Genomic DNA, 68,183 nt, shown 5'->3' with positions numbered 1-68,183 from the left:
TCGATTCATCCGAATGGCAGTTTCTGGATAACATCTGACGATCCACCTGGCGGTTCGTCGACGGACTGACGGTCCGCCATCTTTACCGTCGCGGAGTCCTTTTGGAAGGCAGCTTTTGGAAAAGAACTAACGGTCAATCTGGTGGTCCGTCCCAAGATTGACGGTCCACCACTTTGACCATCACGGAGTTCCTCTGGAGAACAGGTTCTGGATAAGCGTTGATGCTCAATTTGGTGGTCCGTCCCATGTCTGACGGTCCACCACCTTGATCATCACCAAGTCCCCCTGAAAAGTAGTTTCTGGATAAGTGTTGACGGTCTATCTGGTGGTCCGTCACATGTCTGACGGTCCGCCATATTGTCCGTCACTCGACTCCTCTGGAGGCCTTGTTCTGGTTCAACTTGACGGTATATATGGCGGTCCATCGTAAAATTGATGGTCCATCATTTTGACCGCCAATTCCCCTTTTCTGCTACTTTTTTTAGTTTTCTTCTGTGGTTATCTCCTTTCACTGAAACACTAAAAACCTTCATTAAATATCACTTTGGTTGCTTGAAAACATATAATTTTTCTAAGAAAATGATGCTAAATATTCCATAAAACACCGGAACATCAACACCCTCAACTTAAGATCATTGCTTGTCCTCAAGCAACTCAATACCAAATTGCACAAATTAACAATAAAATGACAGGCAACCAACCATTGAAACATTCTCTTATACAAACATTCACTCATCAGCTTAATCTTATGCATTTAACACAACAGAATCCACACCCAATATTTTTTTTTATAATTCAGCACACAAGCATGAATGTTACATCCCACGGATAAAAGAAAATTTAGTAAAACTTCGATTGCCCTCACAACAAAGAAGTCCACCACTCATTATATGATTTGGACACTGTCCAACTTTCACACTCACAAAAAATAGAAGTTTCAAACATAGCCTAAGTACCCATAGTCTTGCCCCAGTCATACAACACATCCTCATAGTTGACTCACTAGGATCAAACAGGTCTTTTCAAGGCTTACAACAAGGTTTAGGATTAGGTGGGGTATGTTTCCGGGTGAAGTGACTCATTAAAACTCAAATCTCCTCGCCTTAGCATATTTTCACCCTCAATCTGCTACTTATATCTTTTTTTTAATAGAAGAACCAATCACCCTCAACTATGTTGATGCAGACAGTGACCAATTATTTCTAATTGGATTCTAGCTCACACTCCATTGAGGTCTTTCATTTTTTATTTGTTTACACTAGCCACCCTCAACTTAGATGCTTCGTCTAAGTTAAAATATACAATGTTAGCATTTGGCTAAGTTTAGAGCTGAATGTTAAAGTCCTATGGAGAGTTACTGACAGGGGTAGGAGGTTAAACCAATTCTTAGAGGTACAAGATGGGTTCAAACAGGAACAATCTTTCAGGTCGGGTTGCTTCTTTAGGTTAGAAGGTTTAGAACTTCAAGGAGGCCTGTTATCATATCTTAATAACTCCACTAGAAGACTGTATCCATGGCTCGGGCAAGTTCAGGTCTTATCCTATGAAAGAACTACAAGTAAATCCTCACAGCCACAGGCATCGAAGTTAAACATCCTTTACAATTCTCGGAATGTTCATTACATGATTCATGCCCTTTTTTACAGACCAATGCTGAATACAGAATTACTGATGGTTATTTGCACATGCTTAACTGAAAAATTAAATAATTACAGACACATGTTCAACGTCTTATGCTAACATCATTCATTCTCCATATTTACAACTAAGTGCCATTAAACACTTGTATTTACATTACGCTTTGCAGAATTTAAATGCAAAAATAAAAACAACCTAGACATGCCGCTTCTACTAGATATCACATGATTGGATTCAGAATATCGGCAACAATATCCAACTATGGTGTAAATACCCCCACCCCCACACAGAAAACTATGCATTGTCCTCAAAGCAATAAATTACCGTACATGATAATTGGGATATTTACGTGGCCTCTCACTCCTCTGAGGCATCTGTCAAGTATGGTGAGTCTCCATCGTCCTCACCCTACAAAGTGTTGGCCCCTATGGTGGTAGGAGCACTCACAACTTCACCCTCGATATTTTGAGGGATGGTTTCCCGATTTGAACCTGCACTTCGCCCACTTTCTAAGGCAGCACTAGTAGAAACTCTTGCCGCTTCATTTTTCTGTTCTCTTTGCTTTCTTTTAGCTTTCTTCTTTGATTTCTTCACAGCTTTCCTCAGGTTGTACTAGTCTAACTCCTTAGGTGACATTGCTTCTCTCTTTCTTCTTTTTTCTTCTTTCCTTACTGCTTATTCATCCATTTGCTGCTTGTTTTTATCCTTCACTGGTCTACCCATTAGATCCAGAATACCCTCATCATCATCACTTACCACCAGAGTCAGATCAAATGCAGGCGGTTGTGATTGTTTCTTCTTTAACTCAGTTATGTTAGCCTTTGCCTGCTCAAATTCAGTCATGAGCTTGGCAACATCAGGAAGAGATAGTGGATTTAGCCTTTTGTTGATGTGAGCTTCCATGTTATCCATACTCACTTGAATAGTTTGAAATGGCCTGACTACTTCGGCCACAATTTCATCCACAAAGGGTTTGAAATCTCCAGCCCACTTTTCTAACTGCTTCTGGAACCTCTTTTGATTCTTCACAACTTTGACAAAATTCACCGGGTTGAATCTATATTCTGCAAAATCTGCTCCACTAGCAAACTGCATAGAATCTGATCCTACAGACGTACCCTGGGGCACATAATCAGGAGGCACATATGTGGTAATGGGTAAAGGCATACCTTCGGGCATTTCTGTGGCTTCGAGAACTGGTATAGACTGAGATTGACATGCAGGAGGCTTGTTCACTCGAATGTCAAACTTTGACTCATCTCTGGACTTCTCAATGTCCTATTTATGAGTGGCTGAAACTTTATTATCAACGTCTCGAATCAGCGGCACACCAGCTTGTTTGCATAATACAGTAATCAAACATAGGAAAGGTATGGAAGTAGTCTACTTATGTGCTCTCACAAACATCTCATCTGCAATTAGCTAGCCAAAATCAATGTCCAAACCTGAAATAAAACTAGCTACCATCATGGCCCTGTGATTATCCAGGTTTCCATCTCCTTTAGTTGGTATTAACCTCAATCGAACAACAGCCCACCAGAACTTAGCCTTGAAACTAAGTGTGAATTTTGTAATGCGTTCTTTGGGGTTAGTTGCCCAGGATGGATTTCCATCATCAATGATCAACGATGCTGCCCAACGTCTCTGGCCAGAAGCATTTTTCATTCTATATTCAAAAGCAGGGACAGTAGGTGGAGCTTCGTATGCTAGACCAAATAACATTCTGTTGATAGTTTGGGCCGAGATATCAATAATAACTCCTCGGACTGAAACAGACTCCCTGTTTGGTCTATTCAAAATTGAAGTCCCTTTCGAACATTCAGCTTTTACCAGACAAATATAATTTGCAAAGAATTCCTTTACCCAATTTGGTTGGTACTCCCCTGGTGGCGTGCTCGTCCATGCCAATCCATAATCATTGAATCGGCATTCCAGTTTCGGATATTCATGAAGCTCCGTGTCCATAATCTAATATTTTTCAGAGAATGATATCCGGATTCCTTGAGTACTGCGATGCAACCCATCATATAACTCTTTTTGTGCTCCCTCAATTTGCTACCTAATCGCATCTTGTACTTGGGGATCCTTCCATCCGATCACGTTTTTCAACTTCAGTTTCAAGAACTTCTCCTTGGTTCTCCACATTAGCCATTTCAGTTTCACCTTCTATAGGTGATGGTTGAGTTGAAGCAACTGTCACTTCATCTGGGCTTGAATCGGTAAAACTAATGCTATTGTCACTCTCCTCCTCAGACTAGGAGATTATGATGGCTTATTTTTCCGTTTGCCTGGTGTTATAGGCCGATGCGGATATGTTTCTACCTCGCTGAGATTTTTCTCCCTTATTTTGTGTATTTTTAGGAGCCATGTCACCTGAAAATGGATTAAGAAATCAGTGCAAGGTAAAACACAGGCAAAACAGTTCACAGTGAGGCTTGACGGGAGATTCAACGGCTCACCAGTGGTGGGATAGTCTGTCAGATCCACCGTCAGCTTTATCCAGTATGTTTCATTTTTTTTACTTTTGGGACGGTCAACTTGGTAGTCCATCAAAAACTTGACGGTCCACCAGTCTGACCGTCAAATACAATCCACAAACTCATTGTCTTTGACCTTTGGGACAGTCAACTTGGTGGTCTGTCATAAAGTTGACGGTCCGCTATGCTAACCGTCAGACCTTCGTCCTCAGGCACATTTATGGGTTTGACTGATTTTCAGCGCAGCTTAAGATCAAATCAATTTTTAGCTTGAACAACAGCATTAAAACCATATTTTAAGCAAGACTTCATCCACTAAATCAAACTTAAGCATAAATCATTCAAATTTAACACCATTAGACCAAATCATGAAACAATCCATGCCCTTACTTTTCAAATGAACAAGAGGAAAGAAGTAAATGCTTATACCTTGATGTTGCAGTATTCTACTTGCTTGAGACTTCAAAGACTGAACTACTTGCAACTTCTATCACTTTTGTTACTCTTTAGTTTGTGATGGGGATAAGGAAAGAATGCCCTATCTTAAATAGAAAAGTGATGGAGGAGTGGAAGAGTCTCAGATAGGATAACTCAGTTAAGGTTCTTTGAATCTTGGAGAAGTGGAAAAATCAAAGGTCATGGAACAGTTACAATGAGTGTACCTGCTCAATTTTATTCTTAAAATCTTATTCCGGGTCAAATACGGAGTACTTATAAAGAGTACCAATTTAACCCAACTCGATTCAAAATTAGGGTTAAAGTGACGGTCGAATTGACGGTCTATCATAAGTGTGACGGACCACCACTGGGAACGTCACCCCTCAGCTGAGTCGATGAGTTTCTATTTTGGTGTGACGGGTAATGGGATGGTCAACCACAGTCGTGATGATCCACCGAATTGGCCGTCACTACTTACCAGAATGCAAGTCAGCAGTCTCGCTTCTGACGGCTTCTTTGACAGTCCACCATATACTTGACGGTCCACCACTCATGCCGTCATGCCCTATCCAGTAAATGCATTTTTCTTTATATTTATTACGGCTGCGTGTGGCGGTTCGTTGATAGTTTGGCGGTCCGTCAAGTGTACCATTGCAACTTTCCAGTAGCTCAAATATGCCCAATTTTACTCTTTATAGCACTTCTGGTCCTGCACACTTCATAAACACATCAAAATTTCCCAAAAACATAAAATAGACCCTACTTATAGTTACAACAACATGTTGTGGGTTTCCACCTACTAGCGCCTGATTTAACATCGCGGAACGCCTTAGGTATCTCGAATACTCAGACTTCATCGAGTTAAAAGACATCAAGACTTTTTATTAGGTCTTTTGGACCAATATAAAGTTTGATTCTTTGCCCGTTCACTTTGAAGACACTACCATCTTAGTTTTCAAGGTCGACTATTCCAGATGAGTAGACTTGGCTAATTTTAAATAGGCCTGACCATTTAGACTTCAACTTACCCGGAAATAACTTCAATCTGGAGTTGAAAAGAAGGACCAAATCACCTTTCGTAAATTCTCTCTGTGTAATCCTTTGGTCGTGGTATTTCTGCATCCTTTCTTTGTACAAGTCAGCTCTTTCATAAGCTCTGAGATGGAATTTGTCCATTTCGTTAATCTGCTTCAATCTTAGATCAGCTGCTTCCTTCCAATGCATATTCAGCCTTTTTAGAGCCCACAAGGCCTTATGTTCAAGCTCAATTGGCAAATGACATGCCTTCTCATAAACTAGATGATATGGTGACATTCCAATTGGTGTCTTAAAAGCAGTTCGATACGCCCACAAGGCATCATCAAGCTTTCGAGACTAATCTTGTTTACTGGCATTCACCGTTTTGGGAAGAATGGCCTTGATCTCGCGATTTGACACCTCCACTTGCCCACTAATTTGTGGGTGGTAAGGAGTTGCTACACAGTGTTGTTTTACTCCGTACTTCGCCAGCACAACCCTAAAGACTTTATTGCAGAAATGGGATCCCTCATCACTTATGATTGTTCTTGGTACTCCAAAGCGGGAGAATATGTTCTTTTTCAGAAATGCCACAACTCTTTTTCCTTCATTGTCAACCAACGTCACAGCTTCTACCCATTTCGATACATAGTCTACAGCTACTAGGATGTATTTTAACCTATACGAGCTTACAAATGGGCCCATGAAGTAATGCCCCATACATCAAATAACTCTACTTCCATCATCTTGGACCTTGGCATCTCATGACGTTTGGATATTTATCCTTGTCTCTGACATTGATCACATCTACGAATGAGCTCATATGTATCTCTGAATAGTGTGGGCCAATAGTAGCCACTTTGTAGTACTTTCTGAGCAGTGCGGTCGCCTGCATGGTGACCACCAACAGGTGAAGTGTGGCATGCTTCTAAAATATTCAGTATTTCCACATCTGGTACACAGCGCCTAATAACACCATCTGCACATCGCCGAAAAAGATAGGGATCATCCTAGAAATACTGGGTAACATCATGAAGGAACTTTTTCCTTTGATGAAAAAAAGATTATCTGGCATCACCTCACTTACCACGTAGTTTGCAAAATTAGCATACCACAAAATCTGCTCGAATTTAGCAGCTAGTATCTTCTCATCCGAAAAGGAATCATCAATATCTAACTTGTCCTTGATTGCTTGTTCGCATTCAAGTCTGGATAAGTGATCAGCCACCTGATTTTCGCACCCCTTGCGATCCTTTACCTCAAAGTCGAATTCTTGAAGGAACAATACCCACTGGATGAATCTTGGCTTCACATCTTTCTTAGCCATTAAGTACCTCAGAGCTGCATGATCCGTGTGGACCACCTCCTTAGTCCCTAGCAAATACGCCCTAAATTTCTTAAAGGCGTAAACCACAGCCAAAAGTTCTTATTCAGTGATAGTGTAGTTCTTTTAAGCCTCATTCAGGGCTTTGCTAGCATAGTAGATTGGATGAAATAACTTATCCTTTTTATGGCCCAACACAGTTCCAAGCGCCACCCCGCTAGCATCGCACATTAGTTCAAATGGCTTTGTCTAGTCTGGAGAAATAATAACTGGAGACTCCACTAACTTTAGCTTAATGCATTCAAACTCCTGCCTGCAGTCATCATCAAAAGAGAACTTGGCCTCTTTTTTAAGAAGTTTGCACAATGGGTTTGCAACCTTCGACAAATACTTTATAAATCTGCGATAGAATCCTGCATGTCCAAGAAAGCTACGCACCCCTTTTATAGAGAAAGGGGGAGGTAGTTTCTCGATAACCTCAACTTTGGCCTTATCCACCTCAATACCTTTCGCAGAAATTTTATGACCGAGAAAAATGCCCTCTTTCACCATGAAGTGGCATTTTTCCTAGTTAAGGACCAGGTTAAACTCTTCACACTGCTGTAATGCTTGACTTAGATTCAGCAAGCATAAGTCAAAGGAATCTGCAACCACTAAAAAATCATCCATAAACACCTCCAAGGTGTCTTCAACCATATCAGAGAAAATTGACATCATGCACCTCTGGAATGTAGCCGGTGCATTACATAATCCAAAAGGCATCCTTTTAAAAGAAAATGTGCCATATGAGCACGTGAACGTCGTTTTCTCCTGATCCTCAGGAGCAATGTAGATCTGATTATACCCAGAATACCCATCCAAGAAATAGTACCAGCCTCTGCCTGCTAATCGATCAAGCATCTGATCCATGAATGACATTGGAAAGTGATCTTTCAGTGTCCACGAATTTAGCTTTTGGTAGTCCATACACATCCTTCAACCTGTAATAGGACTGAGTGGAATTATCTTGTTCTTCTCGTTTGCCACTACTGTCATGCCCCCTTTATTGGGCACACACTGTACAGGACTTACCCATTTACTGTCTGAGATTGGGTACACCACCCCTGCATCTAGCCACTTGATGATTTCTTTCTTCACCATCTCTTGCATAGGTGGATTTAGGCAATATTGATGCTCAATAGTGGGTACACAGTCTCTCTCTAACTGAATCTTGTGCATACATATGCCAGGTGGGATACTAATGATATCTACAATAGTCCAACCAATAGCTCTCTTGTATCTCTTAAGAACAGATATAAGAGCTTCCACCTGTTGTTCACCGAGATCAGTAGCAATAATAACTGGCAGCGTATTTCCATTACCCAAGAACACATACCTCAGATAACTAGGTAGCTCCTTCAAGTCTAACATTGGTGGCTCCTCAATGGATGGCTTCACCGGTGGTGAAAGCTGATTCTTAAGGTCAAGATACAGCTTCTTGGGGGCATAAGAATACGACCCCATTCCTGTCAAACCACAGATAGTTTTTTTGTACTCACCAATATCCTCATGATCAAAGTTCATGAGCACAGCATCCAATGGCTCAACAGTAAACTGCTCCTCTAAAGATAATTCCAGCTCTTCCTCATAATAAATATCAACTATAGAGAACACATTTCATTTCTTTGGGTTGCTTCATTGATTTGCATACATCAAAACGCACCACTTCATCGTTCATTCGAAATAAAAGCTCATTTGCTCGCAGATCAATAAGCACACTTCCGGTTGCAAGGAAAGGTCGACCCAAGATTATGGGCACCCTGAAGTCCACCTCGCAATCTCAAATAACAAAATCTGCAGGAAAAATAAAGGTAGCCAGCTTCACTAATACATCATACAGAACCCCGACAGGCTGTTTTATCGACCTATCTGCCATTACAAGCCGCACATTGGTCGGTGTAGGATCTCTCAACCCCAACTGTTTATAAATGGCTAGCGGCATCAAATTAATGCTAGCCCCGAGATCACATAAGGCCTTGGTAAAATCCAAAGACCCCACCGTACAAGGAATAGTGAAGGCTCTCGGATCTGTCTTCTTCTGAACTAATAACCTTGTAGCAATCGCACTACAATGATGGAGATTATCAACTGGTCCATAACTTGCTGCTTTTTTCTTTTTCAAAAGGTTCTTCATGAATTTGGCATACCCTGGCATTTGCTCCAATGCCTCAACAAAAGGCACATTTACAGTCAGCTGCTTCAACCTAGACATGAATCTGCTGAACTTCCTGTCGTCAGTCTTTTTTTCAGTCTTTGAGGGAAGAAAGGTGGTGGTTTTGGCAAAGTTTTAACCACAACTTCCTTTTCCTTGTCCTTCTTTTGTTCAAATGTAATAGTCTGCTGACAATTAGGTACAGTATCTGGAATAACCCTATCTGATCCTGTAGATTTCATAGAATTATCAATATCAACTTCATCCGCATCTTCTACTATCACATCAACTACCGGCTTACCCACAGATTGGCTCTCTAATACCTTACCACTTCTTGTGGTAATTTCCATACATGATCCATCCTTCTTAGGATTTTTGACTGTGTCACTAAGTAACATACCGGCCTTCCTTTAATTAAGTTCCACCGACAATTGGCCCATTTGCTGCTCCAATTATTTGATCGATGTAGAATGTGAGTCAGCTAATTGGTTCATAGAAGATAAATCATTTTTACCTCAAGTACTCCAGCGTTGGTTGTTTCTACTCCCTTCAATATCTTGGCCATCATGTCCTCCATGGACATCTTCCCAGAACTAGACGTAGTTGTATCACCACTTCCAGGAGGAATATACAACCCACTCCTATCATTTTTGCTTTTCTAATTTTCTTGGTCACAATCCTTGTATCTGGTTCGATCATAATAGTTTTGACCTTGGTTTCCTTGGACACTACCTCGGAAACCCCCCTGATTGTTTAAGTAATTCGTTTTCTCTTCGAAATCGGAGTCAGCTCTTTCCTGTGATGCAACAGCTTTAACCTTCTCTGTCTTTTCTGATAATAAATGCTTAGTAAGAAGGTCCATCTGCATTTTTATGTGAGTCATATCTTGGTCACGTTCCTCTTCCCTTCGGCTCTGTTCTGCAGTCATACCAATAGATATAATAGAGCTTGTTACCTTAGAATCCCTGGTATGCCAAGCTTTACTCTTCTTTGTCATACGATCTAGCATCTTAGATACCTTAATAAAGGTGAGATCCATGAATGACCGACCCGCAGCATTATCTATCACTAGCTTGGTCACTGAATTCAAGGCTCTATATAATATCTCTATCAAATGGACATCTGTCATCTGATGATTTAGGCACCGCATAAGCTTCTTCTTGAACCTCTCCCAAGTCTCGTAGAGAGCCTCAGTTGTAAGCTGTCTGAAATTGCTTATCTCATCTCTCAATTGTGCTCTCTTGGACGGTGAAAAGAATCTTTCTAGGAAAGCATCTTTCAGTTGCGTCCAATTGGTGATAGAGTCAGGAGTTAGCCCATTCAGCCATAGAGTTGCCTCTTCAGATAGAGACAATGGAAATAGGCACATACGAATTGCATTCTGACCAACCCCTGGATTGTTAAACGACTTGCATGTTGAGATAAAATTAATCAGATGCATATTCGAATCGTCGCCTGCAAGTCCACCAAATACCCTTTGAGTTGCAACAGCTGGATCATAGTGCTAGTAATTTTGAACTTGGCTCCGGGTACTAAAGGCGGAGGAATAATAGCCCCTGTGGCACCAGCCCCATCCAGTTCATCATTGTTATCATCAAAAGCAAACTGCACAGCTCTACGTTTGGGTCTCATTCTAGCATGGCGATCTCTATTGACAGGTGCAGCCAAATCATCTGCGCACCTTGGATTTAATAGCTCATCATCACCCAAATCTTCTTCATCAGAATTTGGTGCCCGACCTGGTTTATCAGTGTTCTGCTGATTTACTTGTGCAACTGCTAATGCAGCTAACCTAGCCTGCTCCTGTTGAGTAGTTATTCTTTCAGGGTCTCATTGCGCATCCATTCTGCAATGAGATATGGTTCAGGATTTATAGGTAATAATGGTTGACCCGATCTCTGTGTATTTGTCACGCACAAGAGTCAACCTATTCAAAACAAAAACAACAAACAAAAAGTAAAGTTTGAGAATCTTTGACCAAAGGGTCTATTAACTATCACAAACTTAGTTGACAACCGTATTCCCGGCAACGGCGCCAAAATTTGATACGCCCAAATTACAACTCTCAGTAGAAAGTATAAGCGGTCGTTGTCAAATATAGAACCCAACTCGGTTGGGTGTCGAATCCCACAGGGAATACTGTGCTCGCTAAGTGTTGTAATTATTATTAGACTGTTGATCAGATTTTTTTAACCAAAATGGGGGTTTGGTTTTTCTTTAATTTATAAAATGATAAATTGTAACAAGATTAGTTCAACTAATGATTTTCTCTGTATTTCATAACTTTATGAGATTAATCAAACCAAGGTTAGGATCACCAAAATGCCAGCATCATTTGGGTTGTGAATTATTTATGAGTTTCACTTAACAAATACAATTGTAAGAAAGGTTGAATCCTATTCTGTATCTATTAGTTTCTCAACCTAAATGGATAGATTATCCTATAATTTTCTCAAACTCATAGGATTCCTTATTCTTTCAACCTAATTTTGATGTAAGCTAATCCTATTGGGGCATTAGCTATTACTCTAAAGGTTAAGGCCCTTAGAATTCATGTAAACATCTTCTTTTCCCCACAAACACTTTCCTCTCAGACAAGTGGTGTTCTAGGGCTTACTCCTCAAGTTTGCAACCAAGAAAAGTCATGAAATTGAAGAAAGGTTTATGCAATGTTATTTAATTATGAACTCAAATTGATTCCTAACCCATAGATGCATTTCACATTAAGGATCCCATAACACTAGTTATGAGATTTAGCCACAACACTCCATAGAAAATAAAGAATTCATTCTTGTATTATTCATAAATAAATGAAAAGTTTACTTACAAAGAACCCCAAGAATCAGTTCTTGAATCTTGAATGATCAGTTGTTTGATACTAAAATTCCCCAAAGTACTTGGATACCAAGAAGTTCAATAGATGAAAAGAAAAATTGTAAAAGGTAAAAGATGCATTCTTAACCCTAAAAGTTGGTATTTATATGTCCCAGCTAAAAAGAGAATTTAAAATTTAAAAAAGAAAAAACCGCATCCCATTTGATGGTCCATACCGTCAAAGATCTGACGGTCCACCATCTTTCCCGTCACTCGATTCATCCGAATGGCAATTTTTGGATAACATCTGACGATCCACCTGGCGGTTCGTCGATGGACTGACGGTCCGCCATCTTTACCATCACGGAGTCCTTTTGGAAGGCGGCTTTTGGATAAGAACTGAAGGTCAATCTGGTGGTCCATCCCAAGATTGACGGTCCACCACTTTGACCGTCACGGAGTTCCTTTGGAGAACAGGTTCTGGATAAGCGTTAAAGGTCAATCTGGTGGTCTGTCCCATGTCTGACGGTCCACCACCTTGATCGTTACCAAGTCCCTCTGAGAAATAGTTTCTGGATAAGTGTTGACGGTCCATTTAGTGGTCCGTCACATGTCTGACGGTCCGCCATATTGTCCGTCACTCGACTCCTCTGGAGGCCTTGTTCTGGTTTAACTTGACGGTATATATGGCGGTCCATCGTAAACCTGACAATCCGTTATTTTGATCGTTAATTCCCCTTTTCTGCTACTTTTTCCAGTTTTCTTCTGTGGTTATCTCCTTTCACTGAAACACTAAAAACATTTATTAAATATCACTTTGGTTGCTTTTGCGGCGGTCGCTGCTTAGTTTTGCTTCGGGAGTAGTCCCGTCAACGTGTGTGTGCCTTGTATCTCCTGGCTGCTGCTTGGATATTGCCACCGGCTATATCCTTTTACTTCCCTATTTTTTGCGTGTAGTTGTGGCTGTGGGCGGTAATGGGTGGTTAGGGTCATGTCCGAGGGGGTTGGGGCGTGGGGCTGTGGCGGGGGCGGGAGATGGGGGGAGGGCGGGAGGGGGTGGGAGGCCAAGGTTGGGCGGGGGGGGGGTTAGTGGGGGGCGCGTGGATAGCGACGGTAGGCTGAGGGTTGGGTCTTGGAATATAGGGACCCTTCAGGGGAAGTCCATAGAGCTGGTGAAGATTCTTAGGAAGAGAAGGATCAACCTTGCGTGTGTCCAAGAGACCAAGTGGGTAGGGTCTAAGGCTAGGGATGTGGACGGTTACAAGCTGTGGTACTCTGGGAGCGACAGGCGTAGGAATGGAGTTGGCATCTTGGTAGATGAAGAGCTTAGAGGTCAGGTAGTGGAGGTGAAGAGGATCAACGATAGGTTGATGACTATCAAGTTGGTCATTCGGGGGTTTACCCTGAACGTGTGTAGTGCCTATGCGCCGCATGTGGGATCGGAGGGGGAGGAGAAGATGCGGTTCTGGGAGGCCTTGGAGGACGTGGTGAGAGGCGTGCCCAGTTCGGAGAAGATTGTGGTAGCAGGGGATTTCAACGGGCACATCGGGGCGCTACCGGGAGGCTTTGGGGATGTGCATGGAGGTTTTGGTTTTGGGGAGAGAAATGAAGAGGGGGCGACCCTATTGGAGTTTGCGAGGGCGTTTGGGCTGGTGGTGGTGAACTCGGGCTTCCCGAAGAAGGACGACCACCTGATCACTTTTCGGAGCGCGGTAGCCAGGACCCAGATTGACTTCTTGTTGCTTAGGAAAGGGGATAGGGCGCTGTGTAAAGATTGTAAAGTCATCCCGAGTGAGAACCTCTCGACCCAACATAGGCTCTTGGTTATGGATTTGGGTATGAAGAAGAATAAAAAGAGGAGGAGTAAGGAGTGTAGACCGAGAATTAAGTGGGGCGGTTTGACGCCAGTGAATGCGTGGGAGATAGGGGAGAGGTTGGCGGGAATGGGGGTGTGGGAGTGTAGGGGGGACGTGGATAATATGTGGGACAGGGCGGCAGCGTGCATCAGGGAAAATGCAAGGGAGGTGTTGGGTGTTTCTAGGGGCCGGGCCGGACATCATCGGGGGGATTGGTGGTGGAATGAAGAGGTGGGGAAGAAAGTGGAGACCAAGAAAGAGTCGTATGCTAAGTTGGTGGAAAGTAAGGACGAAGAAGAGAAGCGGGTAAACAGGAAAGAGTACAAGCTAGCAAGGAAGGAGGCGAAGTCAGCGGTCACGGCAGCTAAGACGGCTGCTTTTGAGAGCTTGTATGCAGGGTTACAGGGGAAAGGAGGGGAGAAAAAGTTGTTCCGACTCGCTAAGGCTAGGGAGAGGAAGGGTCGTGACCTCGATCAGGTGCGGTGCATTAAGGGGGAGGACGGTAGAGTGTTGGTGGAGGACGGCCACATAAAGAAGAGATGGCAGTCGTACTTTCATAGGCTCTTGAATGACGAGGGGGACAGAGCTATTGTGTTAGGGGAACTGGAGCACTCAGGGGAGTGTCGGGATTTTAGCTATTGTAGACGTTTTAAGGTAGACGAGGTTAGACAGGCAGTCCGCAGGATGCGAAGGGGTAGGGCGACGGGGCCGGATGAGATACCGGTGGAGTTTTGGAAGTTCGTTGGAGAGGCTGGTGTAAGGTGGTTGACTGCATTGTTCAATGAAATTTTCAGGACAGCAAAGATGCCCGAGGCGTGGAGGTGGAGTACCATGATCCCCCTCTATAAGAATAAGGGGGACATTCAGTGTTGCAATAACTATAGGGGGATTAAGTTACTGAGTCACTCTATGAAGATCTGGGAGAGAGTGGTCGAGGTGAGGCTGAGACGGATAGTGTCTATCTCGGAAAACCAGTTCGGATTTATGCCCGGCCGCTCGACGACGGAGGCAATTCACCTGGTACGGCGGTTGGTGGAGCAATATAGGGAAAGGAAGAAGGATTTGCACATGGTGTTCATCGACCTAGAAAAGGCGTACGACAAAGTCCCCAGGGAGGTGCTTTGGAGATGCTTGGAGGTGAGTGGAGTACCGCAGGCATATAGCAGAGTAATTAAGGATATGTATGAGGGAGCGAAAACCCAGGTGAGGACGGCGGGAGGAGACTCAGAGCATTTCACTGTCCTGACAGGATTGCATCAGGGATCTACTCTTAGTCCCTTTTTGTTTGCGCTAGTAATGGATGTGTTAACGCGGCGTATCCAAGGGGAGGTGCCGTGGTGTATGCTTTTTGCAGACGATGTAGTCCTGATAGATGAGACGCGAGGGGGTGTGAACGACAAATTAGAGCTGCGGAGGCAAACTCTGGAGTCTAAAGGGTTCAGGGTGAGCAGAACCAAGACAGAGTATGTGGAATGTAAGTTTAATGACGTAAGGCGAGAGAATGAGGTAGTGGTGAGGCTAGAAGCGCAGGAGGTAAAGAAAAGGGATAAGTTCAAGTACCTCGGGTCCGTGATCCAGAGTAACGGTGAGATTGACGAGGATGTCTCGCACCGTATCGGGGCGGGATGGATGAAGTGGAAACTTGCATCGGGGGTGCTGTGTGATAAGAAGGTGCCGCCCAAGCTTAAAGGTAAATTCTATAGGGTGGTAGTCCGTCCGGCCTTGCTGTATGGAGCGGAGTGTTGGCCAGTTAAGAACTCCCACACCCAAAGAATGAAGGTGGCAGAAATGCGGATGTTGCGCTGGATGTGTGGACTGACCCGAAGGGATAGAGCTCGGAATGAGACTATCCGGGAGAAGGTTGGGGTGACTTCAGTGGAGTGTAAGATGCGGGAAGCACGATTGAGATGGTTCGGACACGTGAAGAGGAGGGGCATGGATGCCCCGGTCCGTAGGTGTGAGAGGCTAGCGTTGGATGGTTTTAGACGGGGTAGGGGTAGACCGAAGAAGTACTGGGGTGAGGTGATTAGGCGGGACATGGAACAGTTACAGCTTACCGAGGACATGACCCTAGATAGGAAGGTCTGGAAGACGCGAATTACGGCAGAGGATTAGGGCCTGTTCGGGTCGCTAATGTAGGGAGGTAATTGGTGGGGGTGTATTCCTGGTATGATTCCGTATTCAATGTTCTGTTCCGTGTTCCGTGTTCTATGTTTGTTACGAATCTGTGTGCTTTCCTCTGCTTTATATTCCTGCATTCCTGCTTTACTCTGTTTTATATTCCTTATGGCTGCAGTATCTATGTTATGTCATCTGCTTCTGTGCTGTACTATGTGTTTGTTTGATATCTCGTAACTTGAGCCGGGGGTCTTTCGGAAACAGCCTTTCTACTTCATCAGAGGTAGAGGTATGGACTGCGTACATCTTACCCCCCCCAGACCCCACAAAGTGGGAATACACTGGGTTTGTTGTTGTTGTTGTTGTTGCACTTTGGTTGCTTGAAAACATACAATCTTCCTAAGAAAATGATGCTAAATGTTCCATAAAACACCGGAATATCAGGGAGCGATTTTCAGTCAAATAGTTGGATTGTCCTACAACGTTCTTTGGTCTTATCTTTCTCTTAATAGTGGAGGTTCAGGATCTGACTATAGTTTGGTTCACATGTATGAGCGCACCCCTCTATCTCCATAGCCTAAAAACCAGTACTTGTCCACGATCAAGTCGAGCTAATGATGTGTTCCTAACTGGCACGTTACATGTTGTGTTCGTACCATTGAACCAACTTCCTGTGGAGTATAAAGTTCAATTAGATACCCATGTTGAAACGTTCAGCAAATATTAAATTTTGAACTCTATAATGTCATTAGTCAAACTGTTCAAATGCTAAGAATCTTACAAGTTGACATTCTCAAGTTTAAATTCTAAATCCGCCTTTATGCATATATAACATAAGGATATAGGAAGGAGTATGACCTTCACCACTGCCTAACTTGGGACTTTATACATCGTCTTATATATGGAAATCGAGCGACGCTATACTTGTAGGATTGAAACTATATGACTTGACTTGAGGGAAAGGGAAAAGAAAAAAGAGAGTAGTATTTATGCTACCAGGTTCTTTTCTTTGTGTTGCTTGGACTTCTAATTTTGTGAATGGTTTAGTTCTGTAATTTTAAGTGCCTACTGGTTGTGGAGTCCTTTTGTAGCACATAAATTGGTTATTGTTATTTTGTCCTTTTGTAGTAATTGAATGCTTTCCTTTTGTATCTCCTATTCCTTTCCATTTCTCATTATTAGGAAGCTAGGAGGCCTAGTGAAATCTTATTCTTATCTTCTGTATCTATGTATAACTTAAAGGATACAAATTATCTATACCAAGTCTAGTTCTGCACTCCTGTACATGAATTAGATAACCATAGAACATTTGTGTGTATAAAGAAAGTAGATAAGAAATACTTACAATTTCTTTGAGATCAAGAGCAGCACGTTTGAAATTCTCAGATATAGAAACCAATATGACACCATTAAATAAAATCAAGGCACGCATAGCTATGACGCTAATTTCCACAGTTAGCCATTCTAATCTTCACAATTAGCTATTCCTAATTAACTCTCTTTTAGTCCACTACATTAATATGAGATAAAATTTATCGGCTGAATTAGTACCCCATCTGTTTCATTTTAGTTGGCTCTTATTGACTTGACAAGGTGCATATCTTAAGAAACTTTAATTACAGATATACTTTATTCCAACCTTAATTTAAAATTCTAAATTTGTTCGTTATTTAATACTAAGGATAGTGACCAAGTGAAATGAAATGAAGAGAGTAAGGTCCAATTCAAGCAAACTAAAATATTAAAAGGTCAGACCGATGCACTAAACTCCTTTTATGCGCGAGATCGAGGAAGGCTCGAGCCACAAAGGTCTATTACGGTAGACAGTCTTACCTCGCATTTCTGCAAGAGACTTCTTCCATAGCTCAAATCCCTAACCTCCTCCTCACATAGTGGCAGAGCTTAATTTCTGAATATCAATACAAAAAGCAGCCAGAGATTTACTATTTTTTTCCAATTCATACAAAAATTCATATATCCATAGAGATATGAGCATATAATGTAACCTGAAATAATCATGGCGAAACCACAACCTTCACCACAAACATCCTTCCATGATAGATCATCAATTGCATTCTCTGGCAACTGAACTTTCACCGGAGAAGTTAACAGCGGCTTATGTGACAATACTCTGGGTAAATATCCCCACATTAACACCTTATACACCTTCTCTTCCACCATTTTCACCTCTTCTCTTCCGTCATTTTCACTCATTTTCGCTTCACAAAATCAATATGATGTCTAATACAAGCCCCCTAGCTAAAGATGAAAAGCAAAATGTTCCAATACAAGGAAGTAAAAATCGGAATGAACAATCAACGCAGTAATATATAGTTCAGACCGGAATCAAATTCATAAGCACTCTGAAAATTAACACTACCACAAAAGTAACATATAGTTCAGGGCTGAATTTACCAAAAATTAAGACGACAAGATGAGGATTCTTAAATTTTCCCAATTTACGGAGCTTCAATTTACCAGAAATTAAGGCAGTGAAATGAAGATAATTTACCAGAAATTAAGGCGTAAGAGGAAATATAAATTTGAGAGAAATTTTCAACGGGAAAGAAAGGGAACGCGTGGAAAAAGTCAGCAGATATTTCTATTGTTGATTGATGGTATTTACAAGTGTGTGGTAGCAAATTTGTAGTGGGCACATCTATTAATGTTATATACAACAACAACAACAAACTCAGTGTATTCCCACTTAGTGGGGTCTGGGGGGGGTAAGATGTACGCAGTCCATACCTCTACCTCTGATGAAGTAGAAGGCTGTTTCCGAAAGACCCCCGGCTCAAGTCACGAGATATCACACAAACACATAGTACAGCACAGAAGCAGATGACATAACATAGATACGGCACCCATAAGGGATATAAAACAGAGTAAAGCAGGAATGCAGGAATATACAGCAGAGGAAAGCACACATATTCGTAATAAACATGGAACACGGAACACGGAACATTGAATACGGAATCATAACAGGAATACACCCCCACCAATTTATTCCCTACACTAGCGACCCGAACTGGCCCTAATCCTCTGCCGTAATTCGCATCTTCCATACCTTCCTATCTAGGGTCATGTCCTCGGTGAGCTGTAACTGTTCCATGTCCCGCCTAATCACCTCACCCCAGTACTTCTTCGGTCTACCCCTACCCCGTCTAAAACCATCCAACGCTAGCCTCTCACACCTACGGACCGGGGCATCCGTGCCCCTCCTCTTCACGTGTCCGAACCATCTCAATCGTGCTTCCCGCATCTTGCACTCCACTGAAGTCACACCAACCTTCTCCCGGATAGTCTCATTCCGAACTCTATCCCCTCGGGTCAGTCCACACATCCAGCGCAACATCCGCATTTCTGCCACCTTCATTCTTTGGATGTGGGAGTTCTTAACTGGCCAACACTCCGCTCCATACAGCAAGGCCGGACGGACTACCACCCTATAGAATTTGCCTTTAAGCTTGGGCGGCACCTTCTTATCACACAGCACCCCCGATGCGAGTTTCCACTTCATCCATCCCGCCCCAATACGGTGCGAGACATCCTCGTCAATCTCACCGTTACTCTGGATCACGGACCCGAGATACTTGAACTTATCCCTCTTCCCTACCTCCTGTGCTTCTAGCCTCACTACTACCTCATTCTCCCGCCTCACGTCATTAAACTTACATTCCACATACTCTGTCTTGGTTCTGCTCACCCTGAACCCTTTAGACTCCAGAGTTTGCCTCCACAACTCTAATTTGTCATTCACACCCCCTCGAGTCTCATCTATCAGGACTACATCGTCTGCAAAAAGCATACACCACGGCACCTCCCCTTGGATACGCCGCGTCAACACATCCATTAAATAATTATATTATATTATTATATAATAGTAATAAAATGAATGACTAAATTATCCTTAAATAAATTTATTAATATCACTTTTATCCTAGGTAGAAACCAGCCCCTCTATATTATAGAAAAGTACTTATTCATTAAAGTAAGCCTCACTTATTAACAGTGAAGAAAATGAATTACCTACTATTCCACGACCACATTTTGTTGATATATATATATATATATACATAGACTATTTTATGGTATTGTTATTGACTAAATTTTCTTAGTGCTACAATATTGGTGATTTGGTGAACCGACAGATCAAGAAGTAGACGTATGATAACATGGACTTTTATAATCTTTTTTTTTTTAATAATCTTGAAAAAATTATATGTTCCCCACGTGTGTGGAAGGGAAGTGCTTATTTTGTCAAGTTGGTGAAGACATTATTTTTAAAAGAATTATTTGTTGCAAAGGAAAGAATGTGCACGTCCTATTCTTGGAAAAGTTTTGGAAGGAGAAGAACCATAGAAATTGGAAATAAATTTTCTTCTTAAAATAAATATAATAATCTATCTAGCCACTTTTGTCAGGGAAATAATAATATTGGAAGAGGACATCTTTTCACGTTTCAATGATATTTTCTTGATGTATATTCCTATTTTTGATGTTGAAAACATTTATATATTAAAATATAAGGAAAAAATAATTTCGTTGAAATATACTATTATTAGTTCTACTTACACTATATAATTATATTGTAAAACAATGTCTTGTGCCTGAAATCGTTTGCAGGCAAAATTCAGGACGTTGTTTTTGAATATAATAAAAGTCATATCATGGTTTAGAGAACTCAAATAAAATATAAATAGAAAAATTAATTTATCAAATTATTGCTCTCCATAGCTTTTACTTGATGCTTGACATCTCAACAGTCTCTCTTTATAAAGAAAGAGATCTTCTCCATCTTTGTTCAAATATATATGTTACAGGTTTAGACTTTCGTCTTCTTTAATTATTGTTACAAGGGAAAAGACATCGTTTCTACCCCAAACTATACCCGAAAAATCGAAGTCACAACTAAACTATACTAGTGACCTATTACACATCTAAACTATAAAAAAAGTGAAACTATTTACACCCTGTCAGGCTACCACCACTTGCATGTGGTGTAGTGTTTTACACGCGTTGTCACATCAGCACCACATCAGTAAAAAGTATCACTTTTTTATAGTTAAGGTGTGTAATAGGTCACTTATATAGTTTAGGTATGGATTCGACTTTTCGACTATAGTTTGAGGTGGAAACGATGACTTTTTTCTTAATGTTTTTAGCCGTTTACTTTTGTTATTTAATAGGCTAGACGCACCTAAAATAAGTGTAACACACGCGCCTTAGAATGGGGGTCGCGGGGAGTTAATAATATCACTTTTTTATAGTTAAGGTGTGTAATAGGTCACTAGTATAGTTTAGGTGTGGCTTAGACTTTTCGGGTATAGTTTAGGGTGGAAACAATGTCTTTTCCCTTGTTACAATTCATTAGCTTGCTATGATGGGCATATATTGCTCACATTATTTTATAGCATTCTTCTTTATGTCATTTTTTGAAACGCTTAAAGATAAAAAAAAAAAAACAAATATATAAGAGGTGATGTTCACTTCTTTATGGCCTCCAATTGTATCTATTCTTTTTCTTATTTTTTTATATTGTTGTCTCTATTTCACTATATAATGATAGCATAATAATCTATTTTAAAGTATTTTTATTTTTCTTAAGTAATTCATTTAATAAGTAATTTTCATAACTTACACCACTTCACATTCCCATAAATTCTATTTTAATAATATCCATTAATTTTGTGCTTTTAGTTCACATATTACCATCTTTATAACTCATGCTTTTAATAATCTTCTACTCAAGAAAATTAAGAGTTGTAAATGGACAATTAAGGATCATCATATACAATATTTCAATTCTATATAAAAAGCCTTGTGTAGTTATTTTAATCTTGTAAGGTAGAATATTGTACACTCCAGAAACATATAGAGAAGTTATGAAATGTTGAAGTAGTTTTTAAATTTTGTTGATAATTTGGTGCAGTGCGGAGGAATTATGGGTATTTACACAAGGATCTACTTGATTTAATTTTTTCATTCTTTTTGATTGAAAAAAAAAATACATTATTTCAAATTAAAATCTCAACTTCATTGAATGTGAAATAGAAATGAAATAAAATTGTTATTAGAGAATATGTTTTAACTTATTGATAAAGAATATATTAATCATCATTTAATAAATGTTAAATTATTAAATTTTCTTTTCTTTTATGAAACGAAAACATTCTTCATAATATAATTATAACAAGTTATATTATTACAATTAGACAATAAATCTAAAGTGAATATAAAATTAATCGGAGAAAATAATTAATTTTTTAACACCGCGCAAAGCGCGGTTAATTTCTCTAGTTACTAAATAAATTTAGGATTATCATTAAACATACCTCTCTCGATGTCACAACTGTATAATATCGTATACTATCTTATATTATACTTCCGTTCCATTTTGCTTAGTTTCTATAGTATAAATATAAATGTTTTTATTTATTCATTTTTAATAAATTAAGAATTTATTATTATTATTATTCAATTATTAAATAACTTGAGTCTGCAGTCTAAAGGATAATTTTTTTTTATTTAAAATTTTAAAGGGGCAGATAAAAATGAAAAAAAATTAAAACGGACAAGACAAACGAAGATTTTTGCCTTGTCCATAAAAAAATAACATCATTAGATAATGATAAAGTGTAAGGCGGGAGCACGATTTTACCTTACCAGGTAAATGGAGTCACATACCTCAGGAGCGGACCTACAGTACCCCTATGGGATTTCAGGCGAACTACCTCAGGAGCGGACCTACAGTACCCCTATGGGATTTCGGGCGAACCAAGTTTCTTTTACGTAGACTCTATATTTATATTACTAAATTCTAAATATATGTAGAAAACTCACTAACAAAGATAGTAATTTGGTCTAGTGGTAGAAGGCTCACTGCTGAGGCCTTTTCTATCTCTCAGATGTGGGTTCTCGAACCCCATCAACAATGTATATATTTTTTATTTTATTTTTAATGTTTTACATTTAGAACTCATAGACTTTAAATTCTGACTCCGCCTATGACTTACCTTATCTTTTGAATGAAAAAGTAGGGAATGAAATCTTCTAAGAAAGAAGTGTCTGTAAGATAAGTGAGAATAAATTTTCTTTTGCCTTTTGCTGACAAGTGAGGAAATAAATTCTCTTTTGTCGAGTTCTCACCTTGTTAAGTAGGATCCCATAGTTATCTTGTACAACTTCAAAATTCATTTTTATGTGGTTGCATGATGCTACATAAAGAGTGTAGGTTTCTTTCATTTGCAGCAATCCTAAAAAACTTTGTCAAAATATATAACTCAAAATATTTGTTACTTTAAGATGGATAATAATAAGGTAAGAGTAAATTTACATTGGGGTGGTGAAGTTTTGCATGATGAAAATTTGGTGTGATATAGGTGGTGTCCTATTGTGGTTCAATCGTTTCCTTTATCTCTCAAATATAATCATTTGAAAAGATTGTTTAGGAGTAAAATGGATATTATTAATACAGAAGACGGCCTTGTTATTTCTGGTCGATATTTAAATTATCTTACATATATTCAACGGACAATTAATATCTGTCGAAATCCTAATTTGAAATAATGATTCTTTATCTTTATTTCTTTGTACCGTTGAAATATTTGGTAATCACCTTAATCTACAAACGCTTGACATATATGCATCAGTTGAATATTTTTCTATTGGAAGAACTCACAGATAGTAAGTTTGATCCTCGAATAAGAAACAAATTTAAATTTGAATATTGATTTTTCAAGAGGGGCAATGAGACAACAATTTGATGGTGGATTTGAAATACACTATCAAAATTCATCCGAACTTGTGAATAATATTAATAATATTATTACTACATACTTGTTTGCTAGGTATTGGAATGATTATATAAAAAGGTAATTAAAACAAATATTAAAGTGCAAGATTTTTTATGAAATAGATTTTGAGCAAGACTAGAATAAACACTCAAAATAATGTAAATCAAGAGAGAATGAAATGGGTGAAAAATACTAAAAATAATGTGAGCAAAAAGTGAATGAAATTGGTGCTTTATAAAAATAAAAATAAAAATAAAATAAAATAAAAAAGAAGGTCGGAACACATTTTATCTTGTAAGGTAAAAAATAGTTGACCTTGCACTGTCAGTAGTTGAAATATTTTTTTTTGCTAAATAGTTCCTCTGTTTATAAATACTTATTCAGTTTTGTTTTGACACAAGCCTTAAGAAACAATAAATAGATGTGTGATTTTACTATGTCACCTTTTAAATGTAATAAATTTTTTGCGTTGAAAAATGAGTGATGTATTGTATTTAATATCAACGGTAAAATAAATAAATTATTTATTAATTTTATAAATTGAACAAATATTATTGGACATCTCAAAATATAAAAAAGGATAAGTAAAAATGGACAAAGAATACCATCAATGTCAGCTCCTAGAAATTAATATTTCTCATTCCCACGAGGTCAGTTGATAATACCTAACACTTCAAATTAAATTTTCAGCTCCCATCAACTTTTTTTGTTAAAAGATAATATAAGTAACTCTATTTATTTGTGTTCTCGTTTTACACTTTATTATTAGACGACGTTAATTTTTTATGGACAAAACAAACTTGTAATAATTGGCAAATTTAAAATTTCAAAGGGCCATTAACGTATTGTTTCACCATCTAATCACCCAAAAAGTTTTATCTTATGTACTTTTTCTATCTCGTTTTATAACAATATTCTTTCTACCAAAAAAAAAACAATATTCTTTCTCGTGAAACAATTATAATCAACTTGCAAATAAAGTAAGGTTAGTTGCATGGTCGTATTTTACTTTACTTTTTTCTTATATTTTTATTGAAAGGGAAGAAAACATGGAGAAACATACACTAACTACTACAATTGCTTTTGTTTTACTTTTTGGAGAAAAACAAATAAATTAATTACATATTCCGTTTCCCGAATATTCAGCCCAATTTCAGAAAATTCTCTGACTCTTAGTTCTTTGGTCAAAACTTAAACCACCACCACTATAACAACAACAAACTCAATATATTTCCACTTAATGAAATTTGGGGAAGGTAGAATGTACGCAATCCATCCGATAGATCCTCGATTCAAGACACAGGATAATATACAAAAATATCCAAAGCATGAAACATGATAAAACTAACATAAATACAACATCCACAAAATAATGTACATTACCAAACAAAAGACACCAAAACCCTCCTAACTACGGCTATGATTCACCCACCCACCTTATCCCTCTAACCTAGTGTTTTTCCTCCAGACCTTCCTATCCAGGGTCATGTCCTCAATGAACTGTAACTGCTCTATGTCACGTCTAATCACTTCTCTCCAGTATTTCTTTGGTCTACCCCTAACCCGCTTGAAACCATCTAACACTAGTCTCTCACACCTACGAACTGGGGCGTCCGTGCCCCTCTTCATTACATGATCAAACCATCTCAACCTAACTTTCCGCATTTTTTTCTCCATCGATACCACGCCCTCCTTCTCCCGAATAATCTCACTTCTAACCCTGTCAGCCCTTGTAAGACCGCACATCCAACACAACAACCTCATTTCTGCCACCTTCAACTTTTGAATATAGGAATTCTTAACTGGTCAATTAATTAAAATAAAGTATTCCCTTGTTGTCAATTTTTTATTCGTTCACTATTCAAAAATAAGTTTTAGTGTTTATTTGTCGGTTCTAAAACGAATAATTATTTTTTGCATACTTACTCTTAGGCTTAAGAAAAATATAAATATTCTTAACGTTACAAAAGGGTCTTTGCATTGATTTCTTAATCTCTAAATTTATTTTTATTTCTTATGATCTTAAATTAAAGATATATAAAATATATTAAAATATTTTTTAATTTCATGATCTTAAATATGTCATGTAAAAAATTAATATTAAAAACTTAATAAAAAATAATTTTTTATATAATGATGATGCTAAGTCCAAATGTAATTAGTAAAATTGAAGAAAAAAGATAATCTCTTATAAAATGTCAAAATAAACATCTTATTGGCTTATGGTCAAGATAGGTTATAATCGGCGCCGGCTTGCCCATTTTACTCTCCGCGTACCGAGTAATTCAAATTTGGGCCCCACCGAAAGCAAAAACACACAACTGTTATACACGGTTTTGTCACCTTCAGTAACGTTAACGAAGCTTCGGTGAGATGAGTGTTTGCCACGTGGATAGGGGCCGAGATAACTTGTTGAGTGGAGAGTAATAAATTATTTAAAAAATTACTTATCTAAATTATAGTAATAATTAATAAACATGAAATCATAATTTAAAAATATAGGAGTAATGAGTTTAATGTTAAGAGCATAAATTTAAATTTTGAATTTGGTTCACGTGAATTACTCTTTTTAAAATAGGATAATTATACAAGTAAAATTATTGAGATTATTCGATGTTAAATCAAACCATTTCTAATAGTCTTTAATTTATCTTTTCTCTTTTATTATTTTAAAACTACATTCAGAATAGATAGCTTAATGGTCAATAATTTGAGTGAAACTTAGAGAATGAGAATTCAAACTCTAGCGGAAACAAAAGGCATAACTTAGATTTATTGGTGATCTAAATTTTGATGGGTATATTTGTAGTATGTACAATATAATTTAACAAGAAAGGTGTGAGAAGGGTGATATGTATGTAGATCTTATCTTTATCATCAACTCAAGTTCAAATACGATTAATATTATAATTTTAAAAATTAAAGAAGCTAGTGTTTGATCATAGAGTTAGAGAGTAAATTTTGAAAATTTATCTTTGAATATTTGTTTGATCACAAACTTTGATCACATTTTGAAAATCTGATCTTCAGATATTTTAAATTTTAAATTTTTGAAACTTTAAAATAACTATCACTGATATTGTCTATTGTGTTTTGATTATTGTACTATTTTAGGATCTTTCAAAATTCATCTCTACCTCTCTGATAGTGATAAGGTCTGCGTATACGTTATCCTCCCAAACCTCTTTTGTGGAGGTTTACTAAATACTCTTTCCATTTCATATTACATACGACAAAGGTACATATATGCCCCTGACCTATAATTAAAGGTACATATATGTCCCTCGTTATACTTTTGGTACATCTATACCCTTTCTGTTAATGTTTAGGTACATATATACCCTTGAGCCTAACAATTGGACACATGTCATCATCGTAACGGCTGATCTATTTTTTTTTATTTTACTTAACCCAAATAAAAAATTACCCAAATCAAACCCAAACCCGATCCATATCCGACCCGTACCTATCAAATGTTCTAGAGAACCCATTCTAAAAACAATCGCCCCTCTTTCTCTCAAGGTTCCCTACTTGAACATTATGCAGTAGTACTACCTTAAGTGTCTCAACTCAAGTTCTTCAGTCTGGAACTAGAATTCTCAGGAGAATTGCTTAACTTTTTTACCAACGATCCAATAGTTCGTGCAAAGATAAAATCTCAGAAGTTTCAATTTGCCCCTCGTAAGAATTCTTCTTCAACACTAGTAAAACTGGGTTGAGTATCCCCGTCGGGAAGCTTCAACAGAAGCTCTTGCTTTCCTTGAAACGTACATGATAACTAGAGATGCCAAAAGCACTAAAGTTGCAGAAACTTCAGTGATAACTGTGTTATTCTGTCCAGTTTCATGGACTTCATTCTCCAACTCTATTTTAATGCCAAAACTGTTGGTTTCAAATCCTGTGTCACGATCTTCCCACCTCCAGTTAGTTTCTTCTGGTCTTTTTATTTGTGTTTTCTATAATTCGTCTTCTCCATCACTTCCTGTGAGATTTTCTGGAACTGCTCAACCTTGTAGTCAGCTTCCGCTTGATCAAATCTGTAGCTTGAATGAGCACCCATCTCATTTGCAGAAATGGTCTCTGATTTTCTTGATTAGGACCTTCTTATCAAGAGGTTGAACCCTCTGGATCTGCTCATTATGACCTTCAACTTTTTCCTCGTCTACTTCATTGGAACTGGTAACTTCACTAATGGTTTTTCACATGGTTTCCTCTTCATCATCGTGTACACTCGAAGTAACTTCAAGCTCTGATAGGTACGGATCGGATATGGATCGGGTTTGGGTTTGATTTGAGTAATTTTTTATTTGGATTAAGTAAAATAAAAAAAAATACAAGTCAGCCGTTACGATGATCCACGTGTCCAACAGTTATGCTCAAGGGTATACATATACCTAAACATTAACGGGAAGGATATAGATGCACCAAAAGTATAATGAGGGGCTTATATGTACTTTTAATTATAGTTCAGGGGTATATATATACCTTTGCCGTATTAGTTTTGACCCTGTAGACTTGACTCTCTCATGAAGAAATCAATAACTAAAAATACATTTTACATATTTATCCTTATATACCTTTTAAAGTGCAATAATTCAATAATTAAACATTAAAGTTTGATACATATTACTTCATCCTATGCATTACGTCTAGAATATTGAGTATTTATAATTGAAAGTAGTAATAATCATTTAATTTTGGTTTGAGAATTTAGATCATTTATGCATCATTCATGATTTTGAAAACTGTGAATGTATTTAGTATTTCTATCAAAGTAAAATGAGAAACATATGTATACAATACTCTTGACTTTAAAACTTAGATAACCTAATTAAAATAAATATTTTTTAGAAAGAAACCAACTAATATGAAATAGAGAAAGTATATTATTGTTTTTGTAAATTTTCAGTTACCAAAGTTCAAATTTTTTTTGCAAACATAATACATATCCAAATTCAATTTCAACAAAATTTCAAATTTCAAACTTCAAAATCTTCAAAAAAATTTTGCAAACATAATACATATCCAAATTCAATTTCAACAAAATTTCAAATTTCAAACTTCAAAATCCAAGAGTTAAAACTTTTGTATTCCACCATATATTATGTTTAATGCAATAAATCAAATACTCCCTCCATTTCGAATTAGTTGGCCTCTATAAATTTGGCATACCCATTAAGAAAATATTAATTAGGTGTTTATTTTATTAAATTAATTTTATTAATTAAGCTTTAAAAATATAAATTTAATTAAATATATTTTATTTAGTTATTTAATGTTGAGGATAATATTGAAAGAATATAATAATTTTTTTTTCGATTTTATCAAAGAGATAATTCAATTGAAATAAATATTTTTAAAATGAGGACCAATTAAAATAAAATGAGGGAGTATTTAAAGATACTTTAAAGTAAAAGAAAAGGAAAAGACAAGAATACAAAAGACACAAATTTACCTAAAAGTTCCTAGTATGACACGAGCAAGTACTTGATTGGGTTGCCTCAACTAGTAAATGTCACACTTGATTAGAAAAAAAAAAAAAAAAGTTTTAACGGGCCGTTCAGTCGAGAAGAAGTTATCTAGAATTAGTTATTACTAAGTTATTTCTTCACTTATTTTATATTATTATAGAAATGATAGAATAAATAATTTAAAATTAATTAATATCTCTAACCAAATACATGATAAAAAGTAATACTGAATTTTATTTAAAAATTATTATATTTTATATATAAGAAACAACTTATTTGAAGATCAATTATTCTAATATTTTTATTTCATTCTCAATATAAAAAAAATAATATTATAATTTCAATATAACTAATTCAAATTAAATTATCTCATAATTTTTTTCCAATCAAATTTATAACAAACTCATTTTAAAATAACTTATCACTCGTATCAAACGAGCTCTTAAGAACAAAAAAATGAAAGAAAAGGGAAAACATAGTACTACTAGTATTAAGAATTAGCTTCTTCTCTCTTTTCTCTCTCTCTCTCACCAAAAAAAGGCCAAAACTCTGGCTTAAAGTTTTGTAACTCTCTTTGTTTCCTTTTTATTTTTATTTTTGGGGCTTTCTTTTCCTCTTATTAAAAGAGGAGGAAGAAGAAGAAGAGAAGAAAAAACTTACAAATACATATACAAAATTCTTGTTACATATATATATTTATAGATATATATATAGAGAGAGAAATTTATAGTGTATTTTTTACTAGTTTGTGGAAGCTATGGGGTGTTTCCCTTGTTCTGGTGATCCATCAGTCAAGAAAAGAGAAAGAAAAAGAATCCAAGCCAATAATCATTACAAAAGGGATGATCAACCAAACCCCAAACCAGGTTTCTTGATTTTTTTTTTCAATTTTAATATAAAGTTTGAATTAATCAATTTATTTTATTGAGATAATTGTTGATTTGTATACCCTTTTGGAAAATTCAATTTGGGATTTTGTTGGAAATTGATTATTTGCCTAAATTTTTTTTGGTATTAAATTTCATACCTTTTTTTTGTTTATGATTATTTGTTCTTTAATTGTAGCATGTATGTATGTATGATTTGATTTTTTATTTTTGTTGATTCTTGTTTTGTCGCTGTTGCATGTTAAAAGGGTGTTGTTGGAATTCTTGATTTGTTGTTTGATTGTTGATAGAAGAAAAAGTTGAATTCTTGATTGTTCTTGTCGGTGCTGTTTTTTATTTGAAAAAGGTTTAATTTTTGATTGAGGGTGTTTTCTTGGAAGTCTCTAGTGTACAAGCAATTGTAGACATCATCGTTTGGAACTTTTGACTTTTTTTTCCTATTTATTTAATTTATTTATTTGTAATGTTTTTTGGATGGTTATGCTGCTGCTGATGGTTGAGTTACCACTGAAGTATAATATCTTGCAGAGATGAACGTAAGGCTGCTTGCAATAGGCCGTTGTGATCTGGTCTTTCTCCGGACCCACGCATAGGAGGAGTTTTAGTGCATCGGTATGCCTTTTTTGGTGTAATTTAGAAGTCGTGGGGACAGCCTCTCGCAAATATGTAGGGTAAGGTTGCGTAGAATAGAGTATAGACCATTGTGGTCCGGCCCGTTAGTGCACCGGGATGCCTTTTAGTGTAATTTGGAAGTCTCTTTCTCTGTTTTGTCTTTTGTGCTCAAGAATTCTTCCTTTCCTTTTATAGATTATGTAATCATTGGGGTTATCTTGGTCTACTAACTATTTTGTGAGAATCAGTACACCTTTGGCTTTTACTATCCATGTGCTTGTTCATGTCATTTTCTTCTTAAAATGGGGCTCACTTACTTTCGCTCTTAATGGTTTTTGGTGTTTAATTTTGATTTTTTGTGTGGTGTAGATACACTAAAGGCGAGTGAACATAAAGTTGTGAAGAAGGAAGAGTCTGAAAATGCAAACCAATCTACAACTAGGATGGATGGCGATTGTAGTAGCGTTTCCAGAGGTGGGGAAACTGGTGGAATTAAGATTAATGGAGTGAATAAAGCGCGGGCGTTTAAATTTAATGAACTGGTAGCCGCAACAGAAAATTTCAAGGCAGAGTATTTCTTGGGTGAAGGTGGCTTTGGCAAAGTATACAAAGGTCGTCTGGCAGATACTGGTCAGGTCAGCTCAACTCCATTCTTGTAAGATCAATAAAAAACATTTGTTGCCTGCGGGATATTGCTTGCATGGCTCTCTTGCTGTTTCAAAACTTTCTTGTGTTTATTCCTTATTGGTACTGATAAGTGGTTGAATAGAAAGATAATTGGTTTGTCTGCTGACGCCTCTTTATTTTTTTCCCCGGAAGGTTGTAGCCATCAAACAACTCAACCCCGATGGATGTCAGGGCAACAGGGAATTCATTGTGGAAGTACTCACTCTAAGTATGGCTGACCACCCTAATCTTGTCAAACTAATTGGTTATTGTGTCGAGGGACATCATAGGGTGTTGGTCTACGAGTTCATGCCTCTTGGTTCATTAGAAGACCATTTACATGGTATGCTATACATTGAAAAAATACCATTGAAAAGGATTTGTGTTTATGGATTTTGTTAATTTCCAACAAATTATAATTTCCCTGATGTTGATAAACGTGTGTTGCAGACCCTTGGCCAGATAAAAAACTCCTTGATTGGAACACCAGAATGAAGATAGCTGCAGGTGCTGCAAGGGGCTTGGAGTATTTGCACGACAAAATGAAACCGCCTGTTATTTATCGTGACTTGAAGGGATCCAATATTCTGCTTGGAGAGGGGTACCATCCAAAATTATCTGATTTCGGTTTGGCTAAAGTGGGTCCTCTTGGAGACAAAACTCATGTCTCTACCAGAGTGATGGGTACATATGGATACTGTGCACCCGATTATGCTATGACTGGCCAACTGACATTCAAATCAGATATCTACAGCTTTGGAGTTGTTCTTTTGGAGATTATCACAGGCAGGAAAGCAATCGACAATACAAAATCTGCTGCGGAGCAAAACCTTGTTGCTTGGGTATGATGTCCTTGTCTCTTTGTCTGGCATATGTGGATTTGTGTGGTTATGCTGTTATAAGACATGGTTTTTCCTTTATTACTTTTTATCAGACAAGTTGTGGTTTGTCCACTCCTGTTTCTTGTTTGTTTGTCTGCAGTTTGTGTAAAAAAAGTTTAGCATCAACCCCAAAATATTAAGGTAATGAATCGAGTGACCTAAGACAGCGTGTAAACCCCTCCTGCATGTGTAATTTGACACTGGGTATAAATGTGGACATCAATGCGGGCTTACGAATGTGAGGATGAGCTTGCTAGAGTTTGCTCTTAAATTATATTATGCAACAAAATCTGCATCCCCCCTAAACATAAGGCAATAATTGAAGATTTGGAGTGATCTAAGACCTTTTTAAAACCCCTTAGAATGCCTTCTATTCATAGCAGTTTAGAAGGTCATGATAGAAGTTCTTAGTCAGTGCTTGCTTTTTGGAGTTGTCTTTTCATTTTTTGTCTATATTGAAAGGTGTGGAGAATAGGGTAGTCATGTATAAGTTTGCCCTTAGAAAGTAGAACTGATGCCAATTCTACCAATATTTTTCTGGCGTATGTAGCCTCGGTTAAAAATCTTGTATTGGTTTAATCAGATTGTTTTGCATTCCTGCCTTTTGAAAATCGTAGTTGTTTATAGTTTTAGTTCTGAAACTTGATGACTGGAAATATTACATATTAACGCAGAATCATCAAGTAAAACTGTAAGAATTATAATACAGAAGTATGTGATACACGTCGCTACTAGCTTTTTGGACATGATAATTGAGGTATACATGGCTTGTGAAGTATTCTTAACTTCATCTGGTCTACCCTTTGTGGATAGAGTAATTACCTCCCATCTATTGCTGGTGGGAGATTATAATCAAGGTATATATGTGATACACAAGCTGGCTTGGATGGTTATCAAAAAAATAAAAATAAATTCTTGTCGATGCATCATTGAAGCATCTGTCCAGCCGCTGTGCCTGATACATCTGATGAAGCCTTTTGATTTGATTTCTTGTGCTATGTTTGTTCATCCATTAATTACTGATAATACGCTTTGCATAGTTACAGCTTGAATTTCTTTTGGGTAAGAAAGATTTTTTCTCCAAAAATCTACTCTTATCAATTAAGATGACTTAATTTGAGTACCATGCATTGACTTGTTAAGAGGTTATTCTTTTCATTGTGTTTAAGAATTATGTGGTGAAACATACTTTTGCTATTCGTTGAGCATTCAATCGTATCATTCCATTGCCGCAAGATTTTAAGTTATGAGAGCAATGTTGCTTTTTATGTAAACCATATTTACATTTGCCAAGTTAGCTGGTGTAATGAGCCCCAAAACCTGATTTGTTAATTGTAAATAGCATGTGATTGGACCTTATTGATATCCTCCTCGTCCTCAAGAATGGAACTGATAGACATACTTACCTGTCAGAAAGTCTCGTTAAAGACATAATATTTGGAAGTTCTCTTTGTTCAATGATTACGAGAATCTGCAGATGAAACACTTTATTTAACCTGGTAACTCTACTTATGCAGGCGCGACCACTGTTCAAAGACCGGAAGAAATTCCACCAGATGGCAGATCCTGCACTAGAAGGCCATTATCCTGCGAGGGGTTTATATCAAGCTCTTGCAATTGCTGCTATGTGTGTCCAGGAGCAACCTAATATGCGGCCTCTCATTGCCGATATAGTCACTGCTCTGAACTACCTTGCCTCCCAAAAGTATGACCCCGAAGCCCAGCCTCCCCAAGGATCGCGTAAACATTCTTCTTCCAAAAAATCCAGATCAATAGATGAAACAAAGACCCCCATTAGTGTTGACGGTGATGACAGAAGGCATTCAGAGTGACTAAATACTTGGTACCCCCTGCTGGTATTCATCCGGTCTGGTCTGTTCACAAATCTGGGGTTGTTGCGTTCTTGCAAGAATCCATCCAATCTTTACGGGGTTGTAGGTATAAGCTAATAGAAAACTTGCCTTGTTATCAATTTTTGTGTCAACATGATAACAGGTGCAGCTCAAAATCTAACGTATTATAAACCAAAATTCTCCTTTTGCACGTGTGTAAATGGAAAGGTAGGTTAATGTGTAGATGCAATATGATTCAAAAGGTATAAAGAGGAAATGAAAAGATGAAAGTTAGATAAAGGATTATTAGCATGAACAATTTTGTGATATATTTTCAATTGGATTTTCTTATGTCTTCCATTTTAACTGTAGCAATTTTAAGATACCAACTCTTTTTATACCCTAACGAATTGCTTCTACGTCGTCTGTCTCAGTCGATAATTGTTGGCAACTTCAACTTTTATGAAGACAATTGTACAAAGTTTATGACGTTCTTTACAACATCAAATCCACACACGTACAGTTTAGGGTTCCACCGGACTTGTTCTCCTCTATTTTGTCCCATTTCTTCTCCTCTATTTATTTCTCCAGACTTGTTGTATTGTAGTATCATCAATGAACTGATGGTGAAGAATCAAACGGGGCTTTAGTTTGGACTTTAAAATAGACGATAGTCGGAAATACTTCTTGACAACTACAACAACAATAACATAATGTAATGTAATAACATACTCAATGTAATGTAATTTAAGATAAGTGTGAAAATACTTTTCAACATTCAAATTAAAAATAAACGTTTGCCTGAAATCCAAAATAACATTTACTCCTTCCGTTCACTTTTACCCGACACGTTTCGCTTCAGGATTTCACTTTTACTCGACACATTTCACTCAGGAGAGTCAATTTGACTACTCTCCAAAGCTAAATTAAACTATATTAATTCAATATTTTAAGTTTCGTTCTAGATGTTTGAAAATTATATGAAAAATACAATATAAGTTGCAATCTTTCTCATATTATTATATTAAATACATATATTTTAAAATGTTGGTCAAAGTTCATATAAATTTGACTCATGAAAAAATAAAATGTGACAAGTAATAATAAACGGATAAAGTGTAGAAAGTAATTATTATTTGATACGGGAATTCCTAGCTCGAGACCTTTCACACGAAGCCAAGCACGTGAGTTGCAACGACTCCAAGCCTTGTTCACATTTTTGGCCATGTGTGAGGCCTTTGTGAGCCCATCTAAGGGCCTATATTTAATAAAATGTAAAGAGGCCCACCAAGACACCCCAAACCCACCCACTTAAATGCCAAGGGTAATTTGGTCTTTGTCCCTCCTTTATAAGTAACTATATAAGCCATGTAATAGGGCTAGTCTTGCTTTAGTTCATTCCTATCATTCAAGAAACAAAGACTTGTAAATTTTTGACTTCTCTTTCGCATCATTTGGAGAGGCCAAAACCAAATTCTCACTAGTAGAGTGATACTAGTGTTGTATCTTGGCTAGAAACTAGTTTCTTGAGGTTCTTTGAGTTTCTCTTGGTCCAAGTAAGAACTTGGTATTCATATTTATTAATCTTAGGTTCCTTTCTCTTGTTAGGGTTCTTAGATTAATGAATATTGTGTGTCAAGTTTCTATCTCTTTCCTTGTAAATCTTGTTAACATTGTGTTGTTGAATATAAAAGTCTAGTGAAGCTGTGTGAGACTCTTTCCATTCACTAGCAATATTGTCTTTGTTGTTCTTGTTGTTAAACTCACTTTTCTAGTTCAAACAAGTGTTGCAAGCCTAGTGAAGCCGTGTGTGGCCATTTTCGATTCACTAGCACTTTGTTGTTCATCTTGTTGTTCTTGTGTTGGTTGGAATCTCTTGATACACATTTAGCATTGTATCATTATTTCACTATGAACCCCTAAAACCCCTCTCTCTCTCTAGATTTCAATGACAAGTTATAATAAACGGGTAGAGTATAAAAAGTAATTATTATTTTACTATGAATCCAAAAACTCCTCTTTTTCTCTCGAGATTGCAATGTAGAAAACTATAGAATAGCAAAACCACTGCACCACATTCTTTGTTGTGTTGCATTCCAATTATTACAACTCACATGTAACAACATTTTAATTTCCAGCTTATTTTTTAAAGAATTGGAAAGAAAGAGTTGGTGCCAATTGCAACAAACTAAACAGACTTCTAACTAATAAATATTAGTCATCACATAGAACGTCTTTTGGCAATTACTCACATATAATTGTATTTTAATTTGCAACTTATTTTAAAGAATTAGAGTGTAATAGTAGCAAGAAGAAAAGACAGGAGGCAGAGGCAGTTAAAAAAAAGAAAAAGGGATTTGGCGCCAATTTAAACGGACCTTATAACTAACTAATTAACTAACAACTATATATGATCTTTACAGAGTTGCAAATCCCATTTTTACAGAGTGAAAAGAAAAGTGAAGAAAATTGTGAATGGATCGATCATGTCGCAGCTGTTTGAACGATTTGTCATGCTTGAAGGAGAAAATGGACGAAGAGGTGGCGGCGCGTGCTTTGAATGATATGATCGGAGATGAGGCCTGGATGGGGATGAGAGCTATTAGGATTATCAACTGGATTCCTCTTCTCTTCGCACTCATCGCATTCATCTTTCTTTTCTATTGGCTCTTCACTTCTGGTATTTTGATGAATTCATTTGATGATCTTGTTTGTTCTTTCTGGTCCACTAAATCCTTTTTTTTTTTTTCTTCAACGATCATTCGTTGAAAAACATAATCTTTTACTCTCTGTACATAATGGGTTTTTTTGAATGATCATACACTGTAACAGAGAAAACTGATTTTGTATTCAAATTACCACCTTTGATCTCCCTTTTTTTTTTTTTTCCTCTGTTTTTGTTGATTTCTTGATAATAAACTTAACTAACTATCATTGTTGAAGAGCAAAATCGACGGGAAGTGGAAAAGGAAGAGTAACATGGGCTGGATTCTTTCCATGGACTGAAAACGATACCACTGTTTCTGTTTCAACTGCAGTGAAGCCAATCCATCTGGTTGAGTATGTGAACAGCACTGGTTCTGGTATGCATATATGCTTCTACTGAATTTTGTTTCTTTGTTCATTTTGGTCGAAGAATAGCTTTCAGTTTCTAGTCCGTAATTCTTTCTTTTTGGTTTGTTGATTTTCTTTTCAATTCTTTTTATTTTCTTGAGTTTCAATGTCAACGTGGGCTATTCTTCTACCACTTTTGTTTTCTTGAAGCACAATATGATTCTCTGATCTTTCTTATCAAAAAGATTTACTATTACTCCTTTCTTTTACAAAGTATAATCTCTTACTCTGAACATTATGGGGTTTTCTGAATGATTCCAACATTGATCTTACAACGTAACAGAGAAAACTAATTTTGTATTCAAATTATGGTTAATAAACACCTCTGATCTCCTTTTTTGGTTCTTTTTCTGTTGATTTCTTGATATTAAACTAACTGCTGTTGTTGAACAGCGAAACTGATGGGAAGCATATAAGGAAGTGTGACTGCTTTCATCGACAACCCATGGACTGAAAACGATACCGATTTTGCTGCTCCAAATGTGAAAACTGCAGTGAAGCATATCCATGTGAGTGAATATGTGAAGCAAACTCAGCCAATGATGGGAAATGGAAAAGGAAGAGTAACTGCTTTCATCGACAATCCATGGACTGAAAACGACACCACTCTTTCTATTTCAACTGCAGTGAAGCCAATCCATCAGATTGAGTATGCCAACAACACTGGTTCTGGTATGTATATATGATTCTTCTGTTATATTGTTCTTTTTCTGTTGATTTAAACTAACTATTGTTGTTGAACAGAGAAATTGATGGGATGCGGAAAAAGAAGAGTGATTGCTTCCATCGATAATTCATGGACTGAGAACTATACCAATTGTGCTGTTCCAAATGTGAAAACTGTAGTGAAGCCAATCGATGTGATTGAATCTGTGAATCAAACTCAGCTAATGATTGGAAGCGGAAAAGGAAGAGTAACTGGTTTCATTGACAATCCATGGACTGAAAACGATACCATTGTTTCTGTTTCAACTGCAGCGAAGCCAATCCATCTGATTGATCATGCCAACAACACTGCCTCTGGAGCAGCACACAAATAATTGTTCAAGAAATAAATAGTACTCTCTTTTCAGTGTTATGCTGCAGGTGTTAGATAGTGTTGGAAAGCAAAGCAATCCCACATCGGACAAATAGAGGAAGAATGTCCAATATTTATAAGTCTCACCCAACTCCATTAGTATGAGGCTTTTTGGGAGATGTCCAAGAACAAATCTCTCTTTTCCGCTTGGCCCAAAGCGGACGTGGTCCCAACAAAAGTCTTCTTGGCAATGGTGATAATGGCGGTATAAGATGTTTGGGATGGCGAGTGGACATCGGAGAAATAGAGGAAGAATGTCCAATATTTAAAAGTCTCACCCAACTACACCATTAGTATGCCTTTTCGGAGGTGCCCAAAAACAAATCCGTGTGGCGAGTGGACATCGGAGAAATAGACGCGGTCCCAACAGATAGGTACTATTTCTTATAGTAATTGTTTTACTAGTACTATAAATGAGCTAATCTGGTGTTGATCAAAGAGTTGTATAAATGTTGCATATATGATTCTTTGTACCAATAGAACTATTCATGATACAACGAGTGTACTGAAAACATAGTCTTGCTTATTCATGATTCAAATATATGAGTACTCATTCTCATTGTAGACTTTTGATATTGATCTTTGTTACTTCATCCTTTCAATTTGTTTGTCTTAAATCTTATCATTCGGATGATTTAGTGTTGGATTGTTTGAAATTTTGAGCTCTGGTGATTTTTGGATAGTTGCAAAGGAATCTTGATCTGATCATCTTTTACACTTAGTTTGTTGTAATCTTCATTCTTTATCAGTAGCATTACTGCTGTCTCGTGGCTTTCTCTTAGCTACTTTTTGACTATAGTATCATATTTTGCAAACTTCTTGTTTGATCAAATATTTGGTATTCAAATATTTTCAAGTTCCAAAAAAAAAAAAAAAAAAAGACTCCGACCAACTTTTGGCCTTTTGGATCTTTCACTCATAAAACTTCCAATTTTTTTCAAGGAAAATGCATGTCCACGCACAACTTCAACTTCAAGTTCCAAAATTCACCATTTCAAAAGCTCAAATTTTCAAATTTCAAGTTTTGAACTTCAAATCTATGGTCAAACTAGAGTTTAGAGCCTATTTGGATTGGGCATATTTAAATGTTTTTAAGCCAAAATTACTTTTAAGTAGACTTATTTTAAGCAAAAAGGTTAAAAAAAAAGTAAAAGCTAATAAGTTAGAATTTCTAACTTATTCCTTTAAGCCAAAAGTTAAAAAACTGCTCATCCAAACACTCAAATCATTTTGAGCATATACATGGTCTATTGTCTTGGAGCTTACTATTAGAGCATCTATTGTCTTGGAGCTTACTATTAGCGCAATCTTCTATTGTTTTCAACCTATCTTTTTTCACTATTGTATTTACCTTTTATATCTGCTTTGAACTGCTTTACTCAAACCGAGGGTTTATTGAAAACAACCTCTCTATCTTCACAAGACCTGGTAAAATGTGCGTACATACCATTTTCTCTTTAAATCCCACTTGTAGAATTACATTAAATATGTTGTTGTAGTTCTATTTTGTAGCAATATGGTGAAAGTTTTCTTGCTAAATTTAGTACCCTTTTCTGTAACTTGAGAAAAGTGAAAACGTGACAGTGTTGGCGCCAATTGCAACAAATTAAACAGACTTTTAACTACATTCCTGTTCATACAATAACTGTATTTTTAATTTACTCCCGATGTTAAAGAATAATAAACAGTGTAATAGTAGCAAGAAGAAAAGACACGTGGCAGAGGCAGTTAGAAAAAAGAATTGGCGCCAATTGCAACAAATTAAACCGAACTTATAACTAACTAATTAACTAACAGCTATATATACATAACGTTACTCTTCACATAACAATCCCAAATCCCATTTTACAGAAAAGAAAATACATTGATTCATGGAGTTCGTGTTGGTGAGAATGGTAAAATTGAAGAAGAGAATGGACCAACTGATGTACTACATTTTGGTTGGTGTTCTTCGAATTGATATGTTCCGTCGACAGCACGGACGGGGCATGAGAGTTATTAGACTCCTCAACTGGATTATTCTCTTTCTTGCTTTCCTCTGCGCCACCAATTTTTTCTTCTGGTTCATCACTTCTGGTATTTTTCGATTTTTTGGCTTTCACTGTGATGATCTTCTCTGTTCATTATTGTCCAAGAAAAGCTTTCACTTTCCATTCTTCGATCTTGTTTGTTAATTTTTCTTGTGTTTCATTGTCAATAGATTGTGACAGCTTTCTTTTCATTGCTTACGTGAAAAAAGAAAATTCAATTGGATTATGACTAGTGAAATTTGAAATATGTTGCAGTGCTATATTCAACAAGTGGTAATTTGAATTATATATCCTCTTGACCTGTTCTTTCGAAAAGAGAAATCGCCTAGCATTCAAGTTATAGTTAATAACCACCTTTCTCTTTTGTTTTTTCGTTTCTGTCGATTTCTTAATTATACTATACTAACTAAACTTACTGTTGTTGTTGAACAGCAAAATCGATGATGGGAAGTGAAATTGGATTTCGAAGTAGACGTGCAAGAGCAAATGCTTTTTTCAACAATGATCCATGGACTGAAAATGATACCATTGTCTCTGTTTCAACTGCAGTAAAGCCAATCCATGAGATTGAGTATCATGTGAATCAAACTCAGCTAATAATGGGAAGCGGAAAAGGAAGAGTAACTGCTTTCATCGACAACCCATGGACTGAAAACGATACTAATTTTGCTGTTCCAAATGTGAAAACTGCAGTGAAGCCTATTCATGTGGTTGAATATGTGAATCAAACTCAGCTGATGATGAGAAGCAGAAATGGAAAAGTAACTGCCTTTATCCACAATCCATGGACTGAAAACGATACCATTGTTTCTGTTTCAACTGCAGTAAAGCCAACCCGTCTGATTGAGTATGTGAACAACACTGGATCTGGTTCAGCAAACGATCAATCGATCTGGTTTAAGTGATGAATACTGAAAATGAGCTAGTACTAGTTTGGGGTTGATTGATCAAAGGCGGTGTCAAACTGGGAAACAGTACAAGTGTTACATAGGTGTTTCTTATATTGATCTTATTACAAGTACTATGAATGTAACAGACTGAGACACACATTTGTAGTTTTGCACTAGAATGATGCATATCTGATTGTTTGTACTAATACAACTATCGATGATACTACAAGCATACTGATAACAAAGTCTTTGCTATTCATGATTCAAATAAATGAGTATTCTTCTTCATTGACTTTCAGTATTGCTATTTGTTACTCCATTATTTCAACTTGGTTGTCTTACTTTCTTTTTTAGTTCGTTTCGAAAATTAATGTTCCTGAAGATCTTACTATTCTGTCCATTTCTGCAAGTGCCAAGTGCAAGTATTGAAATGACGAGTTGATCAAGATTCATAAAACGTACTATTATAATAAACTGCTGCTGAGCCGATTTGAAAGTTTCATGAATCTGATCATTTTTTTTCACTTAGTTGTTGTAATCTATGTTGCGGTTCCGTTAGATCTGACTCTGAGTGTTTGAAAGTCCTGAAGAAGCAGAAGGAGAAGACAATTCCATATAGTCGTTGTTTCACTTGTACAAATTATACATAGTATAGAGTAGATTCTTCTGCAAATAGTAATGGTGCATTTTGTCTCTGCTAGACAACTGTAGGCACTATTACTTTAGTTTATTCTACTTTAGTCCCTAGCTAGTTTTCGATATAATAATTGTGCAGTAGCTTTGTAAAATACTGAAGAAGAAATACAATTCAGAAAATTTTCTCTACTATCCTCTCTAGTATTCTTTCTATACTCTTTGAGTTACTCACACTCTTCAAAAAAATCAACGGGTGCTTATTGAATTATCCAAGAGTAGTGTATTTTTGAAGAGTCCAACACAAAAAAGTCAACGGGTGCTTATTGGATTATTCAAGAGTAGTTTATTTCTGAAGAATCCGACATAGATGTGACATCAAAAGTGAAAAGTACATACAACTTAGGTTGTAATGTAGAAGTAACAAAAGTGAATATTCGTGCTTTATCTTCTTTTATTCTCAGTTTTGCTGTGTCCAGGTCCAGGCTTATTTTTTTTACATGAAAATTTATCTTCAAATATCTATTTCATCATGAAATTTCTATTTTTGTAAATATGATCTTCAAATATTTTATATTCTCAAAAACTAGCTCACACCAGTTTTGAGATTTTTGAGACTTTTGAGAATTCCTCTCACCAAACTTAAATATTTTTCCAAGTAAATTGCATATTCAGATACAAATTCAAATTTCAAACATTACAACTTCAAAAAGTCTAATTTTCAAGTGTTTCAAGTTTCAACTTCAAAATTAATGATCAATTGGGATCTTAGCTAGCATTTACCATTAGATTTTCGAATAGATTTTGAACTTGATCAGATTTTCATATCTTTCAATATTTTCAAGTTCTCAATAACTGATATGTTTTTGAAAATTTCACATCCACTCAAAAAAAACTTGATTTGTTTTTTAAAAAGGTAATATACATGTTTACACACAATGTTAAGTTTCAAGATTCACAACCTCAATAACTAAAATTTTAAGTTTCAATTTAAAAGCATTTTGAGCCAAGCATGGTGCCATAGGTGTCACGTCCAAAAAAAACTCTAGACGTGACTGGGTCTCGCTAACACCACTTGTCGGAGAACTAATTTTTTCTTAGATTCGCAATGTCAACAAAGGCTGAGATAAAAACATATGCAACTCCAAATGCATGAAATAATTACTAAACATAAAGTAATTAACCACCCAGTTATCATAATACGGTTTATGAAAACAACAATATTTAGATAATAACTCTCTAGCCCCAAATCCCACACCAAGACCATGGAGCATCTAAACAGAGTTACATGAGTTCAACTTTTGGGCATGCAAATCCAACGAAAAGAAATATAATCTAAAGATAACTAAAACTGGATGACAGCCTTCACGAACAATGCGAAGGCTTGCCTTAACAACAGAATCCACACGTAAAGACTGTTAGCCACGAGTCTCTCCCTTCGCAATTGTATCTTTAGATATGCAAGTAAGGAATGAGCTATATATAAATATAACCTAGTAAGATCCTCAAATCACGACTTTAATACCCCTGAAACAAGTGTTAGAGAATACAAGGCACAACAAAATACATAAATAATATGCACACAGTGTCCCTTATAAGGTAATGTTCAATAAGATCCAAACGGGAGTTCAAAAAGTCACTCTGTATCTCAACTAAACCAAATCTCACGATTTGTCATAAACGGTAGTGAAGGTGATCGGCCTAGCACCCCGACAAGTCCACAACAGCATATATAATGCTCCAAAAGTCTTCTGCGGTGGCATGTACAAGCCCCTAACATATTATGACACCATAAGTATGCCCCTAACATATTGCGACAACTATGTATGTCCCTAGAGACTATAACGGCAACGAAGAAAATATATTCAACGTCCCAACATCACCTCACCTACTATCACTAAGCAGTTCTCACTACCTATTCATAACTAGTCAATACCACCGATTCTACCAAGCTAAACGTTTGTTCCAACACATGGACTAGGCAGAAAAAAATATATATCTATTTTTATAAAACTGTTTAAAAATCAAACTTCAAAGTTTGAAGTCTCACTTACCTCACTAACAACACATTCCTCGACCTTGCAGCAACTCGTAGAACACCAATCAAACATGGCTTCAATCTACGAAATATATTAATTAATAAAATCAATTATGCTAGTCGGAATCATACTCGTGTTCAAAAATATTAATACTCCACTGTGTATAAGCAATTCAAGGTGAAAATCAATAATTCCTAACAATTACCAACAAGTAGTGACTCAAAGATACAAAACAGAGACCATACTTTACTATTTTGTAAGTGCATTAATTGTTCCCAAATCAGTAAGTTGCCTAGTGATCATTATCCAATCTTTAATCAATCGTTAAGTACTTTATATAAAAGCAGTAAAAATTAAAGATAATAAAACTTGCACCAGTAGCACGTACCAACTGTTTCTTCCACTACCTTTTCAATAGGTAATGTTTTCTACTCCTAATCTCTCTTTTTATTTTTTTCATTCCTTTAAGTGATTCCTTTAACTGAAACTATTGTCAACCCATTAAATTAATTCATGCTACCCATAATAGATGGATTTCATCATCTCTCAAATAATACATAACAATTCTTTGACAATAATACTACTAGTATAGCATGTGCTAATTTGAATTAGAACTGATTCTGTACCTGCAGCTTCTCACTTGAAATAGTCTATGCCATATTTTAACTCACCAAAAGATTTAGCGATAAGTTGTTTTTCTGTACCAAATATAATCTATGTCTATAATCTATAATCTATAATATATTAAAAGTGTGAAGGGCATTAAAAATGTTGTTTCAACTTTTTGGAGTTCATTAAAAACTCTTTTTTAGATAAGATCGTCTTTTCACTATTTTTCATAAATTATAATTGTATATAAACACTAATAATGAATATTTTTTTTAAACTAAAAGACTTACTAAAAATTGAAGGAAAGATGTCTTTTAAGTCTTGAATGAAGGATTGGTGACATTGACCAACTTAAAGGGTCAAACATAATTAGAAAACTTGATTAAGTTAATTGTGGATTTGATTAATATTTTTAAAACTTTCTAATCTTTTCAAAAATATAAATTAATCCACACCCCTCTCCTCCAAATCAACTGTCTCTCTTCTCTCTCGACAGTCTCTCTCAACTCTCTCCCAATCAATAGTTCTGCAAAATTTCTCCCCTCAATCCCCGGCGACTTCAAGCTCTGGCGACAAATAGTTGGGCGAGTTCCTTTTCAACTTTCAACCATCAATCGACCTGAGGAAATAGAGGAACTTGAGCCAACTTCTCTGTCGACAACAACTTCGAGTTCTTCGCCGTCCCATTTATTCTTTCACAGTTAAAAAAATATGTCTTTTTAGTTATGAAGAAACAGAGGAACTTGAGCCAACTTCTCTTCTAGTATTGGTTAACAATTTCAATATTTCTTTCTTAAATTTGAAGTGTGGGCCGAATAAAATCTTAATTTCTGGCATTTTTTTTCTACCCTTTCTGGTGTGAAATATAATTTTTTATTGTTATTGTAGTTCTTGTTATCGAACTGTTGATTCGATTTGTTGATGATTTTTATCACAATTGATATTCTTAGTGTGTGTGTGTTGTGTTGGTGTTGCTGGGTTGATTTGTTATTTTTCTTGGTAAAAATGTTGTTGCTATAGATAAACCATGTGACGCAACAAATGAACCATCTAATGCAACAGATTAACCATCTGATGCAATAGATAAATTATCTGAGGCAACAGATAAATCATCTGATGCAACAGATAAACCATTTGATGCAACAGATTAACTATTTGATGCAACAGATTAATCATTTAAGTAACAGATTAACTATTTGATCCAACAGATGAAATATCTGATGCAACATATTAAACATCTAATGCAATAGATGAACAGAACAGATCATTCATCTATTGTGACCGATGACTCTTCTGTTTGGAAGAAATCTAAACAATGTTAATCCAACAGATAACTCATTTGGCAATAGATGAGTTATCTGTTTCAATAGATGAGTGATCTATTTTTATTTTTTCTAAAATATTACTCATTCGCTGCAATAGGCTGATTATATGATGCAACAGATGTCCTAGCTGGTGCAACAGATGTGTGACTTATTTTTATTATTTCCAACAAATTGCTCATTCCTTGCAACAGGTTGGTTATATGCTCTAACAGATAATCTACCTAGTGTAACTGATGTGTGGCCTATTTTTATTATTTACGAAGGATTACTCATCCGCTGCAATAGGTTGCTTATAGGTTGCAATAGATAACCTACCTGGTGCAACAAATGAGAGATCTATTTTTATTATTTCCAACAGATTACTCATCCACTGTAACAGGTTGCTTATAGGTTGTAATAGATAACCTACCTGGTGCAACAAATGAGAGATCTATTTTTATTGGTTCCAAAGGATTACTCATCCCTTGCAATAGGTTGGTTATATGCTGCAATAAATAACCCACCTGGTGTAGCAGATGAGTGGTCTATTTTTATTATTTCTAATGATTACTCATCCGCTGCAATAGATTAGTTATATGCTACAACAGATATCCTACGTGGTACAATAGATCAGTGATCTATTTTTATTATTCCAATGGATTACTCATCCGTTGGAATAGGTTGATTATATGTTGCAATAGATATCCTACCTGGTGCAACAGATCAGTGATCTATTTTTATTGTTTCCAACGGATTACTCATCTGCTGCAACAGGTTTGTTATATGCTGTAACAAATATCCTACCTGGTGCAACAGATCAGTGATATATTTTTATTATTTCCAAAGAGTTACTCATATGCTGTTATAGGTTAATTATATACTACAATAGATATCCTACCTGGTGTAACAGATATGTAATCTATTTTTATTGTTTCTAACGAATTACTCATCTGCTGCAATAGGTTGATTACATGCTACAATAGATAACCTACCTAGTGCAACAAATCAGTGATCTATTTTTATTATTTTCAATGGATTACTCATCCGCTATAATAGGTTGTTATATGCTGCAACAGATATCCTACCTGGTGCAACAGATGTGTGATCTATTGGAACTGTTATTTTACTATTGTACATGTTTGATTTACTATTATCCTTTTTTAATGATGCATTAATCAATTATAATCTATTTTATGTTAGATCAATTTAATGGGGACTGAGCTTCCTTTTTTCCCTAAATTTCTTTACCCTTTTTGTTAGAGAAACCTTCAAGAACACCCAATCATCAAACTCAAACTCAAGCTCTGTTCGCCTCACATCCGCATAAGACTTTTGGCATATTTAAGTGGTGTTAAACCTTTCTCCATCACTTGATGCATAAGATCAGGTCAAAAAAACCTTGTCTCACCCACCTTATGCCATCCAATCGAAGAACTACACCTTCTACTATAAAGTGCCTCAAAGGGGGCCATTTGGATACTATAATGATAATTATTATTATATGCAAACTTGATAAGTGATAAATGATCAACCCAACTTTCTTTGAATTTAATTGCACAGAACCTTAGCATATCCTCTAGAATAAAAATAGTGCACTCTGCTTGCCCATTAATATGTGGGTGGAAAGAGGTACAAAGGTTCACTTACGTACCTTACCCTTCATGAAAGGACTGCCAAAAATGAGAAGAAAAATGCGTACCTCTCTCAGAGATAATGGATACCGAGGCCACATGCAATCGAACTATCTCCTGGTTGAAAAACTTGGCATAATCTTCTTCTGAATAATTAGTCTTCACAAGCAAGAAGTGAGCGGACTTAGTCATCCTATCAATAATGACCCAAATGGAATTATACTAATTTCATAACCGCGGAAGGCCAGTTACAAAGTCCATCTTGATCATTTCCTATTTCTACATAGGTATAGATATCTTTTGAGAGGTGCCACTTGGACTCAATGCTCAACCTTAACTTGCTGACAAACCATATACTTGGAAACAAAACTTGCTACATCCTTCTTAATGTTATTCCACCAACATATTTCCTTTAAGTCATAATAAATCTTTATCAAAACCAAATGAGTTGTATATTTGTACACGTGGTCTAGAGTTAAAATAATTTCCCCTAGCCCATAAACATCAGGAATGCATAATCTCCCTTGATACCTCAGAATATCATCTCACCCAATTTTGAAAGCCATAACTTTCTAATGGCCCACATCATCCTTGATTTTCATTAGTATGGGATATAGAACCTATTTTTCCTTAACTTTGGTCCCAAGGGATGATAGACACTTCCTGGACAATTACTCCCCCATCTCTGGAGTCTAAAAGGCGGACTCCCAAGTTTGCCAGCCGGTGAATATCCTTCACCAATCCTCTCTTCATATCCTCAACATGATATAAACTCCCCATGGATAACATACTAAGATAAACAAAAACAACATTAGCTTTATCTGAACGATAGTGCAAGATTTTATCTTAATTATTAAGCAACTTGAGCCACTTCCTTTGCCTGATGTTTAATTCTTTTTAGAGTAAACACATACTGCAAGCTCTTATGGTCTAAGTAAATATCCATATGCAACCCATATAAATAGTGATGCTAAATTTTCAACGTGAGAACCACAGCCACCAACTATACATCATAAGTTGGGTGATTTATTTCATGCACCTTAAGTTTTCTAGAAGCATAAGCCACAGCCTTACCATACTGCATCAACACATACCAAAGTCCGAAATGGAATGTATTAAAATACACCACAAATCCCTTAGTACCATTAGGCAGGGTCAAAACAAGAGCAGACATCAACTGTTCGATCAATTTAACAAAACTTCCTTCACAAGTATCAGACCGAAGAAAATTTAGCTTTTTCTAAGTCAACCTTATAAGCCTACAACAATGGATGAAAACTCTCCACAAACTTCCTATAATAACCTATCAATCCTAAGAAGCTCCTAATATCAGTTGGATTCGTGAGTCTAGGCCATTTCTTAATTGTCTCAATCTTTTGGGGATCCACCTTAATCCCCTTTTTTGAGACCACATGCCCGAGAAAAGTAACTACACTCAACCAAAATTCACATTTAGTAAATTTTGCACACTTCTTATTCTTAAGTGTTTGCAATACATTTCAGAAATCATGATCCTTCTCACTTTTGGAGCACACCAAGATGTCATAAATAAAATTATGATAACAAGTCTAAAAACTATCTAAACACCCAATTTATAAGGTCTATTAAACTAGATGGAGTATTAGTCAACTCAAATGACATAATCAAGAATTCATAGTGGTCATAACTTGTCTAGAAAGTAGTCGTGGGAATATCTGCTGCTCTAATATTTAATTGATGGTAGACTGAACGAAGGTATATTTTAGAGAAATATCTAGATCCCTGAAGTTGATCAAAAAGGTCATCAATCCTATGAAGGGGATACTTATTTTTCCCGGTGAAATTATTTAGCTGGTGATAGTCTATAAACATCTGAAGAGACCCATCTTTGTTTAGCATGAAAAGTACAGAAGCACACCAAGAAGAGATACATGGATGGATTAATAAGATCCTTTAATTTCTTCTTTAGTTATTTTACTTTAAAAAGCTATCCTATAATGAGGAATAGAAATAGGATGGGTATCCAATAGAGAGCAATCCCAGAGTCTATTTCCCTATCCATAGGAATCCTAGGAAGATTGTTGGAAACTTATTAATCATGGGTACAGACTACACGGTGGGACTTTCCAAGTCAGAATATTAGACCCAAACCATATGGTACAAATACCATTGGTATATAAACTTTTGAGCTCTAAGATAAGAAATAAACTTCCTTTTTGGCACTAGGGAACTCCCCTCCCATTCTATCACCAGTTCATTTGGAAAATGAAAAATGACCTTTCAAGTCCTAAAATCCTAAGAAGCATAGCTCAAATGAAGACAATTCATCCCCAAGATTATATCAAAATCCACCATATCAAGCTTTATTAGATATACTAATTTTTTCCTATAAAAGATGGACCCAACACAACCCCGATAGACTTTTTTACCAATAATGGACTCACCTACAGGGATAGAAACTAAAAAGGGGTCAAAATATGTTTGGGACCAAAACCAAAGTGCAAAGACACATAATGAGTCACACAGTATAGGTTGGAATTGAGATCAAGCAACATATAAACATCACGGGTGAAAAGTAATAACATACCACTGATGACATTGGGGGATGCCTCAGATTTCGAATGAGTGGAAAGTGCATAAAGGCAGTTTCAACAATTTTTTGTTCCTGAAGAAGAACCTTTCACTACAGGAGCCGATAAAGTGGAAATAGGAACCTTATTATCCTGTTAGAACCCCAAGCTAAAGGATAATCTCTTTACCTATATCTAGGTTGACTATTATTTAAGCATAATTCTTCCCCTCCTCATAATATTGGTAATTAAGATTCCCATAAAAATGGTAGTATAGGAAAGGTGGGGCTGATTAAGATACACTGGCATAATAGTAAGCACCCTTCACCCTAGGGTCACCACTATACTGGAAATCCTGATCACTTAACGGCTTGGGGACTACGGCACTAGTTGTAGAATTTGCCCAAGACTTCTAATTGAACCATTGCCTACCTCTTTTCTTATTATTTTGTTGGCTCTCACCCTGATCTGCATATCTAGTCTTATTACTCTACCTCTATTCTATTTCTACCTACTCCCTTTTCTTATCTTCAACCTGCTTCATATAAACCACTAACCTAGCTATATCCATGTAACTATTCAACATAGAAGCATTAAACTTAGACACCAAATCATGAAAATGACCCAAAGCAGACTTTCTCATTCTGTGCCTCATATTAGATACAAACTTAGGAGCATAGCAGTACAATTGGTTGAACTTTAAGGTATACTCCTTAACACTCATTTTACCTTTCTTCAAATTCACAAGCTCTTTAGCCTTATCCTCCCCTACTCCTAAGGGAAAAAGTTATTAAGGAAAGCACTTGAAAACTCTTCCCACACTGTCGGTTTATCATATTCATCCCTAACCCTCCACACTCTTCATACCAATGGTAAGCTACCTTTTTCAACTGATAAACTACAAACTCCAATGCCTCTACATCAGTAGCATGCATAACCCTGAAGATATTTTTCCATTTTATCCATGAATCCTTAAGGATGATCCTCAATATTAGACCTTGTAAAAGTTGGTAGATTCATCCTCATAAATTGACCAACCCGTGTGATCTCAGACAAACTAGTGATAGGGCCAACGTAATTAGACAAACAAGACTGAGATATCATAATCTGAGCAAGCATATGAACGAATTGATGAAATTCTACATTAGAGACATCCCTGTAAGGATATTGAGTATGGTCAACACTAACTAAAAGAGCTTGATAAATACTAGTAGGAATCGGTGAAAACCTAGGGGTAGTAGTGAATTTAGAAGTACGAGCCCTATATTGAGTCTTTATTCTACGAGTGGGGCAAACCTCCTCAGTATTTACCTCAGTGAGGTTAAAGGTTCAAGCTGAGTTCCTATGACCATCAGATCATTGTAGAGGCAAGATCTAAAATGTGAGAAAGCCAAGAAATAGAGAAAGTTCATAGTAACTAGACTCTCTAGCATGAAATAGAATACTAAGAGGGGAAACATTCCTAAATACCTCGTAGCCTCCCCCTTATAAGTATGGTATGCTATATACCCATAAATGGGACTCTATTTAACATGACTTATAGACATGTAGTGACCTTGAATTAAGTTTCTCAAGACCCAAATCGGGGCCCTAGATATGAAGGACACCCCAAGCCAACCTAGGCATGAGATGGCCCCTTAGCCTTACACCATAAGCACAAAAATACAAGGAAATTGCAGAAGCCAACCCATGTAAAGAAAGAATTTGAAAATTAATCAATTGTAAGCTGAAACACAAATTTCCAAAAATACACAACCCAATACTTTCTACAAGCCTCTATCCATAAAACATCTACCTATTCGGAACTTGACCTCGACTATGCCAAAAAGAAATTCAAAAGAGTGAATATGACCAATGACTGAAAAGTAAATAGCATTCTAGAAGATTGAGGGCTCTCCACTTTTTACCAACTACTCAAAGGAGTAACAAACAGCCTAATGTTGCACAGAGTCATAAGAAAAGGTTTCTAAACCTACATCATGAAATGATGTAGTGTTCGAGGAAGGTTAGTATAGTGAGTACTAGAATGCAACCTAAGGAAAGGTACAAAATATACAAATCTACTAAAAGACAATCATAAAACATATACTCAATAACCATCAAGAAAATAGACGTCAAGGTAGGGGAAAGGAACATGAAAGATGACCACTAAAAATTGAATCATAAACTATGTAGCTTACATAGTCCTTCGCACACCTATGGGACATATGGGTTTGGCTCCTCCTACCAGAAGGGCCACAGTCAATGTTAGTCACATGGACCGAAGAATAGGCTAAAGCCACGAATAGACAATAAGCTCCCAATAGAATAATTATTTACTAATGTGGGAAGTAAGGACACAGTGGTCATCGATATTATAGGAAAATACTTACCCCAACATTGGAAAATGTTGTTTCAAGTGTGGGTCATGAGGTCTACACCTTCTCAGTGAGCTACATAATTCCCATAAGTCCAATTAGAAAGGTTTCACATACCCTTTACCATAGAGTTTTCCATTAAGGCATTCCCAAATTAGTATCGTCATACCAAGACTAGCAAGCCATCCATATAATACCTTACCATTTTCTTTTAAACATTTAAACTCCAAATTCTAATTTCGAAAGCCAAAAGATGTATTAAACACCATAAAATTTACTTTTTAAAATATAATCATGCAATGGGTCGAGGATCATATCTTTACCATGTTAAAAACCATACCAATTATGAAATTTAGTTTCTAAATTAGTCCTTTTATAAGTCACAATTCAATTGCCAACCCACCATTCAAATTATAAGAAACCATTAAGATAAGGAAAACCAATATAAGTGCATAATAGATAGCATAATTTATATATAAAAAACCCTAAACCATTAAAAAACTTCTCTCTAGCTGACCACCATGGCCACCCCTTCTGGTGGGGTAATCCCACCAGAAAACCCTAAATAGTTGAGTATGATTGTAAAGGGAAGTAGTTTAAATACAGAGGCTGGGGATAAACAATCATATGCAAACATTCTAAAGCACAAGAATAGCTATGGTAAAAAGCTTAAGGTACCATCAAAACCAGTTGTATTAGTTGAAGGAGAGCCGAGTATAACCTGGAAGTCACCAGAAATAAAGAGTCTAATAATATAGTAGAATTTACAATTTGCAATTATTGGAAAATTCTCCTATAGAAAATTGGAGTTCATCGAGTTGCGAAAATCAATACCTAATCAATGTGGAATCAAAGGAGATTGCAATATAGAAGTATTGGATTCAAGACATGTTCTTATTAGATTGAAAATATTGGAGGACTATGTAAAATTGTTATCAACATCTTCATATTACATAAAAGGTAAGGATAGGTTCTGGCAGATGCGCACCCTGTGATCCTTGGTTTGAGCCAGATGTGGAAATAATAATTAGAGTTGCATGGATTTCATTACCTGATTTGCCACCAAACTTCTTTGCAAAGAAGGCAATTTTCTCAATAGCTTTAGCGATTGGCAAACCATTAATGGTTAATCTAGAAACAAAGAATCAGATAAGGCCAAGCTATTCACGTGTGAAGGGGAAAGTTGATATGATAGTGGAATTGCCTCAAAGAGTAAGAATTAATAAGAAAGATGATGATACTGGTTTATAAAGTCAAAATAGATTCAAATACAATATGAATACATGCCAAAATACTATAAGGAATGTAGTTTATAGGGACATGATGATAACAAATATTAGAATAAATATCCAAAGTTACATAAAGAAAAAAAAGAGCAAAGGAGACAAGTGAGGCAACAAATGGAAGGAGGCAATGATCAGCAAGGAGAAGATAATATAGAAAAAAGGGTAAATACCTACAAACAACAATGGTTTACTAGAAGGCAAAGATATAAGAAAGACAAATATCCCCATATAGTTGGGGAAGTGGAAGCAGAAGTACAGAAAGAAGTTCCAGTGTCTAATACATTTGAAGCTTTAACAAGTGAAGAGAATCAAGACTATGATAAGGAGAATGAGAAAGATAAGATTGTATTTTAGCAATAGATACCCACAAAAAGTAATAAAAACTGGGTAACTAATAGTTTTGGGAAAATTGATTAAAATAAAGAGACAGAGAGAGAATATACAAACATAGAGAAAAAGTAGAATCAGGAATCTGATAAGGAGGAAAGAAGAGAAGATAGACAACAAGCAAACACCAAAATTCCAATGAATCAAGTGCAAAATAAAAACATGGTAGATGATAAGAAGTTAGTTGGAATAGAAGAAAGAGTGGAATAGGATGAAACAATACAATTGGCAATAGTAAAGTATCAAATACTGAAGAAGTAGATAGGGTAATTGAAAACATATTACCTTTAGCAATCCAGGTGAAGAATCAGATAGAGTATAGTAATATGAAAAATGCTAACTTGGATTAAGGAGACTCGACCAAAAATATTGAGAAGATGGGAGTGGAAGATAATGTTTCTCCGAGGTAGATAGAGAAAATAAAATAAATCGGGATATATAGAAGAAGAAAGATAAAGGATTTAAAACCTCCTCAATGCAGACAAGGATTATAGTAAGAAATAAGTCTAAATTAATGCTCTAATCTGGAATATTAGATCAGTGAACACTTAAAAAGTATTTACTAGACTTATTACTCTTAAAAAAAGATACCACTTCTTATTCATAGGCTTAATGGAGCATTTTCAGGAAAATAACACTATTGATTAATACAGAAGGAGATTAAGCATGAAGAATGGAGTTGCAAACTGCTCTGGAAAAATATGGGTTTTCACTAAAAATTTTGTTGACTGTGTTGTAATAAAGATGAAGATAAATAATTGACCATTCAATTGGCCAGTCAGGAAACATGTATTACAGTTGTGGTTACTCTGGTATATGCTAAATGCACTCAACAGGAGAGGTTATGTTTATGGGATTCACTTGTAGAAATGGCACAAACAATTCAAAATCCATGGATGATAGGGGAGATTTCAATGTAATTGTAAGTGAAGAGGAGAAATTAGGAGGATTACCAGTCATAGTGGCTGGGACAAAAGACTTCAAGTATTGTGTTAATCTATATGGAATGGAGGGTCCAGGTTTCAAAGGTAGTAAATCTACCTAGTGAAATAGAAGGAAAGATAAGAGTGTATATTCAAAAGATTAGATAGAGTTCTTTGTAATGATAAACTATAGGATCTTTTTCCAATCCTTAAAGTGGAGCATCTATTTAGAAGTGGATCTGATCACACTCCTTTGAAAATGCATTTCAGTATAGTGGAGAAAACTATTCACAAACCATTTAGGTTTCTGAATATGTGGCGAAAAAAGCAAGCATGTTATGAGGTAATTAAGGAAAATTAGGAAACGGATGTAATAGGTGATCCTTTTATCATGTTTCATCACAAGTTGAAAAGGGTTAAAAATGCTTTGACAAAATATAGTAAGAAATATTTTGGTAATATTTTCCAGGAAATATCAACAATGGAGGAGATCATCAGAGTCAGAAAAAAATAGTTTGAGGAAAATTATTAGGCAATAATAAATAGATGTTGTGTAAAGAACAAGTAGAATTAAACTTACAATTGAAGAGATGAGAGGATTTCTGGAGGCAGAAGGTTGGGTTGGGATGGTTTAAATATGGGGAAAGAAACACCAATTTTTTTCACATTGTTGTTAAAGAAAGAAGAAGCAGACTAAAAATAACAAGAATTTAGAATGATGAGAGAGAGTGGATGGAAAATCAAAAAGACATTGCTGAGGAAGCTGTTATTTTCTTTAAGAGACATTTTCTAAAGAGAAAGAGATGTTGACTTTGACATGTTAAATGAACTACCTACTAAAGTGACTGTTGCACACAATAAAGCCATGATTAAGTTGCCTGATATCCAAGAAGTTAAGAAAGTTGTTATGGGACTGAATAGGAACAGTGCAGGAGGGCATGATGGTATGGCAGGAGCATTTTTTCAGGATACCTAGGTTTTTCAAGATATCTAAAATATGATTATAGAATTCTCTTATTGGTTTGAATTAGCAAAGTTTGTGACTCACACAAACTTGGTATTGTTACCCAAGAAGCTAGTGGCTAACATATTTTTGGATATGAGACTAATATCTTTGAGTAATTTTGTGAACAAAATATTTTCTAGAATTATCCATGAGAGAATTAAAAGGGTTCTACCTTCTATTATTTCAGAGAAGCAAGCAGGATTTGTTCAGGGGAGAAGCATTGCAGTGAACATATTGAGGTTCAGGAAATTATCACAGATATTAGGAAAAAGAGTAGGACTCCTAATCTTGTAATGAAGCTAGACATGAAGAAAGCTTATGACAGGGTTGATTGGATTTTTCTTACTAAAATATTGAGGAAGGTGGGATGTAGTGATTTCATGATTTATATGGTATTCAGATTAGTTGGAAACAATTGGTATTCTATTTTGTTAAATGGACAACCTAATGGTTTTTTCAAATCCCCTAGAGGTTTGAAACAAGGAGATCCACTATCTTCTGCTCTATTTATTATTGCAGCAGAAGTGATGTCAAGAGCTCTAAAGTCTTTAATGGCTTCCAAAGATTTTAAACTATTTGGAATGCTAAGACGAAGTCCTAAGGTAAATCACTTTGCCTTTGCTGATGAAATGATGATTTTATGCAAAGATGATCTATAAACAATGTAAAAAGTGACTAGAACACTAGAAAAGTATGAAATAGTGTCAGCTCAGAAGGTTAATAAGGACAAAAGCTCCCTGTATTTACATAAGATAGTTTCTCAAGGTGTTATGGTATTGGCTGAAGTGATCACTGGAATCATAAGAAAGGATTTTCCTTTCACTTATCTTGGTTTCCCAATATTCCATATGAGAAATAAGAAGGATTATTATCAATCTATGATGAGCAAAATTAGTGAAAAGTTACAAGGATGGAAAGGAAAGCTTCTATCTTATAGGGGAAGAGCTAATCTGATCAAACATGTCCAATAGAGTATCCCAATCCATTGTTTTTCTATCATGAATCCCCCTTTAAATGTACTAAATACAATTCAAAGAATGTTTGCTTAATTATTTTGGAGTACTCATATAGGGGGAAAAGCAGACATTGGGTTGAATGTAGTAAAATTTGTTTATCTAAGAAAGAAGGAGGTCTGAGGTTCAAGAACATCAAAGATGTTTCAATGGCATTATTCTGCAAACTGTGGTGGAATTTTAGAATCAAAGACTCTATTTGGAGTAGATACATGCAGATTAAGTATTGTAGAAATAAGCATCCAAATGATATAGTGTGGGAAACTAGTGCTGGATCTCAGGTATGGAAAAAGATGTTATAGGCAAGGGATCTAGTGGAGCATCAAATTTTTTGGAGGATAAGGAAAGGAAATTGAAATCTTTGGTTTGATAATTAGACGAAGGAAGGATATTTGTATACACCTATGCAGAATTCAAGGGAATAGGACATTCAATATCAACAAGTAAAGGATTTGATTCATAATGGAGGATAGAATTCACAATTGATATATCAATAATTTCCACAAGAAGTTACAAAACACATCATGGAATCCATTAGAATTCCATATAGTAGAGAGAGGGAAGATAATCCAATATGGATGCTTGATCCTAATAGTAGGTTCACTGTCAAATCAGCTTGGAATTATTTTAGACAAAGGGAGGAAAGGAATGTACTTTATAAAAACATTTGGGTGAAAGGTTTACCTTTCAAAATGGCATTCTTAATATGGAGATTTTTGAAAGATAAAGTGCATATTGATGATAATTTGAAAAGATGGGGAGTTAAAGGGCCAACCAGATGCTGGTGTGGTCCAATGCCTGGTCAAGAAACCATTTTACACGTGTTTCTAAAATCAGGCACTGCTAATAGGACTTGGTCCTATTTTTCTTCTTGTGCAGGTATCACTATGCAGGGAGCTAGCCTAAAAGAGCTTATTAACTACTAGTGGAATACTGAAAATCAGGGAGCAACTAAAGCAAACTACCAGTCAATTGCCAGAATGATTTTATGGGAGTTGTGGAGAAGAATAAATAGTTCTAAACATGATAGGAAAACTTTGTCAACATATAAAGTAATATTCAATATCGATAGAAATATTGGTTTATTGCTCAAGGTGAGGAACCTTAGACAAGTTTTTTCATCGTTGTGGCAAGAAATACATCAGTAAATAGAGCAAAAGAGGTCAATAGTAAGCTAACAAAGGTTGAGTAGCAATTTCCAGAAGAAGGTTGGTTGAAGTACAATATAGATAGAGCTTCTATAGGTAATCTAGGGGTCAATTCTTATGCTTTCTGTCTGAGAGGTAAAAAAGGAGATTTAAGGTTTGCACATGGAGGAAAGATTGCAGATACCACTAACATGGAGGTAGAAGAATATGCTATGCTTCTTCTTTTTTCTTAATTAAAGTTGGGCATCAGCCCATTTATTAAGATCAAAAAGCAATACAACAAGACCAAAAATGTTTAGCCCAAAAAGTCGGTCTTAGACACAAAATAAGTCAAAGATCAAGATTAGGAAAGTTTCTCCATTTTTCTTCTCAATCGATGTTCCATTTTCTTGAAAGCTTAAAGATTGTATAAGCTACATATTTCTTCTCTCCAACCTACAAGAGTTCAGTTCCGTTGAAACCATTGAAGGTAAGCTCCTCTATTCCATTTTCGTACTTTTTATTTCTTTTTCTCACATCGATGGAGTGAACTTTACTAACTTTTAAATTATTTTTGACAACTTGAAATAGATTTTTCTAATTAAGCTCAAAGTGCAGACAAATCTAAACTACCATGCCAAAGTGTGGATATTCATACCAATCGCCACTCCCAAGCTCTCACCAAGTGAGGTACTCCTATCCAAAGAACTAACATTTTCACTTTGGTATATATGTGTATTTGAGTCATCTGCTTCTTAGTGCTTGTTTCCTTATTTGTTCAAGTTACGTAGAACCCTTTTGATCTTGCCTTAGTTATGTTGAATGCTTCTCCAAATATATAGTGTGCCTTTTTTATCCAATTCAAGTATGCTCCTTCCTTTTGCTGGCATTTCGGAGACAGTCTAAAATATATAATTCCCTGCAAAATCAAATACTAGGTTAGTTAAAAAATCAGCTAGAGTATTACCTTCCAAAGGGAATGTAATACTTTCACGGACATCTTTTCCATCAAATCCTTGATTATGTTGACCTCCATTGTCACACACCATGGTATCTCCCAATTTCCCTGAATAATTTGACACATACTCCATGAATCAGTTTTCATAATTAGATGTTGAATGTAATGGCTTCTGCAATAAGTTAGGCATTTCTTTATTGTTGTTGCTTCGGCTACCAGAATTGTTTTATCTGAGATGTTTAGACCCTTATCCATAACAAAGTTACCCCCTACATCCCTTAAACAAAACGCAGCTAATCTAGGGCCTGGGTTTCTTTATTCTTGTCAGATAAGTAGGTCTACATCTCTTTAGAACATGCACCATATAAGGTCAATCCTTTCCTGCAACCTCCATTTTAAATCTGAGTTTCAAAAAGTTTGCAATTGTGTCGTTTATCTTCCAAAAAAAATTTCTCCAGCTGTAAGACCCACCATGCATCTTATTGTTTCTTCTTTTCCCCAAAAACCATATGATAATTATAGGAACCACCTAATAGATGAATTTAATTATAGCATTACCACTTTACTCCCTCCATAATCTTACACATTGTTTTATATTTAACCTCCTTTCAATTATTCTTGCTGCTTCACAATAATGCTGCCACACTTTCTCTGCAAAGATGATTAATAGTTTCCCAAGCTAGAGCATTACAACATACACAATCCTGGGACATGTAAGGGTCCCACTAATGCATAACAGCTGTAACTGGAACCTTTCCCAACCAGAACCTCCAAGTAAGAAAAGAGAATTTAAAAGGACTACCTTGACACCAAATGTCTTGCATATTTTTTGCAGTTTCAAATCTTTGCCTTAAAATCTCCGAATCACTCTTAATAGTGAATTTTCCACTATTGGTTTTGGTCCACCAAGGTTTATCACTTTTACTCTCAAATTGCACCAAATTCATGTTAGTTCTGATATGATCAACCACTTTCTCTGGGACTGCTTCTTGCATTTTCTCAAAGTTCCACCCTTTATCATTTAAGAAATATCCTACATCCCTCAGGGGATGACAAGTCTACACATTAGATGGCTTCATAAACAAAGGGTCTGTGTTTGTCCAATTATCAAACCAAATTGTAGATGTACCACTTTTAGGCTCCCACCATATTGAATTTTCAATTTTCTCCCTATTTTCCCGCATAGCTTTCCACACCTGTGAACCACCTTTACATTGGACTAAAGCTGGTATTTGTTTCTTACAATATTTGTTCCACAAAAAATTGGTCCACAAGTTACTCTGAGTCCTAAATCTCCACCATCACTTAGCATACATGGCCTTAGAGACATCATTCAGGGCTCTAAAACCCAGCCCCTTTCCTTCTTTGGTAAGCACACCTTATCCTATGAATACTAACGCTTGCTCCTACTATTTTCCTTAGTACTCCAGTAAAACTTTGCAAATATCCTATGCAACTCCTTAATAACACATTTTGGAGGAACAATTGCAGATAGGACATATATTGGTATGCTTTGCAATACACTTGTCAAAAGAACTTCCTTCCCTCTATATGAGAGTGATAACACTCAAACTACACCTCTCTAATGAGAATGTAAGTGATCATTGTCAATATATAACCCAACTAGGTTGGAGTCAAATCCCACAAGGAATATTGTGTGAACTAATGTCGTTTACGAGTTAATCAACGGATAGTTGGATGTTTCCTGCGATGGGGGGTTTTTGAGTTTAACAAATAATTGTTGGTCACTTTAGCTTTAGTGTTTGTGATCAAGAGTTTATGAAATACTAGAAATATGTTCACTATGGGTTTTGGTACATGAGAGATGCTAATAGTGATTTAAGATTCTCAAAGTAAATAGGACAATAGATTATCTTTATCGAAGTTATGCCTAAATGTCTCTTGACCTACTTAAGCATTTAATTACCTAATCCTCTCGGACTTAGGGAATTTATATTCACTGACCAAACTTTACCTCAGGTTAATCAATCTTGTTACAACATCAATTATTAAATTGAAGTTTTTAGTGCTTCCAAGTCCCTGTAAATAATTCACTTCCTACTGTATATGATTTCTTATCTCAAGCAAATCAAAGAAGTTGCTATCTATTGTTTGTAACCAATTGACAATGATTAAAATCTTGTAATTATCAAGGATTCCTATTACCTTTTGAATCTTAAACACTTAGAATCTTACCAAAACTTAACCCATAGATCCCATAATTCGGGTTAGGGAGGTTTAGCCACTCATGATGTAATGATCGGAACAACTAGATGAATTCATAATTTGAAAGATAAACTTACCACAAGATGAATAATAACTAGTAATTCTCAGATTAGATCACAATAGGAATCCCCAAAGTATGGATGGAAATCTCTTCAAAGTTAATTGTTTTTCAAGCTAAGAAACTAGAGAGAAAAGTAACAAAATACATGTCTCCAAAAGATGTGCGTCCCTCATTTAGAAAACCTTAAACAGTGCTTTAAATAGTTCACCCTAATTATGGAAACAAAATCATAGAGTGCATCAATTTCTCGGACAGGTGACGCCATTCGTGATGCCCTATCAGGAGGCTGACGACTTATCATAAATGTCATCAGATTCTCTTTGATTTTTACATTCGCTGCCTTAGGGTGACGATGAACTTTGACGGCCTATCCGATCTTTGATGACTTATCTCGAATGTCGTCACTTATCTACCTCAGCTCCCATGTTCTTCCTAAGACTGACGATAATTTTGACGACATATCAACTCCTTGACGACTTATCACAAAATGTCATCACAACTTTCAGCTGAGGTCCATTCTCTTTCTAAGGCTGACGATGAAGCTTATAACTTATCACAGGGCTGATGACTTATCAGGAATGTCGTCAGCCATACTTTTCTTTTTTTTTTTTGCTTCAGATTTCAACTATTTTGCTTCCATCCTTGTTGGTTCTCTAGCATCTTAGCTTCTATTGCAAAATCAAAGATAAAACACTCAAAAATGACAAAAGTTTCTTAAGACTTTGCAATTATTCTCTGTTAAAATCCTCAAATATGTTAGCATCAACTCACACATCAACACCTTCAACTTAAAACAATTTCTTTTCCTCAAGCAACTCAAGCACAACTAAGAGAATACAAAGTATATTTGGTAGTCAATCATCTATATCATCTCAGACATCTTCACCATCTCGAAGGTCATTCAATTCAAGAACAACTGTGTATTTATTAAAGAACACCAGTGCAGTACATGGGAATCAAGATACGTCACCAACTCAGCAACACAACCATGCATGCATCAAGTTTACACTATGTAAATAAGTCAGTAACTAGTGATGTAACCAGTGTGCCCTCACTACAAAGAAATCCCCTTTTTCTCATATCATACATAACATATATAACCATGGGGAAAATCACAAGACACTCACTCTCAGAATGAAGTTCCAATCAATGTATGTCGAATACCATAGGCTTGCCCTTATTTTCATTACCCAGATCGTCAGACAAGTCGCTAGGATCACTATAGGTATTCTCTTTGGCTTGTAATGTAGGCTAGGGGCTGGTATGATACTCGATGATATTTAAAATGACTAAGCCTCCTTGACACTACACTAGATTTTTGGGGTTTCACTCATTAGCTTTTTTCTATTCTTCTCTTTTCTTGATCACACTTATTCAGGATGGGTGCGGTCTTTACTACATTCACTTTTTCTTTTTCACAACTTTTCTTATTCTTGCTCTTTTCTACCGCACCCAACTTTTTATTCTTTTATTTTACTCTACCTTTCTTCCTACTCATTTTACATCACGCACCCCTATGATAGCTACCCTCAACTTAGGCCATTTTCCTAAGTCAAGGTACACAGTGTCCAAGGGGACCAAGGACAAAATAGGTTCATTATGATATAAACTGGAAGGTGATAGGTGTCATAAAAAAATAGGCTAATCAGGCTCAAAGTAGGGATCAAGGGATATTCAACATACAGGGAAGGTCATTTAGGCTAACAGCGGGCTAATATCAAAATGGCCTATAATCCTTTCCTACCCCCTATCCTTCAACCTAGGTAAGACTAACAGGGCAATTTCTGGATTCAACATACAATGGGAACTAAGTAAGATCTCACACACACATGGCACACAAGTATATCATAAGCTTCTACTCGTTTAGTTCGTGCAGCTATTTAGCACTGATTATTTCGTCACTAGAACTAATGCCATACAAAGATGCACAGTGGTCACACTTAGATGCAATTCACACAAGTAACTACTCAGTCCATTTGAGAGGTGCTCAAAAATAATAAAAACAAGTTAACTGCCTCAAGTACTAGTATTTTTCCTAGTCAACTATAAAATTTTACCACAACAATTTACCCTACACCCTTAACTTAAAATCAAAAAAAATCTGAACTAAGGGTTAGGGTATACCTAGGGTAGATCAAGCTCAGGGGTCATGGGTTCCTGAGCCTGTTGCCGCATCCTTAGCTGCCCTATCTCCATCAGGATCCTTGCTCTATTTTGTTGTAGCTGGCCTGGCAGTTTCTGAAGGACTACTAGTAGAGGCACCTGCGGCTCTCGCTAGGATGGCTGCCTCCCATCTCTTATTGTCAACTATAGACTTGATCCTTGCCTTCTTAATTTCCTCTTTTTCAATATTATTTCTTTCCCTCTTCTCTATTTTTCTTTCTTCATCACTGTCAGGCTTTTCTCTATTACCCTTGCGTTTCGTCTCACCTTTCTTCTTCTTTTTATTTACTGGATCCTCTGTGAGATCAAGCAATGGGGTTTATCCCTCAGATTCCTCAACAGTTGAATCTACAGACACTATAAATTAGTGTCGTTGTAGTTTTCCAACCTCCGCTTTTACCTTGTCTAGGTCTGATCTAAATAGTGTAATCTTCAGAACTATCCTCTCTTTTGACCACGTATTGAAGAGGTTCTCCAAATCATCAATCCTACCCGACAGAGCCTTGTAGGGCTCAAGTTCAGTCTTAACAGAACCTACCTCAGAGCTGATGTCTTTGAAAATGAATTTGATGGCTTATCATAATTGTGATGGCCCATCAAATATGTCGTCAGGAACACTTAGCTGGATACATTGATTCCACCTTCTTTGAACTTATAACCTAACTACAAAAATAAATAATTTGCTGGAACATAAAATTTTGGGTTGCCTCCCAGTAGCGCCTGATTTAATGTAGCGGCACGACTTGGTTATGCTGACTACTCAGACTTCGCCAAGACAACCTATTGATACCTCTTTACCATCTTCATAGAATACATCCATGATTGAGAGAAAATTTATCTCCTTTTTCTGTGCCATGGATGAGTGTATTTTGAATCTTGCTTCTTTGTCGTTGAATCTGAACTTAAATTTATTCAACTCTATATGAACTATCACTCTCCCAATTGCAAGGAATGGTCTACCCAAGATGATGGGCACTTTAAAGTCCACCTCATAGTCTAAGACTACAAAATCAGCTGGTACTATAAATTCGGCTTCCTTGACTAATACATCATGTAATATACCCACTGGCCGCTTCATAGACATATCTGCCATCACCAATCGCATGTTCGTCAGGGTAGGATCCCCCAAATCTAATTTATCGTACATAGAGAGTGTCATTAGTTTTATACTGGCTCCTAAATTGCATAGTGATTTTGTAAAGTTTAGGGAACCAACAGTGCACAAGATGGTAAATGCTCCCAGATCTGCCTTTTTATGTACTAAAGACCTTGTGGAGATAGCACCACAATAATGGAGATTGTCTTTCTCCTCATAGATAACCTTTTGTTTCTTCGTGACAAGGTATTTCATAAACTTTGTGTATCCTGGCATTTGTTCAAGTGCTTCAACCAATGGCACATTCACTATCAATTGTTTGAGTATTGCCATGAACTTGCTGAATTTTGCATCATCAATATTTTTTTCAATCGTTAAGGAAAGGGAGGTGGTGGTTTTTTTGAAAAGTTTTCCACACTACCTCCTTCTCCTTCTCTTTTTATTTTTCTAGAAGACCATCAGAACCATCCAACTTCTCAGACTCCACTGGACATTCTTCTTTGGGTTCATCCTCTACCTTAGTCACATCTTCAACCAAACTTTTGCCCACAGAAGGGCCAGGTAACATCTTACCACTCATAGTGGTAATCTCCATACATGAGCCATCATTCCACGGATTCTGGACCGTATCACTTGGTAATGTTCCACTTTTTTTTTGGTTAAATATTATGGAGAGTTGGCTTATCTGCTGCTCTAACTATTTGATTACGATGGAGTGTGAGTTTACCAACTGACTAATAGATGACAGATCGGTCTTCATGGTAGTCACACCAGAGTTGGTAGCCTCCACTCCCTTCAACAACTTAGCCATTATGTCCTCCATGGATATCTTTTCAGAACATATTGTAACAGCCTCACGATTTCCAGGAGGGACATAGAGCCCGATCCTATCATTATTGTTCCTCTAATTTCCCTACTCCCTATCTTTATAACTAGGATTATCAAAATAATTCCAACCTTGATTCCCTTGGCCATTACCTTGAAAACTCCCTAGATTATTAATATAGTTTGCCACTTCTTCTGCATCTGCATCAACTCTATCTTGATATCCCACAGCTTTCACCTTCTCAGTCTTGCATGATAGTAAGTGCTTAGTTAGTAGATCCATTGCGTTTTTAGGTAAGCCATGTATTGTTCATGCTCCTCATCTCTTCTATGTTGTTTTACAGTCATGCCCACAGAAACAGTAGGGCTGGCTGCCACAGAGTCTCTAGTATACCATGCTCGACTCTATTTGGTCATTTTTTAGCATGTCTAAAGCCTCTGGGAATGTAATATCAACAAATGAACCACCAATAGTATTATCTATAATTGGTTTTGTAATAGAGTTTAGAGCCATATACAAAGTCTTCATCAATTATATGTTCGTCATATTGTGGTTCGGACACTGTGTCAGCTTCTTCTTGAATCTCTCCCAGGTTTTATGCAAGGCTTTAATTGGGAGCTGCCTAAAGTTGCTAATCTCATCCCTCAAGTGTACCCTCCTAGAAGGCAGAAAGAACCTTTCTAGGAAAGCTCCTTTCAACTTCCTCTAGTTAGTTATATAATCGGGTGTCTACTCATTAAGCCACAATGTTGCCTCCCCAGAAAGAGACAATGGAAAAAACCTTAATCGGATAGCATTCTGACCCACTCCTGGATTATCAAAAGATTTACAGATGGTGAAAAAGTTCACCAAATACAAGTTTGGGTCATCCCCTGGAAGGCCACCAAACAACCCCTTCAAATTGAGGAGTTGAATCATAGTACTCGTAATGTTGAATTTTTCTCCAGGTGCCAACAGTGGATGAATAATTACACCCATTGAACTTTGTCTATCCATTCCATCATCATCATCATTGAGTTCATACTGGACCAGCTGGTAATCTTGCCTTTCTTAGAATGGACGATTCCAGTTAGTATTACGTTGTACTGGTGCAGCTACATGCTCTGCATGCCTTGGGTTACCAGGATTTAGCAACTCTTTGTCTCCCAAATCTTCATCCTTAGGATTTGGAATTCATGCTTGCTGACCAATATTCTGCACATTCACCTGAGCTCTAGCTAAGGCTGCTAATCTGTCAGCCTCTTGTTGGTCTGCCATTCTTCCAATTCGTTGCGGTTCCGGATTAAGTGGTACTAATGGTTCTCCAGAACTTCTAGTTCTTGGCATATACTACAAATATCCAACAATAAATAAAAACAACAAATAAATTTAAAGCTAGGAAACTTGACTAACAGTCAATTAGCACATACAAACTTTAATTTACAACCGTATTCCCCGGCAACGGCGCCATTTGTTATAACGCTCAAAATATAACTCTCTAATGAGAATGTAAGCGATCGTTGTCAATATATAAACCAACTAGGTTTGGGTGGAGTCCCACAGGGAATGTGGTGTGAACTTAAGTCGTTTGCAAGTTAATCAACCGATAGTTGGATGTTTCCTGAGATAGGGGCGTTTTAGTTTAACCAATAATTGTTGGTCACTTTAGCTTCAGTGTTTGTAATCAAGAGTTTATGGAAAACCAGAACTTAAGTCGTTTGCAAGTTAATCAACCAAGTGTTTGCTTCCATCCTTGTTGGTTCTCTAGCATCTTAGCTTCTACAACAAAATCAAAGATAAAACACTCAAAAACAACAAAATTTGCTTAAGACTTTGCAATTATTCTCATTGAAAAGCCTCAGATGTGTTAACATTAGCTCACACATCAGAGAGCATTCTACCTTTCCAAGCTTTTAATTTTCCTCTAACTTTGTCTAGTAGATATTTATAGTGCTCTTTACTCTTCTTTGTGTGGGAAATAGGAAACCAAGATATTTCAGAGGAAAAGATACCCTGTTCATTGCTGTACATTGCCCCACCTACTGCACCATATTAGTACCAGTTTTTTGATGCATATAAAAAAAAACTTTTGTCTTTGTTCACCTTTTGCCCTGATTGTTGCTCATACCCCTGTAACATCTACATAATCCTCTGAAGAAAGTATTCATTAGAGGAAGAAAAAATTATGTTATCATTTGTATATGCTAGATTATTAAGATTAGAGCTCCATTTAGGCATTCCATATCCGACATAACAAGGGTCCTCAAATAAATTATTCAGAGCCTTTGTCAACACCTCTGCAGATAATATAAAGGGAGCAAGAGATAATGAATCCCCTTGTTTAACCCCTCTATTGGAGTGGAAAAAACCAACAGCCTATCCATTTAACAAGATAGAATAGTAATTATTATAGATCAATCTCCGAATTACATCCACCATCCTATTAGAAAAAACCATTTTCCTCAGCACATTCATCAACAAAAATCATGAAACTCTGTCATATGCTTTAGCCATATCTAATTTCAACACCACATTATTAGGCTTTCCTGTTTTATCAATGTCTATAATCAATTCCTGAGTCAAGAGTATATTTTCAATGATACTTCTTCCCTTTACAAAACCTAATTGACTATGAGAAATTAGTCTAGGAAGTATTCTGTCTAGCCTTTCATGTACAATTATTGAGAGAATCTTGTTCACAAAATTACTTAGACTAATATCTGTATGCTATGCTTCAAGAAGAAATTCATTGTGATCTTTCCAATTTTAAAAAGGTAATTTTTCAAATAGATTCTCTTATCATGTTGAAGGTTTTAACCAAAAAGTGGAAGTGCCCAAGGAATGTGTTAGATTATATTGAACATATTACTAAGCTATTTC

At 36.4% G+C, this 68,183-nt stretch overlaps 1 protein-coding gene across 1 annotated transcript; it reads left to right on the top strand.

The window, feature by feature from the left end:
• Window positions 1–29,491: 29,491 nt before the first annotated feature.
• On the top strand, window positions 29,492–34,381 carry LOC107847963 (probable serine/threonine-protein kinase PBL7). Its single transcript, XM_016692586.2, has 5 exons — window positions 29,492–30,006; window positions 31,009–31,274; window positions 31,459–31,648; window positions 31,756–32,147; window positions 33,704–34,381. The coding sequence occupies exons 1-5, from the start codon at window positions 29,898–29,900 to the stop codon at window positions 34,016–34,018; spliced, it is 1,272 nt and encodes a 423-aa protein (XP_016548072.1). The 5' UTR covers window positions 29,492–29,897; the 3' UTR covers window positions 34,019–34,381.
• The last annotated feature ends 33,802 nt before the right edge of the window (window positions 34,382–68,183 follow it).

This window comes from Capsicum annuum, unplaced genomic scaffold (assembly GCF_002878395.1).
Source record: "Capsicum annuum cultivar UCD-10X-F1 unplaced genomic scaffold, UCD10Xv1.1 ctg82425, whole genome shotgun sequence".
NCBI classification, from domain to species: domain Eukaryota; kingdom Viridiplantae; phylum Streptophyta; class Magnoliopsida; order Solanales; family Solanaceae; genus Capsicum; species Capsicum annuum.
This window is presented reverse-complemented; position numbering and strand designations above follow the sequence as displayed.

Coding starts and splice junctions, on each gene's coding strand:
- LOC107847963 (XM_016692586.2), top strand. CDS start 29,898: ATGGGGTGTTTCCCTTGTTCTGGTGATCCATCAGTCAAGAAAAGAGAA. Junction 31,275..31,458: donor GTCTGGCAGATACTGGTCAG/GTCAGCTCAACT, acceptor TTTCCCCGGAAG/GTTGTAGCCATCAAACAACT. Junction 32,148..33,703: donor AGCAAAACCTTGTTGCTTGG/GTATGATGTCCT, acceptor CTACTTATGCAG/GCGCGACCACTGTTCAAAGA.